This window comes from Ricinus communis, chromosome 9, assembly GCF_019578655.1.
Source record: "Ricinus communis isolate WT05 ecotype wild-type chromosome 9, ASM1957865v1, whole genome shotgun sequence".
Classification (NCBI taxonomy): domain Eukaryota; kingdom Viridiplantae; phylum Streptophyta; class Magnoliopsida; order Malpighiales; family Euphorbiaceae; genus Ricinus; species Ricinus communis.
Genome location: NC_063264.1, coordinates 17742006 through 17814094, shown reverse-complemented (window position 1 = coordinate 17814094; position 72089 = coordinate 17742006). Strand labels below are relative to the sequence as shown.

The window sequence follows — 72089 nt, the reverse complement described above, 5'->3', positions numbered from 1 at the left end:
TTAATATGGAGCATCTTAATTAATTATTATATTTATTATAATCATTTTAAGAATATAATAATTTTATATTTAAATAAATAAAAATATCATATTCATTATTAGTATTATTTAAGATAACTTATAAATATTTATAGTTGACTTTTATGGATATGCCATATGTTATTTTCTCCCAATATGACATAGCTTCATAGAATTTTACCATATAGAAACTCATAGAAAAATTTAGTATTTTTATATATATCTTATAGATTTTATTTTTTTAACTCACATTCTTCGAAAGAAAAATAAAAACTCTTAATTCTCATATTTTATTTATTAATTATTTTACTATTTATTTTATTTTATTTTATTCACAAGCTACTATCATCTTTTTCAACTCAATTTCTTCATTATTCTTATGTTTATCATAAATTTTCTTTTTTATGAACAGATAAATTTGTTTTTATCTTTTTTTTTGTACTTTTTCTATACTAGATTAGTTAAATTCAAATCAATATTTTTTTTCATATAAAAAAGAGTATTTTAAAAACTATTTTTTCTTTTCTAAATGTATTTTTTATTTTTTAAAATTATTTTTGTACATTTTAATATATTTTTTAATTATTTTTTAAAGATATTTATATATTTTTTAATATATTACTTTTTGTGATTTAATTAAATCCTTTATTAGTTTGTCCATATTGTTATCTTCTCCACTAAGTTTATGTTTTTAAATTTTTACTTTTTCAAAATATTTTATTTAGAAAATAATATTTTAATATATTTTATAAATATTTATATAAATAAATTATTTGATATTATTTTAATAATATTTTAATACGACCAGAACGCGAGCACTCGTCTAATCATATAACAGAAGAGATGGAAGATTTATTCCATTCACACAAAAGTGTGAATTCCCCCATGTCCACCACTTGATCATTTATGAGTGTGAGACAGCACCCTCCTTCCTACTCAATCCACTATCTTTAAAGATATGATCCGTCACCTGTTTTATAAACTCTGAACTCTCTCTCTCTGTCTCTCCATAAAATAGTCAAAAAACAGGAGCTGCGATATAAAATAGGGTGTATCCTTTATCCAACGCAGGAAGAGAACCATTCATGTGCTGAACTCCTAAGTTCCTTCATGTGCTCTACATATTATACAACATGAAAAAAACACCATTAATTTCCTTTATTTTAAGTTTTTATTATCTTATTCTTATGGTTTTATATATATATATCTGTTCCCTCTAGTGTTCTTCCCCATTCAAAGGTAATTAAAAAATAAAAAATAAAAAGAAATAAAAACCTTCAAGCCATATACAATGTCATCTCGCTTCCACTTACTCTTCCTCTTTACAGTCATTGTTTTTCAAGCTCAGGCTTTGGTACCAAAGGATAAGACATTTGAATATGTCAACAATGATGTGTTTGGACACTACCCTCAGGAGTATGATGCAAGTTATCGTTTTACAGGCCTCCTTAATCGCCCATTCAAACTCTGCTTTTACAACACAACCTCTAATGCCTTTACCCTTGCTTTGGGTTTGGGAACTCAAAAGGAGGCGACCCCCATGAATTGGGTTTGGGAAGCTAACCGCGGCAACCCAGTTGGCGAAAATGCCAAGCTCACCTTTGAAACTGATGGAAATCTTGTGCTGACCCATTCGGATGGCCGAATAGCTTGGCAAACCAACACTGTCAATAGAGGCGTAGTTGGGTTGGAGATACTCCCAAATGGCAACATGGTTCTTTATGATAAAAAGGGTAAGTTTATTTGGCAAAGTTTTGATTACCCAACTGATACTCTTTTAGTGGGTCAGTCTCTAAGGCTTGGGGCTACAACAAAGCTTGTGAGTAGAGCTTCTCAGAAAGAAAATGTGAATGGTCCATATAGTTTGGTCATGGATGCCAAGACTTTAGCCCTGTACTATAAAAGTCCAAATTCCCCAATCCCATTCCAGTACTTCTCATTTTCTTTCTGGGCGACAGTGATGGAGGTTGATGGTCCTTTGCAATCTGTAACATTAGAATCAAATTTAACACTGTCATTCCAATGTGCGCATTCCTCCTGTAGAGAAAGTGCCATTCTTGAATAGCCTACATACAATACCACATATTCATATCTACGGTTGGAAATAGATGGAAATATTAGAGTCCACACTTATGAATATGATGCAACTTTTAGGCCTTGGAAAGTGGCCTCCTCTTTGTTCTCCAGAGACTAATTTTATGATACCGAATGCCAATTGCCAGAAAAGTGTGGGAACTTCTGCTTGTGCGAGGACAACCAATGCGTAGCTTGCCCATCAGCAAAAGGGTTGATGGATTGGAGTAAGGATTGCCAGCCTGCCAAGCTATCTTCATGTGGGGTGACAGATTTCCGCTACTATAAACTACAAGATGTGGATCATTTCGTTACCAAGTACAATCAGGGAGATGGATCCATGAAGCAGGATGGCTGTAGCAACAAATGCACTAAAGATTGCAAGTGCTTGGGTTATCTTTATCATCCTGAGACATCCATGTGCTGGATTGCCTATGATCTTAAAACATTGACAAGAGTTGCAAATTCTACACACTTGGCCTACATCACGGCACCAAATAAGTAAATTTTTGTTGCTTTTGCTTGAAACTTCAACTGTAAATCATTCAGTATAACAATAAAGTTTGAGGTAAAGGAAGCATAGCAAGTAAGTTATTCTTCGTTTCTTAATTTTCTAGTAAAATCTCTACCAATTAATGAGTATGAGTTATTATGTGTATTAAAATTATAATTAGAGATGGTCAATTTTTAAGTTTGTTCCATTGCTTTTGCATTAGCTCTTCAAACTGAGGACAGAAGAAATTCTATATTTACAAGTTTTGCTCCAGAATTTTTCTATTTCATTCCCGTTATGTATATTTACAAAATCCTTTCTTTTGTTTTCCTTTTAATCTTTGTCAAGTCTGAAAAAAAGGGCATTAGACAAAGCAACTAGTGACTCGAAATAATGGTGATTCAACAGGTAGTGTAATTAGCAAGTGGTATCACCTGATCCCAATGATTAAATAACTAAAATCATAGCTGAAATATTCAAATCATTTAAGAGACTGGTGAAGCTTTCATATTGATCAGATGCTCATTGTCTAAAGCGAATTATATATGCCTTCTATTTTAATTCTGATGAAATCCAAAACACAAACAATGCACAAAGCAAATTTACAGGAAGAGTCAAAAAGGTGCAACCTAATGCAGGTGCCTGCAGATGATCCAGCAATGTCAGCACCTAGTAGACAGCAGCAAACCCGTTGGATTGCCCCTCTAATTGGGTCAATTATAGTAAATATAGACGCTGCAAATGAAAGGAGAAATATGGGATCAATTGGCTTTGTGGGGAGAGACAGCAATGGCAAAGTTCTATTCACTGGTGCAAAAACAATGGCAAAGCTCTTTTAGAAGCTCAGTTACTTATTAATGAAGCAAATTTCCAAGTGAACCAAGAGACATATCCAGTGGTAATGAATGTCGGAAGGGGTTGCAGATGTAGCTATGGATATCATCTCCCTTGTAATTTTCCTTTATCTTTTTGCTGAAATGTTCAGGCCCAAGTGATTACCAAAGGAGGTTTCAAATTAAAATTCTACTCTGGAAATTATAGAATATAGTCTCATGCAGTCCAAAACATAGACCCAAAAAGCCTAAGCATGTAATTTCTTGTGCTTCTCACTAAGCAAGACATGTTTTCCTGTACAGAACAGAGCTCAAGCCCACAAAGAATAGTTCATAATATATTTGTATGAAAAAATGTATTTTTTTGAATTTCTTTTACTTTCAATTTTCAGACCTGATATGCAACACTCAACTAGAACTTTTTCAATTTCAATCAGAATCCTGCAATGATTGTGATTAAATTCTTTTTCAACTCAGTGGCAGCCAAAATAATCGGAAAAAAATGACTATGAAATTGAGCTTGAATCTGTGGAAACTAAAATCTAAATTGAGCAGCTCAAAGGCAACAATATGTTTTATTTTTAAGTTATGCTAAAAATATTTTAACACTTACAGTGAAAACGTTTATGCATATAACAAAAATTAAATGCAAAAGATTGAAATCACAAATGAAGGGAGTGAAAAATATTGATTGAAAAATGAAAATCAGTTCTAAAAACATTGAGAAATTGATGCATGCATAAGAAATTAATAATTTCTATCAGGAAAAAGAAAAAGAAAAAGAAGACAAATTGATGCATGCAACAAAGATTGAGTTAAAAAATTGAAATTGCAAGTGAAGGGAGTAAAAACATTAAACACAAACTGCATAAAAGAATTAAAAAGAGATTAAAAAAAATAGTATAAAAGAAATAGAGCCAAAATATTAACGTATATAAGTGATATAAAAGAAAGAAAGGAAGAAAAGATAATCAATTGCGTAATTTCATTAAAAAGAAAATAAATATATATATATATATTAAATTCTAAAACATAAATTTTTTTTGATATATATTCTTATATTTTGGTAATAAAATTTTTATCTTAACATTTATATTTTTTGATGATTAAGTTCGATTTTATTTTTTTTTTGTTAAATGAAGTCCGACGTTCACGGAAGCATATTCCACCGGTTGCTTTTGGTCGGAAGATAATTTAGAAAAAATTTTGATAACTTGAATCTATATGGAAAAATATAAAGCTTTGGATAAAAATATTAAAATGCTCAAAGTTTAAGAATTTTTTAATAATTAGGCCTATTTTTTCGAATGTTATAAAATTTTTACTTTAAATTAAATAATTTAGAATTATTATCTGATGTATTCGGGTAGGGTTATTAGCTTGGGCTGCAGTTCCTCAATTTCATATTTTTCTCTATTTTTATTGATAAAATAATTTCCATTATCAAATAGAAAATGGTCAAACCTCGAGAAGTTGAGAGGAATTTGCTCTAGATTTTTTGTTTCTTATCATATTGGTACACCTCAATAAATCATGATCTTACATTGTTCCTCTCCATAAGAGGAAACTTAGAAGCCTTAATTGGTCTTCAGTTAATGTTTTTCCTTTTGTTTTTCTTCTAATGAGGAATATGGAGTTTCTCTTTAGACTATGATAAAATGTTGAAAAATGTTAAACTGTGCGGTTGAATATTGTCATAGTTTAGTACAATAATACCATTCTTCAATTCTTATAATTGATTCTCTTCCACTAGAAAATGCCATAAGGGAACTAATAACTTTATATATATATATATATATATATATATATATATATATATATAATCTGGATTCCCATGAAAAAGAAAGAGATTTAGAAGTTCATATAATAAAATGATCATGTTAAGGAAATTCCCACTGTGCTAGAATTCTATAAAATCCATAGTTTTCCCTTTACCATTTGAAAAATCAAACAATACCCACCTCTCCAACCCAGATTACCCTCTCTATTACCCACTTCAAATTTCAAATTATATATGCAAGTTGGCTATAGTATGTTGGATCCCTGCAGATGAAAACTTACAAAAGCTGCAGATTTGTGTGTGATCATGTGAAGAAAATGCTCTGCAATATCACACATATAGCTAGATGTTTCACTACTTTTTTGTACATGCAAGATTAGAAGGTGTTTCCATTAAAACGTAAGTACAGTATTCAAAAAGTACGAGTCTTCAATGCAGTCGAGGGAATTCATTTATTTGTGTTTCTTCTTTTTGAGCTCTGTGGACTGTAGCTTCACTGCTTCCGTTGCCATATCCTTTGTAATGTAGCTTCACCCAAGATTGGTCCATTTTGCGACCAAAATCTAATCCTTTATTTGTAATGGCAAAATAGAAAATTTCCAAAAATTTCATTTGAAAACTCTAAGCCTTCTGCTTTGTTAAACTGTATCAGTGATCGTATATATAGAGTTGGAACTTCACTTGCATCAAATCAATTGGCCTGTAAATATCCAATATTTTTTTACTTGTACGTCACTTATATATATTTTTTTACAACTATCCAATTCAGAATTTTATTTATGTCTCTCGCACCCTCATTCAACTCAAATAAAATTGGGCTTTAACCGGTTATCACTTATTAATATCTTTAGACGTGCATCTCTCTAATGCTCAAAATCATAAATGGGTCTAACATCTTTTCCTAGTTCAATTCAACTCCAGAATTATGTGAAAATTTTAAATTATCGAAAATATTGCTCCAAAATATAACAACCATGTATATAGGTCTAAAACTTTACTTGCATAAAACTAATTGGCTTATAAACAGATTGGCCTATATTAAGATCTAATTTTTTTTCCACTAATATCTCACCAGATTCTTTTTCACTTATCGATCCGACATGAGATTCTATTGATCCTTTCAACATTTACTATTACTGGTATTCTTAATAACTCCATGTATGCAAAATGGCAATAAAGGCATACCATAAAGACAGAAGGTATGGTGCATGTGGAAGCTATAATTATAAACAAGAAGAGTTTGGATATTATGCATGTCAAAGTAGATAACATTTCTTACATTCTTAGATTATTGTTTAAAAAGCACTACAAGTGCATTATTGGTTACTTGTTGAGACCAAGAAAGGGAAACAATGATGAAAAAACAAAAGAATATAAGATATGTTTTTGGTCACTTGACATTTTTAGAAAAAACATCAGCAAAAATGTCTTATGCTAACCTTAAATTGAAGGATGGATTTCCTTCTAGTGCAAATGGATAAGAGAAAAGACTGATAATGTATAGAAATATTTTTGGGTGCAATTGAATTTGTGCATTTTTTTAATTGAATTTGCTCCAATCTGGCTCAACAGTATCTGTCGTTAAAGGTAGTCTTTCTGAGTAGTTACGTACGGGCATAAGTAGCCACCTAAGGTTTATAGGCATCATAAAGTAGATAGTCGTTCTTATCTCAGGGTTGGGTATGACCTTCATGGATAGTAATTCTATTCTTTTTTATTGTGATAGCGATGAAGATCTCGATGATTCATATTATAATCTCGATCTAGTCAACTCTGTTAATTTAGTAAATTGGTCGGTTGAACGCTTTCTAGCAACACCAATCGATAGTGGGATGGGGGTTCAAGTTTATCTGGCTGTTGGTTTATGAAATCCAGGTTTGAACATCCAGATGAGGGGGAAGAACATACCCTACTTCTCTTCTCTGATCCACTATTGTGTCGCGAATTTCTTAAACTTAAAATGGTTCTTCAGGACGATGAGAGTCTCATTTCTGTTCCTCTTAACTGGCGTATTGATAATGTGATCAACATTGCTTGTTTGTTTGATGACTGCCCCATTCAATCAACTTTCATCCTGGGGGATGCTCCCCATTCTAACTTTACCCTCCGTGGGGTTCTGCTTCTCTCCTTTACTGTCGAGTGGCTTCACTCCTCAGAAACTTCGACTCAACCTGAGTTCAAGTCTACAAAAGTGATCGTCTTTCCCTGTCCTTGCTCATAGCAGGAGCAACAGAAAGACTATGTACCAGAGCCCTAACCATCGGGACTGAGACAGGACTAATGTTAACCCGACCTTTCTTGATTAGAAACTACTTAGCAAACTCTAGGCATCCATGGTCATATATCAGAGACTTTTCTTTTAATATGGTCATCTGAAGCTCCTTCATGGCTTTCTGGTAAATTTTTGCTACTTGCCTATCCTCAATGACAATGTCATCAGCGTCTTCAGAAACCTTTGATATCAGAATATAAAGATCAAAGGAAAAAGAAATAAAGATAGGAAAAGTTGAAGAACCATACCTTTTCAGACCGGAGGATCTCGAACTGATTACGGAAGTAATGAAGACGACGAAGCATGTCACCTTGAGACTCCCGTACACTCCAAGTACGGTTTCGAGGAAAGAAACTCATATTAACCTCTACTCGACAAGGACGCCCAACATAGATATGCATGTCAATGTAGATAACATTTCTTAGATTATTGTTTAAAAAACACTACATGTACATTGTATTATATTTTTTAGTAACTTATTGAGACCAAGAAGGGGAAACAATGATGGAAAAACAAAAAAATACTTGACATTTTTAGATAGAAAACATCTTTAATTGAAAGAAGGAAACCCTTTTGGTGCACTTGGATAAGAGAAAAGACCGACAATGCATAGAAATATTTTTGGGTGTAATTGAATTTATGTATTTTTTTTTAATTGGTGTAACTAAGTGACATTACAAGTTAAAATTTTTAATTTTAAAAGAGAGGTGGGAAATAACCCTGACAGGATTATTTTTTTGATGAATCTATATAAGTTCCACCTGCTATATAAACCTAGATTTTGAATATACATGTGAAGCATTTATCAATTTATTATTTTCGGTCTAGTTGGGGATGCTTCTACTATTTACTTTGAAATGGAATGATTATTCAGCGTGCTTGGTGCATATCAGGACATGATTTTTCTTGCACTTACATAGGACTCACAAGTGTAATTCATGGTTTAAACAGTAAGCTTGTGTTGACCCTGGCCTAAAAAGAGCCAAAGCCCATGAATGAGTTATTGACTCAGGGCTCAAGTCCATCTAAGAGTTAGGGAGAGGAAGATTAAAGATTAAAGCTATTTCAAGTTGCATTACAACTATTCACATTCTACTTAAATTCTTGAAATTATATTATAACAATCGTTCTAGGTATTATAATTATTTTAATTATAAAATAAAATATAAATTAAATTTATACATAAAATTTAATAATATTTTTTATAATATTTTAGAAAGTAATAATAAATTAAATATATTAAATATTTTTAATTTTTCCTAAGATCTCTTTTAGCATTTTAAAATTTTATTGATTTCAAAAGAAATTTCATTAGTGTAATTAATATAAAATCAATTTAAAAATATTTATTAATTAATTTTTAATATTATATAAATTAATATTATAAAGAGATAAGTACAAAAAATAATTATGTGGTTTTATTCATTAGCAAAAACGAGCCTATAATTTATTTTACAACAAAAGACTACTGTGTGGTTTACTCCATTAATAAATTAGTGCCAGACATGCTGACGTCCTTTATTAGCTCTAATGTGGTTTCATATTTTTATATTTTGTACCATATGATTTTTTTTTAATGACACTTTTATATCTTGTGTGTTACTTTTAATACTTTAATGCTAAATTACATTAATATTTTATAAGATATCTCTCAAGTTAAATCTAATTTTAATGCAATAATTATTCCCAAGTAATTTGACCGCTAACTAATTGTTTTAGGCTTGAAATAAATGGTAATAATATATTTTTTATAATTTATAGTTAAATTAAAAGATAATTTTTTTAAAATGTATTATGAATTTTTGAGGCATATAACTATGTAATATTATTATAAAAGTATTTATTATTGATGGTTCATGTTATATTGGTATCAAATCATAAATACTAATTATATATGTTGATTGAGATATGTAAGAGGCAAATGAAATAAAATATAGGGTATGGAAATATTATAAAGAAAAATTACAGGGTATAAAGTTGTAAAAATATAAGACTTCATCAGAGTCAATAAATAGCATTAACGTGTTTGGCACTAAGATTGTTAACGAAGTAAACCACATAATAGTCTTTTGTCACAAAATAAACCACATATCCATTTTTGCCAATGAGTGAAACCACAAGGTAGTTTTCTACACTTATTCCTATTATAAATATAATTAATATTATAACTTTTTAGAATTAAAGATAATTGTATAATTAGAAAAATAATTTATTAATTAATAAAAATATCAAAAATATAATTTCAAATATTAATTTCAAAATTAATTTTATTGTCTAACTAAAAAAATTAGTTTTTTCAGTTAATATAATATTAATAATATAATTAGAATATTTTTGTAAAAATAAATTTAACATATAATTAATATCCTACCTATTAAATACTTGTTTATATGAATAAATTGGGGTAATAAAATGTGATACTTACTTAATCACTCCATCTATAACAATAAAACTAATAAAGAGTAGCAAATATTAATGAAAAATATAAGAAATAGAAACTAATTATTGTAAAACAATATGTGATAAACGAGTACCTAATCCAGCAAATATAAAATAATATTTTATCCGGACTCTTCATCCTACTATTATTTATCCCAACTATTATCTATTTAATGTGGAATATAATATTTTTATTTAATTTCTCCTTAATTTTAAATATTAGTAGATAATTTAATAAAAATAATGTCATATAAAAGTAGGCAAAAATTAGGATAAATAATAGTGGGTTATGTGAAATTGCTCATTACCAATTCATTCCGATTCTTAAAAATGTATCCTACATGGAAGATAAACACTAATTCAATTGATTTATTACTATTTTACCCTCAACTTTTATAAAACTTTTAATTGATTATCAATCTTCTTTCCTTTTCTATGTAGGTTAGGTTAGACATTTTACATTTTAAAGCAAAATAATAATCATTTGTATGTCTATATAAATCGAATTTTAGCTCTTTATTTTTCTAACTCCAATTGAGTTATTTTACAGTATCACAAATCTATGCAGTCCCAATGATTTGCACTTCCGATTTAAAATAAAAATAAAAAATAAAATAAAATTTTGACATGCTTCTTTTCTTTTTATACAGGATTTCTTAATAATATTAATTTATATAATATTAGAATTAATTAATAAATATTTTTAGAATAATTTTTATATTAGTATACTAATAAAATTTTAAAATATTAATAAATTTAAGAAGAAGAATTAAAAATATCTAATTTATTATTATTTTTAAAATATGATAAAAAATATTAAATATTAAAAATGCTATTAAATTTTATTTATAATGTAAATTTTATAATCATATAATAATAACGGTCATACAATACAAGAATACGATTAGTTTTATTTAGCTGGAAATATCATATGTGATTTTTTAAAAAAAGGAAATATATAGTGGGTGATTTATACTTTACAAATTCAAAGTAAACAAGTGTATTTAATTTAGTGCATTCACATGCTTAATTCAGCCACACGGATATATCCCAATTTGATATTAGTTTCAGATTCAAATTCTCTTCACTATATTTATTACTCAACAAACAAAAGTATGTTTAGCCAATTTGGTGCAACCAAACTAAACCGGACCTATTAAGTAAGTCATGAATCTAATTAATAGGAATCTTATTGAATTGAGAAATAAATTAAATTTTATAAAATTATAAATTGGATAGAACCAAATAAAGATCAAAACAAAGACTTATTGTTGGCTGCCGAATTGGATTTGCAGGCGTGTCACATATGCACGAACTATGATTGAATGTGCTTCTTGACTTATTTCTAAGAACAATTGTGATTTTCAAACGCTTTTTTATCCACAGTTTATTTTATGCTCTACTTAATAGTTATAAACTGTAAATTGTAAATGAAAATTGTTCGAATAATATTTTTTAAGAGTTTTAAAGTACAAAGAGAACTTGATTGTATAAAGAAAATATAAAAAAAATTGTTTGCTTAAAATTCTCTGAATTTGTTCGTGTTGTGTTGGTTGTCACTTGTGTCTTTTGCTTTTTCCTTTTCATTTCCTAACTTCCACTAAGTAAAACTGTAAATGATACACCGTCCGTTTGAATTGAATAACTGTCGTCTTTTTTCTTCTTTTGTCAACATGCATATTGGGAGTCAAAACTCCAAGAATAACTGTCATCAAGGGAGTTCTAAATAATTTCCTATTTAAAACTCCTTCCCCCACCTTGTGTCAAAAATAATTGTTATCCACATTTTAATTAAACTAATTATTTTAATTAAACCATTTAATTAATAACTTTTACTAGTTTGATGAGAACTCATATAGCACAAGAAATCCTACTTCAATAAAGAATTTTAATCTACTAAAGATCATAATCCAGCAAGGAGTCATGATGACATTAGGAGTTCAAGTGACAAAAATAATCTTATTTCCACTAGGAATCCTAATCCAATTAGGAGTCCTACAGAGATTCAAAGCCCAAATGAGATTGAGCTTAATCAAAACAATGGGCCTCAAGATACTCTTATCAACTTAATCCAATATATGGAGGCATGATCAAAGACGAGATAAGCCCAAGATAATCAAGTCAAGCTATTTGGAGGCCAATACATAAAAAATGGACTGCTTCTCACATGTTACTTAAACTCAATTGTCATTTTTATCATATGGGGTTGGGTTGGACGAATTTTAGGAGTTATTTGTTTCTTTGTTGATTTAAGAATTTTGTCTATTTCTTATCTCCTTTCTTTAAGGAGTTGTTTGTTTCCTTATTGATTTAAAAGTCTTAGCCGCATATCTTAGTAATTCTAGGATTAGAATTATTTTATTTTAAACTCTATAAATAGAGTCCTATGTAATTTGGCAAGAAAATATATATGATGTATTGAATAAATTTTTCTTTTGCTTTGCAAAAACTTAGTGCGTTGCACTTTAATTCTAAAGATGTTCCTTTTGAATTGTTTGAAATTAAATTGATTTGATTAGTTTGATTTCACATCTACTTGTTTATACAATATTTTAGCTTATTAGTTTCAAGGTTGCTAAACAATTCATCTTATTATAATTGTTGATCTTAGTTCATCTATAGCTAAGGGTAAAAATTCTATTTAATTGCAAACTACGAGTTGATCTTTGGGAGATAAATCTGACTTGTAGGTAAGGGTGCATTCTAAAGGGGCGTGATTTTGTCTGTTTGGTTTACTTCCATCATAAATAAGGGTTTAAACATATCCTTCGAGTTCAGATTCGTATTATAGTTCGACTTAGTTTTAGGTTGTGCTTTATTAATCTTTTGGACTCAATTTATGTATTTATTAGGTTAAAAAAATAGAGTGTAAACACTTACTAAATAAATTGAATTGCATATATCCTATTTTAGAAAATCAAATTTTATAATACATTACAATATTTTTGTTCACAAATAATAAGATTTTGCAAGTTTGGAAACTTAAAATTGAATTAAGCTGAATTACTTTTCATTTATAAAAAATTAGATCAAATAAATGAAGTAAGAACACAAATCAAATTGAATTATCAATTCAGTTTGGTTTTATTTTATTTTTTCTCAAATCTTTTCTCCCCTACTTATATGGATTCATATATAACAGAAAATTTAATTGCATGAAAGCTTATACTCAAAAACAATTTCTAACCTTATCTTTCCCTTTTCTTTTTCAGTGATTAGGATTTAAAGAATATGTATATATAAACGTTCTTTAGAAAATTAATTAATGGTGTGGGTATTTTCAAAGCCAAGAGGCACTTCTCTAACTAGACCATGGATAAAAAGATTCAGTAACTTAGGCTCTCGTCCCTCTCTACCTAGGTTTAACCTTGCTCTCTGGGATCTCCCCTTTTCACCTAGGGCTCACCTAGTTTTTCTTCCTTCTTTTTCCCTTTTAATCAGTCCTTTCCTTGTTGTGTACATTAAAAATTAAACATCACATCCACTAAAAGCTTTTTGATTTGTAATCCAGTTCTGTTTCTGGTTATTTTAATACCAACTGAACTAGATAACAATACCAACTATGGTTGGAGCTGACCAACTCTGCCATAAACAACCCCACCGAAAACAACAATACTCAATCTCTCTCCTCCCCTTAACCACAAAAGTGAATTGTTGTGCTAGTTTAGTAAATAGCAAAGCTGGTTTAATTGAAAACTGTGAGAGTGCTGCTTCGGCGGAGGTGTTAGCCTTAAGGAATGCGTTGCTGTTGGCGAAAGAAGCCGATGTAGCCAAAATTATTTTGGAAGGGGATGCGAAAATGATTATTAACATGGTGAATGGTAACCATACTATCGCGAGTTCTTTATGTCCCTAGAACTAGTAATTGGGTGGCCGATTGTTTTTGGCCAAGAAAGCCCTTGATCGTAGTTGCTCTTTCGAATGTTCTACAGGCCTCAATGCATGGCTCTGAGAGACTTATAATTGGTAACTTTTCTACTAAGGCACTTCTCTTTCTGTCAAATATGATTAAGCCAATTGTCCATGATTAGCATGTTCCATTCATGTAAGTTTCCAAATGATCTGTAACCACAAGTGCTAAAAGCCCACCACCCAATAAAAGATTAATTAAAACAGCCACTAGCAAAATTATTAACTTTAAAAAAAAAAAAAAACTATATACTATATCCCTCCAGCATTATTACTGAAGCTGACTCATGACAATTAGATTATCAGCTCTAAAAATAAATAAATAAATAAGTAATTAAATAAAAGTCATATCAATTATGTTTGAGAGACTCTAATAATTTAAATTAAAAAATAAATAAAAGTGCAAAGCATGTTATATCACTGTTTACAACCACAAATTCCTACTTATGTATCTGTTTTTATTTTTAAAGAAGGAATCCCATTTCAAAGCTTAAACAGGCTGTTGGGTATCAAGCCACGTGGTGTGTCCCTCCTTTGTTAAATCTAAACCTGCAATTTTATAATTATTTTTAAATTTTTTTTTAAATCCATTGTTTGTGGTTTTTTTTCTTCTTTTATTGCTAAAATTAGCATAAATATAAATATAAACCACATAAAGCAAAGCCTGCCTAAGTAATGGGCAGGAGGGTTCCCTTCACAAATCATGAAAAGTTTAATTAATTAACAATAATCTTAAATCAAATGCCAAAAATTTACATTAAATTCTAAAATCATTAAGTGGTGAGGGCATTGAGGGTGGGACTCATTGTATTTGAAAATAATCTTAGTTATATGGTCCAGAATTAGTGCTTTTAATTAAGCTTATTAAGGTTGTTTTGTAGATAAATAAACTTTACATTTTATTTCATTGGGTTCTTAGTGTGTATGTATATAATTTGGTATCGCAGGTCATTCTTTTATTTATCCACCCTTGTGAGTAAAATATATATCAAAAACATACATTCTTTGTGGGATAATTCTAAGATTTTAGATTATAATTTAATTAAGGAGAATGTTAACTTATTATGAAAGTAAATTTTTGAGATATTATCATCTAGTTTTTATAATTATAAAAAAAAAAATTATTGTCTAAACTTTGATATATATCACTGTCTATATACTAAATCGATAGATAATTGATGCATATTTATTAATTTTAAATAATAAAATATATGTCAATTACCTAATATTAAAATATTAAATACTCATATATACATATTACTCTTTTATTTCTTGTAATATATGTATCAGATTTAAATAAGAATTTCTTTTTAGTTATAATGTAAATTCAAATATAATTATTATTTATGTCTAATAAATGAGAATTTCTTATCTTATCCATATAAATAATAGATCACTCTCATGTAAATAAACCTCATTTATATTATATAATTCACTATATGTGAGTATGGGACCATGAAACCTCAGTATATGTAAAAAAAAAAAAAAAAAGATTCTGCAAATTCATAGGTACATTTAGTATAGTCAATTGCAATGATTAAATCAGTCGACATAAGTGGTTTTGGTATAAGTAGAATTTCAGGAGAAAAATTGTATTTCTGGACCTTTATGCTTCACCTAAACATGTTTTCATCAAATTGTTTTAACATAAAAAAAAAAAAAGAAACCCTAAGGTTAATAATAAAAATAATAATAAAATAGAAATAATAAAGTTGAATGAGATATTTTGATATGGTGAAATATATTAATTCACTGATATATAATTTATTTAGAAATTTTAAATATGTTATTAAAATTTAATTTAATAATAATTAATTTTATACAAATTTAACTATATAGAATTCAAAATTAATTTTCACTTTACTGAAAGTATATAAATATTAAATTTATAAATAAATTTTATAAATTTTATAGATTTCAACTAAATATAATAAAAATAATGTGTATCATATATATATATATATATATATATATATATATATATATATATATATATATATATATTATTTTATTTGTTTGTGTGCAGGCAACTCCATAAAGGGTGGAGGCAGGGGCAGAGTATAGATGGGTGGCAATGGAACCACTAACAACAGAAAGAAACTAAAGGGTGTCCCATCAGAAGGCAAAGTTTAAAGTTTAAGAAGGTGATGGTACTTTGATATCATGGCTACATGTTCCACAGATGCTCCTTTGTCTTCCATATCCTACTCAATACTCTTCTCTTTTCATTTGATTTGATTTCATCCTCTTGCTTGTGGGCTCTTCGTTTTCTTCTTCCTCTTCCTTATTTCATTTCTTTTCAAACTCAAATTCGTTACCAGTTTGATTGTTTGTTTGTTTGATGAGAAAATTTGAGAGAGGAATGTAGATTTTTATTATCTTTCTATTGAAGGATTTTTATTTAATTTAAATAAAATAATAAATATATATTTATTAATTTTAAATAATTAAATATATATTAATTATTTAATATAAATATAAATTTTATATATATATATTTAGTATAATTTTGACCGAAAGAAATGAAGAAAAGGGAGGAAATATTGGTGGATACAAAGTGGAAATGTGAAGTTACATATTAACCCTTCATGGATCATGATTGATTTATTTCACATGCATTTCCTTTCGTGATGATAAGGATATAAAGGTAAAATTATATTTTCTAAGACTATCTCCTTTGCCAAACAAAAGTTTAAATGGCAAATTCTACTTCCAAAGAGCACAGCTAGGGCACCAGACATAGTACAAACTAATGGCCTCCATAATAAGATTTTGTCTAATAATAAATCTAAAGGGTTAATTACAATATTGGATCGAGTTATTGCCTAATAAATAAATTAGTGTCTGTATTTTTTTTATTAACCCTTTAAATTTTTTATCAGTGTGATTTTTACTAAAACAATGACTAATTTAATATTATTATGGGTTGATAAGCATAGAGCTGTAATATTATTAAGTTAGAAGGGTAAGAAAAGATGATGAATATAAAACATAAAGAATAGAGATATTCAGATGGAAAAGATGAGTTATTAAATTTTTTGTGGTTTTCAGTAACAAATGAGAGAGTAAAAGGATGAATTATGTAATTTTGACATTTAAACAAAGGAAATAAAAATTCTCTCGCCATTCCCTCCCCTCTGTTTCCGTCCTCCAATTTTATCTTCCAAGCAAACATACTCTTAAGGCTTTGGGCCATTGTACCCACCGCCCCCAGTCATCTTTTAAATATCTTGCAGGTTGACGTACTTTTTTCTCCCCCTATTAATATGGCACCTCCTTTTTTATTTTTTATTTTTTATTTTCTATTTTTATTTTATGTTAGTGGGTCTTTTTTTAAAGTTACATTTAAACATCTTAAAAATTAATGATAATCCCAAAATAACATTATATAAATAACATCCCAAAATAAATAAATAAATATATATATATATATATATATATATTGGCTCCCATTTTTATTGGAGATATTTGAAATTGTTGTTGAACGTAAAAAATATATTTATAATTTATAATTTTTTAATTAATTAATGTTATAAGCTGTTTTGTTAAATCTGTTTTTGAAAGAAAAATCAATCTATCTAATTCTTTTTTAAATTAGTTTTCATAAATTTAAAAATATTATAAAATAAAATATAATCTGAAAAGAACACTTATATCATCATTCTAAATATACATAAATTGGTCTTACTTTCTCATTTTATTTACCATTATATATTTATTTGAGTGGTTTGAATTTATATAAAAGTAAAATTTATTTTAAAATTTAGTTCATAAATTGTGATAATACTCTTATAATTATTTTAAATTTAAACTCAAAATAGGGCTTTTAAAATCTAAATATTTAGTTTCATTTTTTTTTAATTTTCATCCTCACTTTTTTTTTTCTCAAAAAAGAAAACACATATCATCACAAAAGTCACAAACACCCAACAATTGAGTCCACAAAACAATCCACTCCAAAATGAAAAGGAAGCTAAAAATTGAAACATTTTTTATGTTCTTAATTAATTCATATCAAGCCCTGCAGGCTAATTAAAAAGTCTCACTGGTTCACTTTCAAATTAAATTCTCCAAAAATCACAATAAGCTTTAATTGATATTCATGTTAGAGCTCTAAAAAGAAAATAAATCTCACCATCCTCAAAACTTATAAATATCTTCATAGTCTATAGCATGTATAAAAAGATGTTCAATGTCCTTACATATGAAGTCATGTGGCTCTAACTTTATGCTAATACAAGCAAATCACATATTAAATAATATTGAGGTGAGTTGGTATTATGATCAATTTTAATAAATTTAATTAAATCTTTATGAATTAATTAAAACAAGCTATACATTATGATTAGTAACTGAATTTTGTAATCATATCTTATTAACTAGGGTTTAAATCTTATGATCAAATTTAAAGGAATTATTCTCTTTCTTATTTCTCTTATTCTATCCTAATTTTTAACTAAACAAGATGAAATTAAATTTAATACAATATGAAAAAAATTATCTATTTCAAAAATAACAAAAAAACTTTTTTAAAAAAGAAAAATGGACCCATTAATGAGAATTCACAAGTACATTTTAATATAAAAAATAAAAATAAACATCAAACATTAAAAAATACATGTAAAGAAATTTATTTTTAATAATCATTAATCTGTTAATGAAGCAGTATATTGCAATTCCACAGAAAGAACGCTCTATATGGTGGCACTAAGCTACGTATCGACTTTATAGATGTTTTCTAACTACTCCGATTGTTTGAATGTCATATTTGATCTCTTTTTTCTCTTCACCACTCCTATAGAAGGAGAACTCAATACCCCCATAATGGAATACCATAAGGAGAACTCAAAATTTCCATATGAAAGACTATAAATCTCCTCAAGAAAAGCACAAATATTTATTTATGTAACTAATTAATAACAAGAAAAAGGAGTCACCGCCGATCTAAAAGTGATCAGCGACGATCAAAAGATGAAATCTTGATAAAAAATAAAAAAATAGAAACAACTAAAGTTTTTGCTAGAGCCTCGGTTTTTAAAAGTAAAATTAAAAAATAACGAAAAATAACTTTGAATATTTATGAAAAGAGAAATAATTTCTTTTATAATGTAATTTTCATAATTTAATCCTGATAAAATAATGAATAGATTATTACTTAATAAATTATTTTTTTTTAATTACAAATTAGAAAAAGAAAATTTGATTTTAAAACTTAGCTTAAGCACTATAAAAGGAAACTTGCGAGGACAACTTACTTATGAAAATGGATTCATTAATCCTAATAGTTGGCTTGTATAATTAAGCTAGGTGTTGTTTAGAACCACCGACCCATTGGTTTCCAAGCTACTTCCTCTCTTCAAGGTGATACAAAAAGATATATATATATATGTGTGTGTGCGCACGAGCTTCACAAAACTTCATGTGCAAAAATGAGTTGTAATGCTTTTTGGACACATTGGGAAACAAGTGCTTATTCAGTTGGATATAGAAGGAAAGATATCTTATTTCTTAATCTTAATTAAATGGATTATATTAGCCTAAACCATCATTGGATACCAAACATGTTTTTGAGTTGCATTATTTTGGGTTCAGAGGCAACTTTGTGCCTATTACTTTGGACTTATTGAATTAACATGTTGTCAACCTAATTATTTGGTTTGTTAGGTTTTTATATATATAAATCATGCATGATTTTTATTTAATAAACATACTCTATTGGACCTTCATATTAGTATATTTTATTTCTCTTGTTTATATTTAAATAGTGATTTTCTTCAATATGTAATCTTTTCTTTTTAATGAAAATTATACAAATGTGATAGCATTATGGACCTACTTCTATACTATGCTATTAAATTTATTTGTTTCATTTGATAAAATACAAAATAATATTCTACAATTCGATATAAATGACTGAAATTCAACAATAGATAAAATATTAGATAATAAATTTAAATCATAAAATTTATTTCCAAAAACAACTAAAAACATCATGAGTTTTAATGTTTGTACTTTAAAATCAACATTCTTAAACTCTAAAATTTGTTGGTAACCCTATGTTTTTTGGTCCTCATTCTTGTGATTAAATTGAGTTGCATATTACAATTTGAAATTGCATTTTAATTCTTGAATTATTATATTATAAAAGGTTTTTCCATTTATTATAATTATATGTGTTTGATAATCTAAAATAAACACAAAAGAAAATACATTATGACAAATCTAAAATATTGGGAGAAAACCCATAAAGTCTATGTTATAGGTGCGAGTTGGGAAATAATGAGGGGTTGCGAAAGAGCACGTGATTAAGGCATGTAATGAATAAACACAGAAAAACAAAAACAATTGCATTACTTTGACTTTTTTGTTTAATTATATTTCCTGATATTTCTTTCTATTTTTGTATTTTGCTTTCCTTTTTGTGTGTGTTGACAATTTACTCTACAGCTTAGCTCTGCACACACTCTTTTAGAATTCTATAACCTACTTTTCCTACCATTACTCCCAAATTTTGGCAATCTTCTACCCATCAAACATTATGCTTTTCTTTTTCTTTTTTCTTTTTTCTTTTCCTTTTTTTTCTTTACAGCCTTTCATATTAATTGCTTATATGTCCATCAAATACAAGACGTAAATTCATCAGTTTTCAACTATAAATTCATCGGTTAAAATATGAATTTGTTTTTCAAATTATAAGTTTTTAGACTATAATCTATGAATTTCAGGTGTACGTATAATGAACTTATAATTTATAAATTATGAACCTTTTATTTTTAACCTATGAATTTGTATGTTTTTATGAATTTTTAGAATATTATATACGAACTTTAAGTATTTTTGTATTGAATTTATAGTTTATAATTCATAAACTTGTTGTTAACTTATGAGCCTGTATTTTTATGATTGATGTTTATAGTTTTTACTAATGTTCATAACATATGATTGTATTTTGTAATTTGTATATATAAATATAATATTATTAATTTTGATATTTTATTATTATTATTAAATTTTAAAATCAAAATATTATTATGTAATGATAAGAAATAACTAAAATTAATTTGTTTGAAGTTAAAAAGTAATATAATTTAATATATAAATATATATACTAAAATATGATTAAATCTAATATTTTATTAGAAAAATTAAATTGTTAATAAAGTTTCATATATGTATAAAATCTCATTTGAATATATAATTTTTTATGATAAGAATACTATCATATTATTAAAAGATAAATTTAGTGTGGTAATAAAAAAAATATAAAATACACTGAAAATATAAAATTAAAATTAAAATATAATAGGAAATTATTAACAATAATATAGTAAAAAAAATAAAGAGATGGGACATACTAAAAGAAAAGTAGTATTTGTAAAATTGAAAAAAAAAAATAAAATCTCACACGTGTTGTAGGCTTAGTACTTGAAGAATTATGCACTCGGGTGCATGGTATAATAATCCTGCTCTCATAGTCTTATCCAAAAAAACATTTTAGAGATACTGAAATTCAAAATAGAAACTCACTTAAAATTCTATAAGCTTTCAGTTCTCAGTATTTTCAAATCGAACTGAAAATTGTCTCTAAAAATTTGAGAATCAAAATTACCAAAAAATTTGTAGTATCAAATTGTATGGAATTTGAACATATTTTGCTATTATGATATATTATTGATTTTTGAGTGATAACTAAATCATAATCATATTAAGATGAAACTATTTTCTACCAATCCATATTGGAAGATATAAAAACTCTTTTTTTTTTTTACATATATAATTTTTCTAAAGAAAGAAATATACACATATAATAAACTAATTTATCAAACTGACTTTTAAATAAAAGTTATTAAAATAATTTAACAAGCTCGTATACATATCAAAATCACATTTGAAAATAACATTGAATGATCGGTTTGCATTAAATTTTAAAAAATTATTTCAATATAGTACCATACTATTTATATTTAATTTCATTTCAATTTCTTCTATTTAAAATAATCAAATTTTAATGATAACCGTATTGGACTGATCCACCTTAATCTCTAAACTATTGATATTAGCATTGCTTTATTTTTGGTAAATCATTTACACCTTTTTCTCTTGTTGCAAAAATATTATTTACTTATAGATAATTAATAAATAATATTTTATTTAATTAATAATTTTATATGACTTCCTTTTCAGTATTATTGTCAGTGAAATTATATATGAGTTTTAATTATTTATAAAAATTAAAATTATTTAAGTGAATTTCATAGATAAAATTACAAAATTAGATAAATTATTTAACAAATAAAAATACTCTCCTTGTCCAACTTTTTGATAAGTTATTTTCAATTTCAATAAGAATTAACCAATTCAGTTTTTCAATTAATATCAATATTTTTTTATCATTTTCTTACTAAAATACTATTAATAAAATTTTTAATCAATGCACGATAATATCATTTTCATTGAAGGATTGATGAACTCAAATGCACAAGGGTCCAAAATGGGCACCCAAAATAATAATTATTACATTCAATATTGGAAGAGTAGATTTACCTACAAAGTAAAATAGGAGGAACCCTAGTAGGAGAGAATAGATATAGGCAAGCCCCCTTTACTCCACATACATATAGAAAAAGGGATCAAAAAATTAGAAGAGAAAAAAAAAAAGAATTATTTCCTTCAGATTCGAATCAAAATTATAAATCTTTTTGGAAACACTTACATGCACCTGTGGAAACAGCACTATCCAATATACATATATAGCGAGAGAGAGAGAGAGAGAGAGAGAGAGATTCAATAATAAATAAAAGATGGTCCCAAAAAATTGCAGTTGAAAGTGAGTAAAGCAATGGGGTGTCACCTTCAGTAACAGTAATGGGCTGGGCAGCTTGTGTCTTTGGGTTAGTACAGTGGGTAGGTAAATGTTTATTTGTTTTTAAATTTTTATTTATATTTTAAATAATATATAGATTCAAATAGTGTTTGAATTCTAATAATTGGGTATAAAAATAATAATATTTAGAATTCTTTTATTTAATAAATAACTTTTAAAATTTTTTATAGAACTATTTTTATCAAATTTTGAAACATAAAAAAATGAAGAGAGATAGAGAGAGAGAGAGAGAGAGAGAGAGAGAGAGAAAAGAAGCAAATGTTGAGGATCAATTCAATGAAGTTCCCTCCTTAGGTACTGGCCTATTGCTTTAGGATGCTTAAAGCAGGAATGGTTGAAGAGCATTAGGGAGTTCTGAAACTTATGACATGCTTGTGCTTCTAGTCTTTTTTTTTTTTTTTTTTTGTTTTTTTGTTTTTTCATGGCTGAATATATCATGTTAAATTAAAATAAATTAATTATATTTACTAAATTTAAAATTTGACAAAGGAAGGAAAAGAGCAAAAGACAATTAAAAGCAAGAGACAGAGAAAGAAAGATAAGGAAAGAGAAAAAAATTATAAAAGAATATTAAGAAATTAAGAAAAATAAAGTAATCAAGTTGGTTTGATTTTATTTAATATATAGGTTTATTGAAGTAGAATTTGTATATGATTTTATGAAAATTAATTTAACTAAACATAATATATAATTTTTAATTATTTTAATAATATGAAATAGGCTAAATACCCTGTTTTCCTTGTTAGTAGCCTCAAAATAATATAAAAATGGGTCACTATGTGATTAATTAATGGTGAAATTTTTCATTAAATATCCTAACCCAAATAATAATGCTACAGATTCTGCTTATCTGTGTCATTTTTCTTTATGCCATTTGATGACCCATCATCCTAATGGCTTTATGTTTGCCATGTGCACTAAAAGAATTACATCACATTATATTGATTTTTTCATTTATGGAATTTCTTTTTTAAGATATTCGCAGTGCACATATAACCTTAGGAAAAACATTTCTTCAAGAAAAGATTTTAAACAAAAGTACTGCCAAGAAAAATCATTGATAATAACCGTAAGTCACTTAATAATTTAATACTTGAATGCTTCTTTATAATTTTTATTAGAGAAAGGTATATAAAATATATCGTGGTTTAACATTTTTATATTTAAAAGCCTGTGATTTTCTTTTATCATAAAAATGCTCTATATAATCTAATTTCTTTTATTTTTTATTATATTATAAATTTATGCTTTAAAATTTTTATGATTTGATATTAGTATAATACTCATTTTTAATAATAAAATCACTTAGGTGATTTGGCTTATAACTAACTATATTGAGCTCATATTAAATAAAATTAATATATATATTTTTATAATATATTTAGAAATATTTTTTACCAGTTGATTTGATGGTAAATTAATAAAATTATTTTATTATTGTAAATGAATCCTATACTAATATTAAATTATAAAAATCTAAATATACTACTTTCTAAAATAGTAAAAATATAAAAATATTAAATTACGGAATACTTTTTTATTTTAAAAAAGGTTAGGGTACAATTATTTAAGTCCAAAAACGCCTAACTAAAATATATGTTTTTTACTTTTTTTTTTATTATTATTGCTATACTTTTTTAATTTTATTATCTAATTTTTTTTAGGGACTTCAATGAAAAAAAATCTTTTTCGGTTCTTTCAGCTCACGAGACTGCTGACTAAGCCATATTAGAGGAAAATGGTGGCGGTGGGAGATGATTTATTAATTGAAATATTTTTATTAATTTTAACCCTTTTTTGGTGGAAAAATGTTGAAAGTTGATATAATCAAGAGTATTTTTTTTATCAAATTAAAACAATTGCAGAAATAAAATTTGATTTAGTGTTTTTAGATTGAATCTATATATATTAAATTTTGAGATATGACTTTTTAACATGTGTAATTATATTTTGACATATAAAATAATTTTTTATTTTAATATGTATATTTATTTTGATATATAATTTTTAAATTTGTATGTAATTTTATTATTTTTTATTAATTTATTAATTAATAAATTATATTCTAATTATATAATGACTCTAATTCTAATAAATATTATTTTAATTATATTTTTAATATTATATTAATTAAAATATTAGTTTTCTAATTAGATAATAATTTTAATTGTAAAGAAGACATTCTAAATTATATTATATTTTTAGTCATAAGAAATAATAATGTTAATTATATTTATAGAACTAATTTATATAATACAAAAAATTAATTAATAAATATTTTTAAAATAATCTTAATATATTATTGCTTTAAAATATCAAATTTTTTATTAAAATTTATTTATAAATTAAATTTATATTATTTTTATAATTAAAATAAATAACGGTCGTGCGAAGCGCGGGTAAATGACTAGTATAGCTTAATCTATATTTTAGTAAAACAGTTAGAAATACATACTTAATATAATCTTTCAAATTTAAAATTTATTTTAATAAAATAGTTCAAACATAAAAAATTGAATGATTTAAATTCTTTCAATGCAACTTTTTCTTATCATTATTCTTTCTCAACTCATGTTTTCTAATTAAAACTTTGTTTTCTCATTCCATTTTTCAACAAAAATTATTAATGGCTGATTAAGAAAAATATTATGAGATTGAATAATACATGATGTGAATAAATTTTAAAAATATATATAAATTTCTGAGATTTAATTTCTTTTGACATGTATGCTTAGATAAAAATTTTATTTTGATATGTATACTTAATTTTTATATATTAATATGTAATTTTATAATTTTTTATTAATTTATTAATTTATAAATTATTTTTTAATTAAATACTAACTATAATTCTAAGAAATAGTATATTAATTATATTTTAGTATTATATTCACCAATAAAAAAATAATGTGAGTTCTTTGTTTTTCTTAAATAAATAGTAAGGTATAATAAATAATAAAAAAATGAAAATTTATTCTATCATATTATATCATTGTTAGTAACTACAATTAACACCCTCAAATAAAACCAACAACAAATTCAAGAAAATACACCCAACCCAAAATGTCAAAAGGTCTTCTCCAAAGTTTGTATCCCACTACTATCTCCAAATTGTTCACATATATTATGTCAACCCTTTTTTCTTTTCTTTTTCTTTTCTATTTTCTTCGATCAAAGAGAGAGAGAGAAAACAAATAAACATAGTAAAATAAAATGAAAACAACATAAAAACTAGAAAAACAAAGTCCAATCAGCAAACACACACTCTCACTCTCTCTCTTCCCTCTTCCCTCTCACTTCTCCACACGCACACAAACAAACACACACATACATATTTACACACAAAAACATCACTTCTCTCTTTCTCTCTCTCTTTCAGTACATACACATACACATACACATACATATAACATAGGGCTTCGTTCCCTTTCTCTTCTCTCATCGGATCTGTCTTTCTCTCCGATCTCTCCAACCAATCCCCTCACTTTATAGATCCTTGCCCAACACCAAAAAAGAAAAAAAAAAAAGAAACTCAAATACCAACAACAACAAACATAATCAAAACAACAAACACCTCACCTGCACAATCCTTATAGCCAACAAACAGCAACATTAAATCAAATCAAATCAACGCTTTTTTTCTCTTTTTTTCTCCCTTCTCTCTTCTTCTTGTGTTTCTGCCAATTGGGTGGTGATAGCCAGGCATTTCCATTTCCATTTCCATTTTGGGTTTTCTCTTGAATGGATATGGAATGCCCCCCCAGCTGTTTCTTTTTTTCAAGAGCTTTCTTGGAATGATACGATGATTAATTAAACAATGACTGCGAAGAAATGAGCAAGAACAGCTTCACCAAGAATCATAAGCACGATAGCGAAGAAGAAGAAGAAACAACCGAAGAAGAAGAAGAAGAGGAGGAGGAGGAAGAAGAAGAAGAAGAAGAAGAAGAAGAACATTTCTACGAATCACTCGATCGTATTGCTTCTTCTTCTTGTTCTTGCTCTGCTTCTAACTCCGACTCCGATCTTGACCCGACCCCGGCCCATTTCAATTCCCCTCCTAATAGCGATAATAATAACGGATACCCATTTGTTGTCCCTAAATTCTCTGGATATGATGTTTGGATCTCTGAGCCAGCTTCAGTATCTGAGCGCCGCGAGAGACTACTCCATCAAATGGGTCTGGCTTCCGACCGGGCCAAACCCGGTCGGTCTGCTTCTTCCGATCATTTAAGCCGGGAACAACCGGGTCCGGGTCCTGGTTCTTGTTCTGGTTGTGGCATTGTTCGATCGAAATCGGACGGCGGTGGTGGTTCAAGATTGGATCGGGATGATGGTGATTTTAATTCTTGTTCTTCTTCTTTGTTATCTTTTTATTCTCCTCGGATTCTTTCCCATGATTTAATGGATGTAAATAAATGTAATTCCAATGTTGGTGATGATAACAACAATAGTAATAATGCTGTTGTTGTTGGTGGTGATGGTAGCAAAAGAACTCTAAATGCTTCTCTTTCGCCAAATAAGCCTCCTTCAGGTAAATTTAATGGTAGGAAAATGGATGTAACTCGATCTGATTCCACAAATTCTAATGGTAATTTAAATGGGAACTGGAGCTTAGGAGAGCTTGGGGAGGAACTGGATTGTAATGGGGTTGGTCGAGTTGATGATACTACTAGTACTAGTACTACTACTATAACAACAGCAGAAGCAGAATCAACCCAAGTGTGTACAATTAAGAATCTTGATAATGGGAAAGAGTTTGTAATTAATGAGATAAGGGAAGATGGGACTTTAAACAAGTTGAAAGAAGTGGGTACTGGAAGGCAGCTGACAATGGAGGAGTTTGAAATGAGTGTAGGGCATTCGCCGATTGTGCAAGAACTGATGAGGAGACAAATTGTAGAGGATGGTACACGAGAAAGTCTTGATTCCAATAATAATGGAGGTGTTGGAAGCGGGGTGTCCAAGCTGAAAAAGAAGGGCAGTTGGTTTAGGAGTATAAGGAGTGTGGCAACTGGTGTAAAGGGGAATAACAAAGAGAGAAGAAGTAGTGATGAAAGGGATACTGGGTCTGAGAAAGGAGGAAGGAGGTCAAGTTCAGCTACAGATGATAGCCAGGATACATCATTTCATGGTCCTGAGAGAGTGAGGGTGAGGCAATATGGGAAGTCGTTCAAAGAGTTAAGTGCTCTTTACAAGAGCCAGGAGATACAAGCACATAATGGGTCGATTTGGTGTATTAAGTTTAGTTTAGATGGCAGGTATCTAGCAAGTGCAGGCGAGGATTGTGTGATTCATATTTGGCAGGTTATTGAGACAGAAAGGAAAGGAGAGTTGCTGATTGATAAACCGGAGGATGGGAATTTTAACTTTTTGTTGACTGCAAATGGATCACCTGAACCTTCTTTGTTGTCACCAACAGCAGAAGGTCATTATGAAAAGAAAAGGAGAGGGCGATCATCTTTAAGTCGAAAATCTTTGAGCTTGGATCATATTGTTGTGCCAGAAACTGTGTTTGCACTTACAGACAAACCCATATGTTCATTCCAAGGACATCTAGATGATGTACTTGACCTCTCATGGTCTAAGTCTCAGGTTGGTTACTATTCTTTTCTTCTCCAGAGCATTAGATACACATATTTTTTACCTTAATGCGAAATATATCGTGGTTCAATTGCCCATTCTATTCACATTTTTCTTATTTGCTAATTTATTTTCTTGATTACATTTGGTGCATTTATTTCCTTTACTTACGCATTGCAGATTAGGGAAGTATTCTATTTCTACTTTCTTTTTGGTTGTTTGGAATTTAAGGGCAGATTTTCAGACACATGCTGATGAGAGACTGAATTTTATTTTTCTAAAATATATCGTAACATATCTTAAATACATTGGATAGGCTTGTCATGCTGGTTAGATGGTACGACTTTGCCATTTTCTCTTTACACTTTTTTCAGGTGTCATTTGCATGCATTTTTAAACATTGATCTAGTAGCAGTTGTTTATCATGAATTGCTGCTTTTTGCTAAAATGAGAAATTGGTATATAATTTAGTGCTAGGAATTAATGCATATAAATTTAACATAGCACACGAGGAGGAAAATAAAGCAATCTCCTAACAAGAATAAAATGAAGAATTAGAAGCAAAATATCATATTAAAATAAAATAGCTCTGCAATGATATTAAAACTGACGAAACTCCTGTGAACCCCAAATTTAAATACAGAAGCCACAAACACACTACACTAAGTGACAGTAGTGCGGTTAGATTATAATACTGCTTAGATTGGTATGACTATGCAAAGGCGGATGCTGCTAAATGCATCTGCAATTCCCTTAACGAAAAAATACCAGAAAACAACAACAATAGTGCTCTAGACACCTTTCCTGCCCCTCAAGAACCTAAACAACATAATATTGCAGTTTGTGGCCAAATGGTCATGAGGGGCATAACCAAGCTTTTTTTGGTCTCCACATCCTATTAGGAATCAGTGGCAAATAAGTTCCGTAAGCTTACAGGGATTGGAAATTCTAATTGATCTTAGAGAGCTGCTGGCTAGGGAACTTAAATTACTTGTATAGTTATGAGAATTTACTCATCCTGCAATTGAAAATTATAAGACAGGATCAGCGGCTGAATATTTAATTTATAATCTGTAATTTAAGGTTGAGTGGTACTTGGACCTTGGCAGCCTTGAAATTTGGTTAAATTCAGTGTCCTAGCAGTTGGACAGGATTTAGATTTGCATTGTTTAGAGCGTGTTTCAAATTAGAAGACCAGCTGAGTGTTCACTGATCACTCCAAATGCTTAGGCTTTTGCTTTCTTCTGCTGCCAATCTTCAGATGGATATCTTTCTCTTCTCATCCCATTCCTGTTTATTACTAGCAATGTCTTAGATAATCAATTCCTCTCCACCCATTAAAGGAAAAGGTTGATTATTCTTCTTTTAACATATATTATTGGAAGAAGAAATATCCTTCCTGGCTTGTATACTGGAATTTAAATAACAGTATAGTAAACTGCTTTGGTATTGGAAACAGTGTAATGGTATTGGACATAATCATACAGCATTGGACCTAAATGGTTGCCGCTACTGTGAATTTATCCTGGACTCTTCCCTTGGGAAAAACCCTATTCAAATAGTTAAATTTAGAAGTTTATTGGCTAAAAAATCTTTGGTAAAGTGTCCTTCAAATTTGGCAGGCTAAAAAGAAGGGATGGGCCTAAAAAGGTTTATATTCTAAAATCCAGTAAGTTACCAGTAAGTAATGCAAAGTGAAGCCAAATTTTGGTTATAAAAGGGGCGACATGTGTATTCAAAAAGTTGCCTGTATGGATGCACCAGTTTTAAGTTGCTGGAAAGGGGCACCTTGAATAATTGAAAGCTGAGGCAGATTTTGCTGTTTGTGAATATCGTCTCAATTAATAGCCTCCAAATAAGGATGAAATACTGTTTCAATTTTATGATACATGATTCAATTAATTGGTATTTCCCATTTCTATGAAAATTCGTAGAATATATCTTAAGTTGGATAAGTGCAATGAGTGGAAAGGCTTGGGGAAAGAAGAAAACCAATGTTGTAGATGAAGTTTGATATGGTTACAGAGTGGCGATATTGTGGAGTTGGAACTGTGATGCTATAATTCAATAATATTGAAAGAAATTTCCTTTACCTTGTGTAATGATAAAGTTACTTAACTGTGAATATAGTTTATTTTATCTTTTAAATGTGAGAGGAAGGGGGCAAAAAATTGATGATTTAAACCTCACTAAATGGTGCTAATACTTTTCAGAAGCCTTGACGGAGATTATTTGATGTTCATTCCTTTTCAATGTGGGTTGAGGAATCTTGGAGCTGAAGATATGTGTATGAGTTTAGCAAAGTCTTTGACAATCACTGATTAACTAATAGCGTATCCTTGTGAAACATCCTAAGAATATTACTTCCTGGAATTAGTGTATTCATATTCTTATAGAACATCCTGACACTATTGCTTTCTGGTTTTCCACAGCACTTACTTTCTTCTTCAATGGACAAAACTGTGCGCTTATGGCAATTGTCTAGCAAGACTTGTTTGAAAATATTCTCACACAGTGATTATGGTAAGTACATTCTCCCCATTTCATCTCATGCTTCCTCTATCCCCTGTTTGTTTGGCTTGCAATTCTATCAGCATTAAATTAAATGCTGCTTATTTGGTTTGCCTCTTTCTCCAAAATTCAGCCCAGCACTAGTGAACCTGCGATTGACCATTGATTGCATTGTGAATAATTTTATTCACTGGTTAGGATGATAAAATTGGGAATAGGTTTAATTTATTAGAATGAACATTTTTCCACTTTTTTTTTCTTTAGTGTAGATTTTCTTTTAATCTGGGTGGTCAAAATCTCCATCATCTTCCACCTCTTTTTTCTTTCCATTCATCAATCTGCTTAGGCCTTTTTGCTAATTTCACTGTTTGATTTGATTTGCATTGGCACAGTAACTTGCATCCAGTTTAATCCTGTTGATGATAGATACTTCATCAGTGGGTCCCTAGATGCAAAGGTTCGCATATGGAGCATCCCTGATCGTCAAGTTGTCGACTGGAATGATCTGCATGAAATGGTCACTGCTGCTTGCTATACTCCAGATGGCCAGGTAGGTTGCCATTAATAATGTATCTATGTTCTGTCTATAATATGCAGAAGATCTTATTTGTAGCTCAGTGAATTTTCATGGGCCTTGTAGGGCGCACTTGTTGGCTCATACAAGGGAAGCTGCCGGTTATATAGCACATCTGGTACAAGTTAATAAATCCCCACCTTATCTATTTACTATACACTCACACATATAGTTGCTCACAGTTTTTTCTTTTCTCTATTTGTATTTCCTTTCCAGAGAATAAGTTGCAACAAAAATGTCAAATTAATCTGCAGAATAAGAAGAAGAAAGCCCATCTCAAAAAAATCACTGGATTCCAGGTAGCTTTACAAATTGCATTCATCTCACAAGCATACATTTAAACATTGAAGAGAGAAATCGTGATTGTTTATCGTGTTCATGCTTTCATTACTTTTCTTGCATTAGGCATGACCTGTATGTACTATATGTGAGCCACTACTTATATGATCCCTTACAATCTCTGACCATTTTTGTTAAACAGTTTGCACGAGAAAGCTCATCAGAAGTACTCATTACATCAGCAGACTCTCGAGTTCGAGTTATTGATGGTGTTGATCTGGTTCACAAGTTCAAAGGTAGATATTAATTATTTCTTGTCTGAATATTTTTAGCTATATGGGGCCAAGTAAAAGAAAATCTGAAGGTTTTATTTTTATATCTGATTTGGTTGATCAAGGGGATATTAGCTGACTGTTAAAACTACAAAATCTAGCATTTATTAGAACCTTTATGAGTCTAGATAATACTGATTTCAATTCGGAAGGAAACTGTTAAGTTATGAATGTCTACTTTCTCCCATATCCAAAGCCATTCATGCTAAAATTAAGTTCCTGGATCCTATTGTCACTTTGGGCAGTACTATCTCAACTTACCAATATCTGAGCAGTACTCCAGGGAACTCCTGATGCTTTTCAAAATCTATTTTAAAGATGCACTCGGGAGGATAGCATGAGGTGAAACGTGCCTTCACATGAAACGGTGGTAAATTGACTTGGGAAGTGTTTTATTCTGAGTGAGATGCCTATACTTCATAAGAAACTAAATACACTTTTCTTTCTCCCAAGTTGTTTTCTACTTATTTAAGCCTGGCTGTGAAATAAGGTCCTTCAGAGTATCAAGCTCTGTTCCTACAAATTTTAGATTGATCCGATTGATCCCTAAAGCTGCATATGCTCCCTGTCACAATGGAGTAGAATTAGTTAATAAAGAAAACTGCTTTCTGACTAAATATTTTCCACTCATCGTTAATTAGTTGATTCGCAAGGGGCTTTCTAGTCATATGGATGGTTTAAGAGGCTCTTTCCTCCAAGTAGCTTTCCATGGAGAACATTCTTTGATATCTACTCTACATAAATTTGTTACCTTGAAGCCTTTTCTTCATCAGCGTCTACCCAGTTTCTCACCCTACCCTTTCTCCCAATTAAAGGAAGGAAAAAGAAGAAATAGGAAAATGGAAAGTAAAAGGAAAGAAAAGAGTACTGTGAAATTCATATTACCACACACCAAGGGTGATCTCCTGTTCTTCTGTTGCTCATAACTTGATCTGCCAGGGAATAGCTTGTTTCGGAGCTTATTAATAGCTCTCCATTGTAAAAGTTATCTTTCAAATGAGAATTCAATTTCAGTCTTTTTGTTAATTTTTCTGGATCACATATCTAGTAAAATTCCTACCTGCTCTTTAGGTAGGTACTTAATGGTTGTTCAAATTGAGGAGTCAAGAAATAAACGAGTTCAACTTGAGAGTGCACTTGACTGTATAAGTCTCTCTCTTGCTTGCTCTTGCTCTCAAATACTTCTTTGTGACAAGGGATGCTGCTGATGACTATTGGACTTGAACTGCATCTCAGTAACTTGGAATTATTTGTTCTATTCGAGAAGTAATGAGATTATGGGAGTAGGTTTATTGGATTTTGGCCAAGAAAGAATCTTAAGATAAGATACAGTTGTCTTGGTAGGAGTGTGTAATGATACAGAATGAGTAATGGAAAAGGTGTGTATAGTGGTGTACAATGAATTAGGAGTTTTTATATTTGGTTTTGGAAATCAATTGGGTGTTGTACACCCTTCACTTTCAGAGTAAAAGGCTTGCAACTTAGGCGCAAGTGACAATCTTGCTGACTGACATCTTTTCTTAAGGTTTTGGTGTCTAGTTTATTTGACTTTAAAGGTGAAATTGTCTACTAATGGAGTTTAAATGACATGTGTTTAGCGGACAAATATGTATAATTGATTCCTTCATTTATCAATATTTTGCTTCAACGACGGAAGGCTGAAAGGTTTTCCATAACCTTAGACTTTGATGCTTAGCATATGGGGTAAAACATTGGAAATGATTCTTGAAAATCTGCACTTCTCCAAAACCAGAAAACATATGGAATTCTAGGATTTACATAGTATTGTTCTCTTTTCTTGTCTTTGATATTCTGATTATCTTTTTCTAAGATAAACGCAATTGAACATAGTTGATTCTTTAAGATAATCTTGAAGTGTGCTAGTTCTATTGTGTTAACACTTAACATGCATCTGTAGAACTGTACCATTCCCATTGCTTAAATTGGTGATAATTCTGTGACAGGGTTTCGTAACGCCAACAGCCAAATCTCAGCCTCCCTCACAGCAAATGGAAAATATGTAGTCTCTGCTAGTGAGGATTCATACGTGTATGTGTGGAAGCATGAAGCTGAATCTCGACCTAGCAGAAACAAAGGTGTTACCATCACACGTTCATATGAGCATTTCCATTGTCAAGATGTATCTGTGGCCATTCCATGGCCTGGCATGGGTGATATATGGGGACTACAAGATACTCTTCCTGGAGAACAGAATGGACTTGATAACCATCTTGATGAGGTCTCAATCGCCAATCATCCTCCTACACCTGTTGAGGAAATAAGTAGCAACAATGGTTCACAATCTTTATCTGGGTGTACCAACAGTCCACTCAATGGAATTATTTGCAGTGCAACAAATGGTTATTTCTTCGATAGAATTTCAGCGACATGGCCGGAGGAGAAACTCAATTTAGCTACCAGAACCTGGAGCCCCCGCTCAAGTGTGGATATTGCCAGTGGGATGAGCCAGAATATGTCAGCCTATGGCATGGTGATTGTAACTGCTGGCCTTAGAGGGGAAATTAGAACTTTCCAAAATTTTGGATTGCCGGTTCGAATTTGAGGGAGGGTTGGAAGAGGGTATTGAAGGTGTTGAAAATGAGTTTGGCAAGCCAAGTATAGTCAAAAGTTCCCCCCCCTCTTGGTTATATTGTGTACAGAGATGTTTGGTGAGATGTGTAATATTAGTGAGTTTCAGTTCTTTCCTGATGCTTGTGCTCATCGGATGTTGAGTTCAGATGGAAATCCTGTCCGATTGAGCATTGCAAAAAAAAAAAAAAAATTTATAGATTTGTTAAACCCAGAAAAAAGAAAAAGAGAAAAAAAAAAGAGTACACCCTGAATCTAGAAACCGATGTATTTCTCATGTCGGGAATTGTAGAGTTATGAGCATGGCAAAAGCTTATTGAATTAAAATTAAATTCTTTTACATTCATTCTCAGAGATCTTGTTCAACCTTACCAGGTCCTGATGTTCTATCTGCTTATTTGAGTGATTCATACGGAAGTTGCTGCTGTAACCTTTTTTACTCTGGCAATCAGTCCAATTGGAAAACTTTCAGATATCTAATTAAATTCAGGTAATGCAGTTTGAACAAAGATAACTCAAACCGATTTAACCTGCCAAAACTTGTAAAACTACAAAACAAAAGTATTAACTCCATGGCAATAGCATATTTTGTAAAATGTTTTCCATAACAATCATATAATGATGTTCTGTAATTGAATCTACAAACTGGGTTTTTTTACTAAAAAAAGAATTTTTTTTTTTTTTTGCCTAACTGGGTAATAGAAATAAATGAGAAAGCCAAGCTGCCAAAACGTGGTTCAATTGGTGCATTCTTAATCCAAAATCTAAAACGTAGCTCCCACCATTCCCTGTCATATTCAACATTTCCATATCCTTAGCCCATATCTAACAGGAGTGGCACTTTTTGGGAGTCGGACCAAAATATCCTTACAATGATTTTTATTTTACAAAAAAATAAAAAAACATAATCTATCATCAATATACCTTAGGAAATCCAATTCTCAGTCTCTGATTGGCTGATTGGAACTGATGTGGCAGACACGTGTACTTACTAATTATCTTATCCTCTTCTTTTTTTCTTTTCTTTTTTTATTATAATCTTTCATATCCAAAATCATGACACTTTTAATATTGGACAAACAGACAATGCTGTTGCCACTATATATACATGCCATATGACTTAATATCTTTTTCAGGAACTCACTCTTATGCACTGCAGAGTTCAGCTTCACTGGACACAAGAGTACTACTATAAACACCTCGAGGATTTTTGCAAAGTAATAGCATGGCTTCTTCTTTGGTTTCCTCTACTTTTGTTGTCCTTAAAGAGGTTTGCTACTGGTTTTCTTAACTGGGCTTAGGGTATTTACTGGATTGAAGAAACATGTGAGGTTGACTGTATTGTTGTTCAATTTAATTTCTGCAGGGAAAATCTAGTGCATCTTTTAAGGACTCAAGTTTATTTGGAGTTTCACTCTCAGACCATCTCAAAGCTGACCATAGCTCTTCCGCATTTAGATTCAAGGTAATGACTGCATAGCTCTATTCTTGAATTTCTTGGAATATCATTCTTGCTATAATAAGTGACAATTGATTGCCGTTTTTCTTTTTTTCTTTTACTCGCAGGAGTTTTTCTGTATAAATAGTATGACATCAATTGCTTTTCTTAGAAAAACAAATTCTATTCATCCCAATGTGTTTTCCCTAGTTTAGTTGATTATCGTCATTTTGAGCACTAATGTATATCAATTCTTTTGAGCAACATTAGACATACAAAATCTGATAGGATAAGTAACTCTGGGGAATGCTTAAGATTTTAAAATTCAAACGCATAGGGAAATTCACTTGAAATAAAGTACAATAGCCCTTCACAGGAAAATCTTTGTGTATAGATTGTTTATTTATTTATTTAATTGTTTTTGACTGGCAGAGAGAACCCAACCAAAGAGTTGGGGCAGTGAGAGCTCAGACAATGGCAACAGCAAGTCCAGCAGTAAACAGGGCAGCCCCAGAAGGCAAGAAAACTTTAAGAAAGGGAAGTGTCATAGTGACTGGTGCCTCTTCTGGTTTGGGTCTAGCCACAGCTAAGGCATTAGCTGAAACTGGAAAATGGCACATAATTATGGCCTGCAGGGACTTCCTTAAGACAGAAAGAGCTGCTAAATCAGCTGGCATCTCTAAGGAAAACTACACCATCATGCACTTAGACCTTGCTTCCCTTGACAGTGTACGCCAATTCGTTGATAACTTCAAGCGATCAGGAAGGCCTCTTGATGTGCTTGTTTGCAATGCTGCTGTTTACCTGCCAACTGCTAAAGAACCTACTTTTACTGCTGAAGGATTTGAACTTAGTGTTGGTACTAACCATCTTGGTCACTTCCTCCTTTCTCGGTTATTGCTTGAGGATCTCCAGAAATCTGATTACCCATCAAAGAGACTCATAATTGTTGGATCAATTACTGGTATAATACATTGCCTATAATGTTTAATTTCACTATATCATGCATGTATTTTCTTGGTTAAATTGAGTGTTGTGTGATGAAATCTTTAGGGAACACAAACACCTTGGCTGGGAATGTACCTCCTAAGGCCAATCTTGGAGACATGAGGGGACTTGCAGGAGGCTTGAACGGGCTAAACAGCTCAGCAATGATTGATGGTGGCAACTTTGATGGTGCCAAAGCCTACAAGGACAGCAAAGTCTGCAACATGCTTATTATGCAAGAGTTTCACAGGCGTTTCCACGAAGAAACTGGCATAACATTCGCTTCCCTTTATCCTGGCTGCATTGCCACAACTGGCTTGTTCAGGGAGCACATTCCTTTGTTCAGGACTCTATTCCCTCCTTTCCAAAAGTACATTACCAAGGGCTATGTTTCTGAAGATGAAGCTGGAAAAAGACTTGCTCAGGTAATGAGGACGAAAAGAAAAAGCATATTAAAAGAAATGACATGTAATCTTCGCATGCTATACAACAACATAATTAATCTGTTTCCTTCTTACTTCAGGTTGTCAGCGATCCGAGCTTGACAAAATCAGGTGTATACTGGAGCTGGAATAAGGACTCAGCTTCATTTGAGAACCAGTTGTCTCAAGAAGCTAGTGATGCAGATAAGGCTCGTAAAGTATGGGAGATTAGTGAGAAACTTGTTGGTCTGGCTTGATTGAGAAGGCTTGATGCTCTTCTCTCAACTGATCTTTGCCCCAGGAGAGGATGATGTTAGTGCAGAGTTGAGTCCTGTTATGAGTTCAAAGTTTGGATTCGGATGATGTTTCTTCTGTAAACAAATCTTTTGTAGGAGTAGATGACTTGTTTGTATCATTTGACAATAAAATCATTCACCCTTGTAGCAAAGTGCAATTAATTAACTCTTTGACAAATCAAGACAATGTCTCAATTCAGGATCATATAATATTTGTAACCCTAAGGGCTGGATATTAACAAGCCCTAGATGCAGCTTTCCACATTATAATCAGTGCATGAGGCTTCTTGCATTGCTGGGATTGAAGGGTTAGGGGAGCATTGTCCATTATAAATACTGCAAGCATCCTTCTGCCATCATCTGTTCTTCCCTTCTTCTACTAGCCTTCCAACATATATCCAGATGATACAATCTCAATAAAACAAGGTCATGGATATGCTGTGGTTCTTAGCTTTTTGCATATTGAATTCCTGCAATAAACCAAGTCACATGTAGTCTCAGAGTGGATAACCGCTTTAAGTTTCTTCAACATCACTGTAAGAGAGAACTGAACCAGAAGATGTTTTAGTTACCAACAGGAAACCAAGAAACTTCAACTTCTGAGCTCTTTACTTATAAGGAGTAAGGATCATAATTTTCACTCTTCACTTCTTCAAACTAAAACCAAACAGACTAAGATATCTCCTCTCTCTCTTCTGACCAACAGTTGGCTCGTTTTCCTGCATCTTATCATCGTATTCCTATAATATAATGTCTTTGGTAAAATGAGAGTCTGACTTGTGAGAATCAAAAGAATTCTTTCTCTGCTATTGACCTGTAATAAAAAGAAAGAAAATATATTATGAGTTTTTTTCTTGAAAATTTGAGTAAATTTTTTAAGGAATTTGATTTATTTAGCAATAAAGTTGGCAATTATGAGATTCTCTTTTTTTATTTAGAGAGAAGAAAGCACAAAGAGCTGTGATAAAAAGCTTATAGAGTTAATTATAATATTATTATGACTAATGCTAGTTTTTAGTATGCTAATATGTTTTTTCAATTTTAATTTTGGAAACTAAATTTGAAATGTTTCTATTTTTTTATCACTAAGTTATATTTTCCAAAATTATAGGCTGTTTTTTTTTTTCTCAACTTCAATTTTATAACAATATTTTCTAATTTTCTAGGCTATAATATATATATATATATATATATAGAGCTTTTCTAATTAAGGTACCTTTACAATTGCCTCTATCACTACACAAAATTTAATCAAACCAATTTGAATCGATTTAATCCAATCCAAACTAAAATTATGAGTTTAATATATTATTGTCAGCATTCTTTTTCCGGATCTAAATATTGAGAAAAAATAACAAATTTTATGATGGAAGTTACTGCCTTCTCGGGTGTCTGGAGGTAGGCTAGGGTGGAGGTTAATCCAGCTGGAATACCTTTTTGAAATCAATTTGGACCTAATTTTCAAAAAAAATTAAATTTGAGGTCAAAATGGTAGTTTTTACAAATTCAAAAACCTAATTGTAAGTCTTTCATAAACTTTCCTGTGTAGAGCTGATCGGCTCTATAGAGTGCTGATTGAGATTTTTGCACTCGGATATCATTTTTTTGACGCTATCACGTCTAGATACAGATTCTAGAAGGTTTCATTGACGATAATCATTCTTTTTATCCATAATTATTTAAATTTTAAAAAATAATTTGAGATATTTATTGATATTTTCTAAAATTTATCGCTTTCTTTAGGGTTTCCCTTGAAATCCTACCTCTATAAATAAAAAGAGATGTTTAGAGTTTTGAGGAGGATTAAGAACTAAAAATTGACCATAAATGAAATCATTATAGGGGAGACACTAAGAAAGAAATAAAGAAAGAAAGAACAGAGAGAAAATTAAAAAGAAAAAGAAAAAAATTATGATCGATAAGAAAGAACCATCTGCATATCTGCATATCTTGGCTACAACAAATATTGGTTACAAACATTTAAAAAAAAAAAAAAGAAAAAAAAAAAACTGATGTTGCCAATCTCAACAATACTTTGGTACCAGCTAAGTGATTCAGAATTTCAGAGCCAGATTACAAACAAAGCAAATATTTACAAGTCGCATCAATACCCTTAACTCTTCTTGACATATCTACTTACTCTTAGCTATTACATCACAGTTTAGAGTTCATAAGCAGGAAACCTGGCTTCTGATGGTTCAATCATATCAAAAAAAAGGTAAGCCATTCCTCCAACACCTTCAAATAGGGAATAGGGCCGATCACCTCCATGCATCTTCCCCTCTGATATAAGTTTTTGTGCTCTATCATGAATAAAGCAAGCAAACGCTTTAGCTCTGTATAAGTATTCCATATTGCCTGTTAATTGGTATAGCGACAGAAAAACATATGTGTTCCCACTGATGCCATGACATAGGCCGACTCGCTTCAGGAGACCCCGGTTCCAAACCACCTCTGCTGCTTCCATAGCTGCTTGCAGAAACTCCTGATCTCCAAAAACCTGAGCAAGTCGGAACATTGAAAAAGTTCATCACGAGTTACTGATAGCATTTTATCACTAAACAAATAAGGTCAAACTGAACACAGCTATCCAGTAAGTTGACCTCTCTTTATCTTCATTTGGAACTCAAAGCATGAAAAGAAAAAGATTGGTGCTTTTTATGTAAGAATAAATGAAATACAAAACAAAATGCTTCCTCTTCATAATACACTATTCATAGAGATGCTTAATTGAAATCATCTGCATCTCATCAATACATCAATTTTCAATCAAAATCTTAGGCACGTATAAATTCTTTTACTATTAATCTGCCATGGCTACCTCATGCAATCATTTTGACTAATTAGTTTTTAAAGTAATGGAAATCCTATGGAGATACCTCAGCTGCTTTCACAAGGGTAAGAGCAACTCCAGGTGCACCATGACACCAATGCACTAGGCGATCTGATTCATTTCCTTCACTAGAAGGATAATTGCCACTGCGGAAACGGTTGTTAATCATGTAGCGTAATGTACGCTTGACATCCTCTGTTTCGTCCGGTCTCAGTTCCATGTTCATCAAAACATGCATGATACCAGCCAGTCCATGGGCAGCGCCCCAATATTTTTTCCCATGCCATTCATACATCAATGGATATCTCTCCCTGTGTGCCAATTTTCTCCCAGCCTTAATTATTTCGTTCACAACTGCTCTCTACAGAGGTTTGAAACCCAAATTAGCAGGTGATTCATCTCTTAAATAAAATCATTAATTGAGACCAAACACATATCCCTTACTTGGCGTCCAGCAGATATAATTTCTTTATCAATATGCTTGTTGAGGAATGAACAGGCCCATAGAAATCCTGCCCTCCCATTTAATAGCTCATTTGGCAAATCACTAGGAAATTTGATCTGCAGTCAAGAGTAACTAAGAATCTGGGAATTCAGTTCCATAAATTTGAACAGGTATGTAGAAGGAAGAATATCCTGAAGATAAGGGGTAATATACAATCATTACCTCTTTAAACCGCGTCAAGTAGTGATCTAATAGCCTTTCATCACCAGCATGCTTTGCAATGACAGCACCAAGAGCATAAACGCCAGCACGTCCACATATAAATGTCACGCGCCTGAAGCTCATGGATGTTTGACAAGCATTATAATCAACATACTTCTTCAATTGATTGGTAAGTGATGACTGAACCCACAACAAGGTCTAGAACTCCAACCAGTTTCAGTTTTAGTGCATAAGTAATATCTAATTTTATGAAAGACTACAGACTTCTTGAACATCTAAAAAGTTTCACATAGCGCAGAAAAACTTTGGTTGACCAAATTGCTATGTTAAGGTTGATTCTCAACTAATTAGAGCAATCTCACATGACATCTAAGTACCCATCTGAACTATGTTGATCTTTTATTCACGTAAAAGTCACAAGTCAGAACCCATGACCATATCAGGATAAGAAGATTGATGTAGAAGTCAATCTAATATGAGGATTTCCCGCAACCAATTATTGGACCTGCTCCGGTCATAGTTGAAGATTCTCGTTTCTCATGACAGCCAGATGTCCACAAACAGGTGCAAGGATCCATTAAATACAAGAAAAAATGAAAAATAAAAATTAAATCAAGGTGACAGACTTAATTATAAATTGCTACTACAATTGAGCCATAATTCTGTGAAGAACCTCAAGTCCTATATATAATATATCCACCAATTCAGATATAGGAAATCACTATTTCGGAACCAAAATTTCTTAAAATCAATAAACTACTACATTAGCAACCACAACATAAGCAGAAGCAACTCTACAGACAAGAACAAAGAGAAGATGGAATACCCAGAATCAATAGAAGCAGAATCACAAGCCTTGACAATCTGAGAACTCAAGTTAAGATCATTCTCATTCTTGGTAACTTGATAAGCTTTAAAAAGCAGATAAGCAGTCCCTAGAACTCCTGTATAAACAGTATAATCTTGAACACGTTTTCCACTCAATCCCCATGTTTCCTTCACCACCTGAAAGCAAAACAACAAACACTTAATGCCCATTTCCCCCCAAAAAAAAAAAAAACAAAAACTGATCTTTTGATAGGAATAGTGGCAAAGAACAAAACTTTGTGAGCAAAAAACGGGAGGACCCAGATAATTTAAAGAAAGATTATATGAGTAAGGAGGAGCACTACCATATCTCTAAGTTCAAAGGCCGATCTTTTGAGGGTGTCACAAAGGGTGTTGTAAGGAAGAGAAAGCAGGCCTGTTATTGAATCTTTATTGTTTGCTGCTTCAACAACTGCTGCTTTGTCAATTGCTGTTGTTGATGTTGTTGCAGTAGGTTCTGGTATGTAGCGTTGCATCTCATTTGGGAAGTAACGGTCTGCCATTTCTCTGTTACTTGATGATATCCTCTACTCTGTGTCTTTGCTTTTTATGTTTTAAGTTATGGAGGTTGAGTTTAAACTGCTGTTCTTTTCCTTTCCTTTTATTTTTTTTAACAAGTTGAGTTGCTGTTAATTGGAAATGAAATTGGAACAAGAAATTTGGATTCCCAATCTCAATTGAAATCCTATGAGATTGGAATCTGTAAGAATTACAGTTTTCTGCTTTTAGTCTAATCTCATGATTGCAATTACAGTCGAGAAGGTGACGGGTTCAGAAATCAAAAGAACTCCCAGTGCTATTTGTCACGGCCCGCCTCGCAGCTAGGCAGGAAAGGCTACACAACACACACGGCCGTGTTGAATTCAAGCAAGCTAGGCCGCACGTGCGCAAGATTTTAGTTAGAAAACAAAACTGACGTGACATATTTGTTTGGCAGGCTGAGCTAAGGATCAAATTTCAGCTTGGGCATCAATTGTAACGAAAGAAAGAGCAGTTGAAAATGGTTAAATATTAGATAAATTTATTTTAAACAATAGATGTATCAGCATTACTAATATATTAATATTAGAGAAAAATTAGTTTTTATAAAATAAAAAATAAATTATTACATTCTAAAAGTGGTGGTTAATATTAGACTCCAACTTGAGAATCAATTGCTCTCAATACAATACCGCCGTCTTCTTTTTTGGGTTTTGTTTTTAGAATTTCATCAAGTATCATGAAAAAATTTTCTATCATAAATTGATTTTCTTATTATTAAAGAGAATCTATTTATTTTATATATATTTCTATTATATAATTTCTATTATATCCCGAATAAAATTTATCTAAATCCATATCATATAATTATAAGATATTACAAATTCTAGCTGAGATTCTCAGCAGAATAAATCTTTAAGTTAAGACTGTATAGAGACACCTTTACCATGGGAGGTCTTTGTACTCTTTTGAATTCTTATAACCGATTTAGTCCTTTTGAATCATAGAAAACAAGCAAATAGCTCGTAGCCAATAGATCGAGAGGAAAAGATGAAGAATTTAGATATCAATTAATTAGTAATTAAATATTAAAATATTATTAATTTAATACCAATTTTTGTAATATTATTACTGTATATTCATAATATATTAAACTAGTTTATTATTTTCTAATAATTTTCTTTTACTATTAAATTAATACATCAGTTTTTTTATCCATTAAAAGACTATATAATAGTATTTTACAAAATATAGTTTATTGTATTACTATTTTAAAATCTGTTATTTAATTTTTATCATTTCAAAATTTTACAAATGTAATTATTAGCAAAGAATATCAATTTGAGACAGACACTGTTCTTTCAACTATTTCGTTAACATTTGCTAATAATACAGTGATACTAAAATAAAAATACATCAAATCGGTTTTTTTTTTTTTTGTCATTTGCGTGGGAAAACATGATGCATTAATTGGGAGGGAAAATACAAATCAACCGAGTAGGGGAAATAAATGGAAAGAAATAAAAAAGGACAAAAGTAAAGTTGAAAAAAGAAAAGGTCTACAAGTAGTGAAGCAGACATCATTAAAGAAAAGGATAAAAAGGCATATATGGACAGATGGAAGATGATTTTGATTTTGAATGTGATTAGGAATGGTTATCCCACTCGGTCCAATTAGCTTCACTTCCCCTGCGAGGAATGCTGTTCACCCTTGTGTACTTATCAACTTTAAAGTTAGCACCGCACAGCACTCCTTCGCTATCTATTCTTGGCATTGCTTTTATCTTGTTCATTGGATGCTCAAAGCTCATCAGTCCCCCTTCACTATGGAACATGAATCCTGTATCATCCATTTCATTTGTTAATTATCTTAAGTAGATTTCTCACACAGACTAAAGATCATCATCAAATGCAAAAAAAATATGAGTTAGAAGTTATATACCTGCTGGAAAAGGCGCAAATGATTTTGCACATCCTGCTTTGATGACTTGCAGATCATCAGAGATTACAACAGAACCATCAGCTGCAATTCCCCAGTACAGCTGAACCCCACCATCAGAACCCTGCAGCCACCGACCATCAATTGAATTAACATCGAAACTGTATCGAGTTTTTGAATTTTCTTGACCCAGAAATTTAGAAATAGATTGAAAAGCAAAAGCACAAGTATATCTATATATATTACCAGTGCAACAAAAACAATTCCAGCCTTGCTATCATAGATAATGAAAGCAAAGCTTCCTTCAAGATCCTTAACAACTTGATCAGCTGGGTATGGACCTCGATCACGAAGTGTTCTATAAGCCTCTATTACGAACATAGCCTCACTGGTTCCCTTTGTCAAACCATATTGTCTATTCAGCACACACAAGTTGTTCAAGCTCCCCAAGAACAGGCAGTAAATATCCTCAAACCCACAAAACAACCTGCAAAATCATATATACATACACCAACGACCCACCAAAACCAACTAAAATTAAAACTACACCGTATATTAAACTAAGTAAAAGAAAAAAAGACCCAATTAATAATTGACGAGTTCGACCAGATTATTGTACCTCTGATGGTGGGAGAAAGGATTATCAGGACGAACATAAGCAAGAACAGCAGCTTGCCCAAAGGTCATATGGAAAGTGTTATGCGGGTGATGAGAAAGGAACTCATTCAGAGTTTCTTCAGGAAGCTTAGGCTTCTTGGCGCCATTTTGAGAAGCAGGGCTGTTGAGCTCATCAGGCGGATGAGCAAAAGCTTTGTGAAATATAGCCAACATTTTCTTTTTGCTTTTCTTGATTTTGTGATATAGAAATGGGAATGAATGATAAACGGGAGAGATGTTCTTGAATGGGTTTTTTTTTGGTAGTATTTATATGCTCACGTCTCCTGAAATTAAAGTGCAGGTGACATTTTTCTTTTCTTTTATCCTATCTTTTGTTGTTGTTCTTGTTTGTATGAGTGTGACATAAGCAGTACGTGGATGTTAGTAGTCATGGGATAAGGATATCTCGAATTCCAAGGCAGTCTTATCTTTAATCTATTTTGTGGCTTTTTATTATTATTTTATTTTCATAGTATATAATATATAAAACATTTTCATTTACCATTTGCCATGAACCTATTTTATATATATATATATATAATTCTTTTGTTGTCCATCAGGCATGATTTTTGATCGGCTCCAACCAATTAATAAGCCATTCATAATTGATTTAAGAGATATTTAAAATTAATTTAATTATAATTTAAAATTATACGAATAATTTAAAAAGATGTATTGGATACAAATCATTTCAGCAAGAATAAATTCATTTCTGAGTCTATAAAAATTAACTATCGCATAAAAGCACTGAAAATAAATTTAAACACTCAAAATCAATATTTTAAAAAAATAAAATATAAATTAAATAAATATAATAATTTTCTTATTTAATTTAAATTTTAGATCTAATGAATAAAATAATGATGTAGTTTTTTTTTTTAGCCACTCAAATTAACGATGCAACTAAAGTATTCTATACCTATATAGATCGAAGTAAAAATGATATTTCTAATAAATTCAATCAAAAGATTTTTTAATAAATATTATTATCAAATTGATATAATAATCAACAAACAATAATAAATAAAACTAATAGAAATATAGAGATAAAGAAATCATTCATCACACAAATAAATAACAAGGTTTATATATACCAAAAAGATTAAACTAGATACTTATAAAATTAGTCTGATATATTTAATCAAGTGGTCATTGTAATTAAATAGAAAGACATGAAAAATTAGATAAAAAAATAAAAAAAATTCTCTTTAAATTAAAATTTTTTTAAGTAGGAAGATAATTGGTCTTTACTTTTCACTTTTTAAAAAGCTTTTTAGATCTTAAAAGAATAATGAACACTAAAAGTAAACTGTTTGTGGAAGATGAATTATAGAGAATTATAAAGAGAGGAATAGTGGACAGATGCAGACTAAATGTGTGTCTCCTTATTGTGTAACTAACCTTCACTATTTGTAGAGATCCCTTTTAAAGAGTCATCCTCAAATACAAAACTTTTAAGAGTTATCCCTGTAGCTCTTAACTATCCTAACTTAAGTAAATAATTATTGATGGTCCATAATTACATAAAAGGTTTAATTAATTTTCTTCTTGAGTCTTGATATATTCCGCTAGGCTTGTGAGATTAGTAGTCGACCAGTCTTAGATCATCGATCTTGCAGCAACAACTCTATTTAGGCCTATTTGTGAATGTATAGCTCAAATTTTCCTTTTTGACTATTAACACCTGAAATTAGATAATAAAATTAAAGTAAAATAATAAGTATAATAAGCATATATTTCTATATATGATGTATATAAAATATATAGTTAAAGTACTAAAATACTTAAATATATATATACATAATATAAACCTATCAACTCTTAATATATTAATAGACTTAAATTTAAATATAAAAATAAATTTGGATTAAATTTGAATTATTATTATAATATAAAATAATTAAATCGACTTAATAAATTATTAAACTAAGCTGAATCTTAAGAAATAGAATTTCAATAAAATTCTAAATTCTAAATTTTAAAATTAAATCGAGCTTGAATTATTTTAATCTGAATAATCTAATTGCAATTCTAATAGTAAATATATTAAAAATTAATATCAATTTGAAGAATTAAAAATAATAAATTTTAAGTTTGAATTATATTATTTGTTATTGATTATTATAGATAAAATTTTGGAGTTTACTTTTTTATATAAAGATGTGTAAGTGTATAATTACTATCATTTTTTGTTATATAATTACGATTATTAAGAATTTATAATGAAAGTTTATTACTTAAGAGTGTAAAAAAGTGAGCAGCATTTAAATGCACTTCTTACTGATTGGGTCCAATAAAAAATAAATACTACAAAGTTGTGAGTCATTCTATTTCCAGAATTTCAGAAACCAGATGGGAATGGGGCCATAAGATTTAATATTGTTGTCTCTTAGTTTGGGAATTTGTGTTAATTTTGGATTATGTCATTTTGTGAGTAATACACAAACTAAACATCACAAAAGAAAAAGAAAAAAAAGCAGAAAACCATTTTGTTTATTATTTTGAAGGAAGGAATAATGAGTAAAAAAATAAACAAATTACTATATGATATCAAAAAAATATAAATTACAGTATGATTTCAAAATTCTATCATTTAAGATATTAAGCTTGAGAATTTTATAATTGTCTTAAGCAAGTTTTTTTTTTATTCATTTGAGCCTAACAAGCCATAAATTACACAATAAAAGTAGTCATTCCTTTACACTCGTTGTAAAAAAAAAAAACTTAATGTAGAGAAAATGACTCGAATTCGAGACTTGAACCTTCTTGCTATTTAAGCTAGGTGTTAAGTGAATTAAATAAAGTATTCGACAATCTATTTATAAAAATATGAAGTTTGAGTTATCATGAGAGTTGAAATAGAGTATAAATTTCTTAAAATTTTTACAAAATAGATTATGTTGCAAGTTTTTTTTCTTCAAATAGAAAAAATGAATGGTTTTGCTATAGTATTATTGTGGTACTTTATTATTATAAAGTTTATTTTTAAGTTACAAATAAATAATTAATATTTTTAAAAATAATTTATGAATTTTATATATTTTCTACTAATTTATATTTTTGATGAATTATAATTTAATTATTTTATATAAATCAAAATTATATAAGTAAATTTTTTAATGATGAAATATCACTAATTAAATTTTAAAAATATATAAATATAAATTTATATTTAATGATTAACTAATATAGTATCTAATTATATTAAGAATTAAAATAATATGTAATTTTTATAAATTCATATTTATATAATATTATATACTTATAATGTTAAGATATTGGTAACTTTTGATATTTCTCCTATTAGAGAAGGACTTCCAACAATTTATTTCATTTAATTTTATTTTGAATAATTGTCTAATCGGAATTGAGTAGTGGGCTTATCCAAAACTAGCGGCAACAGTGGCAGCTGGGATAAGCTTAAAAAATAAAAAAAAATAAAAAACCACCTGCCAACCCCACAAGAAAAAAGAAAAACAGTGTGTTTTTATTTCAGCACTTTTCTGTGGGTGGATGCATAATTAAAACTGTATTTGTATTCCTCTTCATGAATTCTAATTGGTTCAAAGAAGTGGCAACGAAATTCAAACATTGCCACGGTCACTTATGGCTAATCAACCATTAGAAATTTAATTATCAAATAAAATGAGTCCTTAGTCAATAATTAAAAAAATTATTAATCTTATTGCATGATTTAATAATTGAGTGTCTCTTTCTAAGAATTTAAGATTTATTTTTTTATTTTTTTATTAATAGATTATGCATCTTGCTGGCCAAATAAAAAGTTTCATATGGTTCCTTAATAATATCTTTAAAAAATGAGTTAATTATGATTCTCTTTATATATATATTATATTATTAAATAATTATAATTATAATATAATGACATGTTATATAATAAATTGAGGATATTGATTCAACAATTCTTGATCAATGATTAGTTCCATGTCACTAAATTTCATTAGTATTATATTATAGAAAATTCCTTTTGATATGTCATGGCAATAATTTCGCAAATTAAGTAATGAAGTCATGATAAATAAGTAACCATATAGTTACATCCGTCCAAAATCATCAATTTGTTTTATACAAATTTACGGATCATCCATTCACTTAAAAAATATGTAATAATTAATAACAAATTATAATAAATAATAATAATAATTTAAATATTCTTATTTAAATTATTGTATTTATTGGTATTTTGCTTTAATTACAATATGTTGCAATATATAATAATATACATAATTATATGAAATTAAATTTGTCCTTTGAGGAAGTTAATGTAAACTTTATGGAGTAATTGATTAACTAAGTTGATTATCAAGATTCAAATTAAACGACTTTATTTGGGATTAAATTCATTTCAAATAAAAAAAATTGGGAATCATTTAAATATTTTAATCACTCTTTTCAAGGGAAAAAGAGGAAACAAGCTTTCCTTGGGCAGGCCAACAGATTTTTCCTTAAGTTCTAGAACAATAGAGTCCAAATTCATTTAGCCACCTTTCTCAAGAAAATAAAAAAAGGAAAAAGAAAATTCATTTATCCACTTGTATGATAAAACAAATAATCATTATCCACTTCAACTTTTAAAAAGAGTTTCCAGATTTTGTCACAATCATTTGTTTTCATGATATTATTATTTTATTTTCTATCTTGTATTTAAATGACATACGCAAATGGTTTAATATTGTTTCATCTGAAAAAAAAAATAAAAAAAATAAAAAAGCAACCACGAACGACATAGAATTTCGGAAATGGCATTTAATTGAATTCTCCTAATGGAATGAATGAATTATTTATAACAGTGTAATAATTAGTCTGGTTTCATAATATTTTTTATTAATAATATGAGATTTAATTTTTATATATTTAGAGCTAATTCAGAGTATAATTTTTATAAATAGTAAAATACTATTTTAATAATCTTTAATACTAAAATTTCAATATAAGATGAGACATGAAATTTAAAAAATCTATTGCTAAATTATTTTCAGAAGCTTAATAATTTTGGTAGTACAGTAGTAGCTATTAAATGTGCATATTGAATGTGCAAATATGGTGGAAGGAGTAGAAGGATAGGGTCAGTTACATTGTCTTATGATGCTTCAAAAGAAGTGCAATTTGTATTGGATGTGCTTTATATTTCTTTCTTTTGTACCTTTTCCCTTTTTGAGGTCTTACTTCGTTGGATTTTTGTTTGGTGAGGCGTCCTTTAAGCAAAGATCTTTGATGAGTGTTAAATCACATTTAAAACTTTATTATGTGTTTAAATTGATTCTGTCAATTTTATTAGTAATGTCATAAAGTTAGTTTCTTTTTATATAAAAAAAAAAATCTTAAAAGTCTATATACTTATTATGTTTTAATATCAATTAAGGATGTTGCTAAATGACTAGATTCTAACCAATTAAAATTATAAAAAGTTATATATATGCTTGGTTAATCAAATAAAAGAACTAAACTATTCTTTGAAGAAAATAGAGCCAGGTATATAAAATCATTTGGCGCTCTTAAAATTAATATTTCCTTTACAAAAGTAAATAATAAAGTCATTAAGAGTGATATTTTCAACATATAGGCTTGAAATAAGTTTTTTTTTTATTCATATATCAAATTTATAAACAAATATGATTCAATCTTTAAAGAAACAAAAGAATCAAATCCAATTTATAGAACAAAGTTAGGAAACTGGACAATAGTTCTGATGGAAACTACAATGATCATAGAGCTCAGTTGATGCAAGAGATTTTTAGTCTCGCAGAAGATGATAGTTTATTGGACAAAATTTCAGAAGGTGAAGGTGAAGATAAAAAGGAAGAAAGCATATCGAACTCAATAGAAGAACTTGATAGAAATACGAATCATGATTTGGCTGAAAATTTGGTTGCTGATTTGGAAGAAGATGAGAACAATGATTTTGAAGCACACAATAACTTTAATGTTGAAGAAGGCCCTCTGCCAAATATGTTGTTTACGAGTATTGATAGTCTCGTGAAAGCTTATCAAGAATACGCAAGGGCTGCAAGATTTAGTGTTTGTAAGAGAGCATGTCATAAAACTAATGGTGGAAGTTAGAAATATATGACAATAAGTTGTGACAGGAGCAGGAAAGCGAAATATGAAAAGAGTTTAAAGAGGATAGATTGTCCTGCTAGAGTTAACGCAATTAAGAAAGCTCTTGGAGTTTGGGCGGTTTCAAAGATAAATCGAAATCACAACCATGATCTGCAACCTGATATGTCTATATTGATGGCTGGTCATAGAAAAATATCAATTCACATGAAGAGACAATTGGAAGTCAATGACATTACAAGTGTGAGACCGGGTAAGAATGTCAAAATGTTAGAAATCCAAGCCGGTGGCTAGAGAATTTAGGATGTTTGCCTAAAGATTGTAGAAATTTTATTGAAAATAAGAGGCAGTCGAGACTTGGCGAGGGAGATGTAAAGGCTATTCGAAAGTTATTTTTAAAGATGCAATAAAAAGATAGGGACTTTTGCCATTTAATGGACGTTGATGAAGAAGGCAACTAAGGAATATGTTGTGGATCCATCCTTGTTCTAAAGCTGCTTATGAAGAACTCTATGATGTTGTGAGTTTTGACATTACTTACCTTGTTAACGGGTATAAAATGCCCTTTGCTACTATTGTGGGCATCAATCACCATGGCCAATCTATTTTGTTAGGATGTGCACTAGTTACAAATGAAGACAATAGATCTTTCAAATGGCTTTTCATGAATTGGCTTGAAGCAATGGGAAACATACATCCCAATGCTATTCTGACAGATCAATGTGAAAGTATAAAGGGAGCTATTAGAGAAGTTATGCCTAATACAATTCATCGATTTTGTTTGTGGCACATTTTATGCAAACTACCTTAAAATTTTAAGAAAATAAGTGAATTTGGGAGGGCAATGGACGAGTTTAAAACTCTAGTTTATGATAGTCTCACAATAGAAATTTTTGAGAGGAATTGGAATGACTTCTTATCAAAGTTTGGTTTGAAAAGGAATGACTGGCTAAAGGACCTCTTCAATATAAGGGAATATTGAGCACCTGTTTATCTACATTATACTTTTTGGGCTGAAGTGGTTTTCACACAAAGAAGTGAAGGAATGCATGCTTACTTTGATGGTTATGTTCACTCTATGAGCATATTGAATCAATTCGTGGAACAATATGAGTTAGCAATGAGTAATAAGATACATAAGGAATTCCGAGCTCATTTTGAGTTAAAGAGTAAATTTGTTAAGTGCATTTCTGATTTTCATTAGGAAATACAATTCCAACAGGCTTACACAAACTCGATGTTCAAGTTAGTTCAGGATGAGATTAGGCACATATGGTACTGTCACATTATTCAACCAATTAAAGAAGAAGTAAAGGCAGCAAATAATGAGGTTGGTATTGAGAAACATAAGATAATGGAGAGATGCATAATCAATAACCGTACCATAAGGAGATTGAATATATGGTTGAGTATAGACATAATTAAATATAAGGCTGAATACAAACATAATGGCGATTATTTAAATTGTAATTGCAAGAAATTTGAATTCAAGAGAATACCTTGCTACCATATGTTAAAATTGATGTCAATAAAAGACATGAAGTTGATCAATGAAATATATATATTAAAGAGGTGGAGAAAAGATGTAATTCAATGTCATTCCAAGATTTTATTTGCTGGTGGTTATCCTCACATGACTGAAGAGTACAAAAAATTCTAGGAAGTTGAACGTCATTTTCAGGATTATACAGATTTGGTAATGGATAGCAAAGAAAAGATGGAGTTTGTAAAAGGACGATCGATTGCTCTAAAGAATCAATTATTAAATTGTAGTGAGGTTGTGACAGCTTTGAAAGGTATCACATTTAATATAGTTGAAACTGAACTAGATGATTTCGATATTGGTGGTACTCCTATTTTGGATCCATGTATTCAAAATATTCGTGAAAGGCCAAAAATGAATCATTTCATACCAACAAAGGAATTATAAAGTAGAAGTAGAAGTTCAAATCACGCAGGGTGATCAACTCTTGGTGGTTGTTCTACTCGTGGAGATTATGGCACTCGAGGATGACGAAGATCTAATACATCTAGAATTAATAGTGGATAGGTACTTCGTGGAGAGTGTGGCCTTGATAATATTGTTTTAAATAATCCTATAATCGATACTCAAAGCAGCCAAGTGAATTAGTAGTTTAGATGTTGGCTTGCTTATATTAGTGCATACAATCTGTAATCAGGACATGTTATTTTTTGGTATTGTGAGTACATGCTCATAGATTGATAGCAAGATTAATGATATTGTCAAGATGCAAATGCATTTATATACCATGAGATGAATGAAATTTAAATTTATTTTGCTAAGAATTACTTTATTTTTTTAAACCATCCTTCAACTGTATGTATTATACCATCCTTATTTTTTTTTTCTTTTTCCCCAACCTGTACGTAAATTTCATTCCCTTAATTATGAGTAACCTTTCATATATATTCAAAATAGCAAGTATCAAATTACTTAGATAAATGAGGCCATAATTTTAAAAAATATCCAAAATAGAAAATATCCAATTACTTAGACTAAGTAAGGCATCATTACAATATATATAAAAAATAGCAAGTATAATTTAATAAAGATTAATCTTAAATTATTAGTTGATAACCATAACATACTTCATATAAATTGTCCAACAAAGATAAATAAATTTTATCAGGATAATAGTTAAACAAGTATAAATAAATTGTCCATGTCATATGATACTAGCTTTTGATTACTTTTGCTCCATGCCGCTTAATTGATAGATAAAAAGTTAATGTTTATCCTAATGCACTTGTAAAGGTCAGTTCATCTCCCTTTGAATTCCAAATTCCTCCATAACAATAGTCCATCCATCCAAAGGATGACACATTACATTGAAATGCTTTTTACTCTTGTGATGAGGAGTTACGTGTCAGTATTCATAGAAAACTCCATATGCATATGCTCATGGCTCTGATTTGATATAGATAATTTTGTTGCTAGGGTTAATTAATTAACATGTAACTTCAGTAGGTATAATCTGCATATTGACAAAAATGAGTTATCATAAATCTTGAGACTAAAAGGATATATGGAAGTTAATAAACTCAAAGTTAACAGGGCATTCATGTCCTTTCAAGCCTACAACTTGAATTTTAACAATAGTAGGTATTATCTCTCCAAATGCTTTATGCACATGATAAGGAATTTACTAAAAATTAAAAAATAAAAGAAATTTGTTATTATGAGTTAAAGTTGTAAAAGGAAAAAGAATGGAATAATAGACCATACTTTACCAGTAAAGTTAACTCTTTACTGTAGCATACCAAGAATTTCACTATTTTTATAAAGAAGTTTTAAACTGTTAGGCTGCAAAATTAGCAGTTTTTAATCCTAGCATCTTATATTAGTACCCTATTTATAATAAAATAATGAAATAGTTATTGTTTATATGGGTAAAAAGTTTATTGAAAATCTCTTTCACATGAATGAGATGACTAAATATCACATGCCTTTTCAATCACATGATAATATCGAAAAGTGTTGTTCATATTTCTAAATTGTTTTATATTAATGATAACTTTCAATATAACATATAATGCACCTTTCAAACTTATATAGTCAATAACATGACTTGGTGGTATTGACAATCAAATAACTAATTGTGATCCATGGTTCAATTCTTGCCGAATGCAAATCACTTGGCATTTTGATCTAATTTATATCAAATAATTGTCAATTCTTTCAATTGAATAAAAAGTTAGATACTAAACCATGGTATAATTCGATAGATACTAAACTATGGTATAATTCGATCTAATTCATGTGCCATAATTTTCAATATTTATCAATTGCTTATGATGTACATACTTAACCATGTCATAATCAATTATATCCATGTCTAAGCACGGTCAATTTAATTCAATCCTCAAGATCAAGCACTTCTAATACTTTAATATTCGATCTAATTCATGCACAACAATTATCAATACTTTCAATTGAATAAGAGTTGGATACTTAGTCATGACATAATCGATTATATCCATTAAAGAACAAATTACAGATTACTTATGAACCTATAAATTCATTATTAATATAATCTAATATTTCTTTTATATATGATACTATAAAAGCTTTAAATAATTATATTTTGGTATAGAATATAAATTAGAAATACTACGTGTATGTATAAGATTATCCTAAAATTATAAAATTATAGTATACCATGGGCGGTAGTAATATTTAGGTATCATTATCAATTTACAAAATATATTTTTTTCATTTTAAGGGAATTGCTTTTACTAAGTTGATATACACTAATGAGTACAACTAAGTTCTTATCACATCGTACTTGGTGACATTACAATTATTATCTTTCTTGAAATTCAAATAGACTTTATAATTGTTCCTTTGAAATATAGAACTTGTTCAATAAGGAATTTGAATATGTAATGGTACATCAATCTACTTTTTGCTTATATAAGCATAAATATTGAACTCTTTAAAACACCTCAGTCATATATTTCTAGAATTTTTATTATTTTTCACTTTTCATATCTAAGAAATGACCTATTTTTTGAAAACTCCTAGGCAAAAATGTACTGCCACAACTATCAAAGGAAGAGAAACTCCAAGTTGAACTCGACAAGATCATGGCTAATGCAAAGAAAGTGACAATCACTCTGCTTAATCAGTTCAAAGAAGAAGATCTAAGGAAGATGATAATTGAAGATTGTGTCTAACGGTTTGCTTGATAAGTTCTTTCAACTTTTCAAACAAGGAAAAGAAGACCAAGAAGCCGATGTTGCAAATACTACGCATCCAAGATCTCCTGAAGTCTAATGCTCTTCTTTTTTACTATTAAATAAATGATGTTTCATTTTTATTTTTTTCTAGCTTGTAATGCCAATTAAGTCTTGACATATAATATTAAATTAATAAAATAAAAATAAAATTTTTACTATATTGGTTTATAATCTGACTTACTGTTTCATTATTATTATATATTAAAGCAAAAAAAATGAAGTAAAAAATATATGTGTTTGCTTGAATTCCTAATGACATTGTTTTTGCTTGTTCAATAGTTCTCTAATTGTATATTAATAATGAACAATACTACTACTACGAGGAAAACAATCCATTTTCTTGAATAATGAAATTACAGTAGCTAATAAAAATGGACTTGAAAATGTGATAAAAAAATTACTTATGATTCGCATTAAATGGGTATCAAATCCGAGTCTGCAAGGTTTTGTAACAGATGCTTTAATACCAGGCAGATTTTCAATTGTTATTTATATGAAAAAAAACTTGAAAATATTTGTCTTAATCTCTTATAAATCATGATACTTAACAACATATTAATGCAATTTTTTTTAATGGAGATACCAAGATTAATTACTCAAATAATTCAATAATTGAAATTTAAAAAATTGATGGAAATACGAAAACTAAGATTAATTATTTCCTTCTACAACATAGTTATTATTTTCTTTTGAGAAGAAAAAATTATTTTGTGTATTGAAAATGTCTATCAACATTTATATGTATAACTTGGAAATAATAATATAATTAATATCAAAATTATAAGGATGAATTCAAAAAGACAAAAAACCTAATGACAATCTCTTTAGAAAAGCAATGAAAATTATCATGTGCATATTTATATGTACTATTGGAATTTCAAAGATCTCTTCAATATTAACTATAAAAACTAGAAAAAATTTGGTTATGCAAACCACTCAATACTATTTCATATTCATATCTTCAAAATATCAATCACATGGAGCAATTAACACCACCAAAGAGGAGAAAGACTGGAGAATGGGCAATCCTTCCATCACCTTCATACTTGGAGGTCTTGTACTTTAAACTGAGGGAGCAACATGAAGAGTTGAAGACTGAAATTAAAGAACATTTGAAAAGACTAGTGCTTGATTAAAAAAAAACAATATATGAGGGACTTGCTACTGGAGAAGTATCCATTGCTCAAGATGTATGATTTGTTTCTTAATATTTTTCAAGTCCATTAATGAAGATAGGATTCTAAAGACACCAGTCATTTTGGTTTCTAAAAGCAGTTCTAATATTTCATGCATCAAAAGGCAAATACTCTAATAATAAGAACGTCTTTTCTTTCCAATCCTTATGTAATACCAATGAAACAATTTGGTTAAAATCAATATTACTATTCTTAATGTTATTTTATTACTTTTCATTTTCTTCTTTTCTATTAATGCCCATGATTCTACAATTTAAATAAATCGTACCTATAATTCTGCAAAAATAAAATTCAACAATAGCCTTAGCCATTTATACTCTTTATATCTTTAACATAAAAACGACTATAAAACAATAACCTGTAATGATGCTAGGTCATAATCTTTATTTGAATTTTATTGCTTTGTATAATCAGTTTCATATTTGAAGAATATTTTCCTTGCTATCACTTAACCTATCTAATGTGTTTGTAAAGTAAAATCTATTGATTAAACTAATCCTTACTGCAACCAATATACGATGCAAGGCCATATACTTCTAAATTTATTTTATATTTTATTTGATTCTTAATAAATTAATTAAATATTTGCAAAACATTTGCAATCTTTTTTAAGGTCCTGCTATTTTCAAGCACTACAGTTACTCCATGTCTTTATATTACAACTACATTCTCAACTTTTGAATTACAAAAGAAAACAAAATCTTCAAAAATATATATTTATTAATTTTCATATAATATAAATTATTAAAACCATTATACTTTATTTCATCAAAATAACACTTGAAATAAAAACAGATAATACAAATCGAGTGATGAAGCCTGTAATAAAAATCTTAAAACTAGTAAATGAATAATTGCTCTCCTCATTATTATCATTTGGAATCAAATCATATGTTGAAGTGCTCATAGAAACAACATTGTTACCTCTGGGTTGATTAAACTTTGTATCAAAAAAAGCATGGTGCTGTTCAAGAGGTTCTTTCTCTATTTTGGAAACCCCGAATAAGCTTCCACTATAACTAATAACATGAGGTGTACATGACTCCCAACTATAGTATATTCTAGTCTGATAGCCTCTGAAAGCGACATGGAACCTTTATTTTTTCTTATTTCTCAATTGATATTCTTCAACATTTGAATCAATATCATAATTGACTCCATTATCAGTCGAACTTCCATCTTTCTTCAAAACTCCTTCAAAATAAGCATAATATTCTACCACTGTTTTCTCCTCATATTTAAACGACTTGTCTATGCTGCCTTTGTAACCAAGCACATAAGGTCCACATTCTTCCTAACTTAAATAAATACCAGTCTTCAATCCTCTGAATACAACATAGAATCTACTCTCTTTGTTCATCATCCTTTTCTTTTCATTCATTCAAACAAAGAAAGAAAAAAATGATAGTTTCATCAATTAAGAATTAATTTATGTTAAGGATAATTTACTTCCTAATGAATTATACTTCTCTCATTGGATGTTCAAATAATAATTAATGAGTGTCTTGAAAATATAATAACACTCTTGAAAATATAACTAATGATGTGAGATAATGAAATTTGAATTTGAAATCTAAAATTTTAAATAAACTTATAGGATAAGCTAAAGGGTATATTAGGCTATAAAAAATTAAAATAATAGTAAATGATATTACTATCCTTAATAATGCCTAAAATGACAAAAAAGAGGTCTCTCTAGTTAGCTAGAATCTAACCACCTATATTTATCCATTAATTAATATGAATATAATTAATAAGTTACTAAATTTAGTTAACGATGATTCTAATTCTAAAAGTAATATATAAAATATATTTTTTATTGATAACTTATTTATAATTATAGTTAATATTGAAATCTTCTTTAGATAAATTGAATTTATCACATTATTTGCAGATAAAATTAATTATATAGTGATAGGTGATATGATTTATTAGTTGTTGTATTTATATTGATCAATTTTTAATCATGCATGACTAATGGTAATAAATAAATCAACCATTGCAAATTTAACACTTAATAAATAATGTCACATATCAATATTTTAATTCTAATAACCGAGTCTACCTAAAAATTCTCTATTAGCTAATAATATATATCAGGAAAAGAAACAAAAAGAAAAAATCTTAAAATATCGAATATTCTATTAAGTTAAAATCTTAATAAATTAGATTTGATATGATATTATCAATTATAATATTTATTAAATTATTGTTACATATATTTAACCTATTTTGATTATTAAATTGTTAATATATGTTTAGTTTATTAGTAATCAAATTTTATATTTATGAATTTTTTTAAAATGAAAGGGTGCATAATTAATTTTTTAAATTAGAAATAATATATAATTAAAGTAATAGCGAGAACTTTCAAATAATTTCTTAACATGCTCAAAAGTTGATTGGACCTATGTTCCCTTATGGAATTCTCTCTCTCTTCTTCTAGGATTAGGTTTAGAGTTTGCTTGCTTATTATAGGTTTCATGTGATCTCTTCTTGTTTTTTTCCCCTTTCAGGTTGGCTTTCATCTTATGTAATGTCTTTGGTGTTTTCTTTCGAAAGTTTTCCTCTCATTAGTTTTCATTCAAAAGTGTCTACATCTTGTTTTGTTTCTATTATTTTCTCATTGGCTACATTTCAAAACCTTAAACAATTATATTATGAATGAATAAGATGATGAAGCAAATCTAGAAATATTATATGATATGGATGTGGATTAGAGATAATGAAACAAATAGTCAATGACTTTTATACTCATTTATTTTAGTTATAAAATTTTAATTAATTTGTTTCGTTTCAATCAATCAATTTTAATTGTGTTTCAACTTAGTCACTTTACAAATGAAAAATTGACACTTGACTAAATTAACTAATAAAAAAATAGTTATTAAAAATGAAAAATGTGATATCTCAATATATTTTTATTGACAAAATAACTAAATTGTATTCGAAACTAAAGTTAAACGAATGAAATAAAATAAATTAAAGTCTTGAGACAAAAACGAAGCTAAATGCAATATTCAACGATCATTTATATTATTATTCTTTTAAATTAAAAATAGTCATGGTATTGTTAGGTTGATTATTAGCAGGAAAAAACCATTTAATTTATGGGCTATGTGATAGGAAATCATTATCTTAGCAACCACACACCCCAATAACTAATGAGTTATGATACATATGGAATGCAAGAAAACACCTTCAATCAAGATGATTCCAAAACCCAAGGATCTTCTCAAGTGAAGTTAGGAAAAACTAGTTCCAATAATGAAACTAGCACTTGAATTCAACTCCAAACGCCACAAATCAAGTATGATTTGATAAGTTATGAATCAAACACAAGATTTTGGTTAGAGAACGCCATAAACTAAAAATAGTTTGATAAGTTCAAAGTTCATGTAAGAACTTAAGCAAAAATACTCACAAAGAGCAAATAAAGATTATCATTCAAATTCTATATTTATAAATGGATTTGGCTTTGATATTTATAGCCAAGACAAGACAAAGAAACCTAAATGGATGTCTTTTGAGCTTCCCCATGTTTTTCCCTTTAATTCCCCTTAAAACTTATTAAAAGTGGCTATTTTTACATTGATGTCACTCATTTTGTACTCCCAAATGACAACTAATTATGTGCATCGATTTTGTAACTCCAAATTATGACTAATTATGTGCATCCATTTTGTAACTCTAAAGACAACTAATCACACCATAACTTAAGAAAAACCTAATAAAAATGAAAATAAAAACGCTTCAAATGAATCTTATTGAACCTATGAGTTCAACCCAAATTTATTGCATTAAATTGATGATTTTGGATCCTTTTTGCAATCCTAAATCTTGGGCTGAGCCTTGTTGTGTTTGAGCACTCCAAATGTCTTTAATTAAGCCCAACAAAGCTTCTTGCATCCTTTTGGACTTGGATCTTATCATTGGACCTCCTTGAAAGCTTAAAGGATCATTTGTAATTCTTGTCTTTATTGCATCACTATGTCTAATACACTTAATGAAGGCATATAAAAGAAGATTATAAAATAGCCCATAGCATTATGATTGTGAGTTAATAATCTTACAAGAGTTAAGAAAGGATAAACAACTTTCAAATGTTTTGCTGCAGAAGTGCATTTTTTGGCTTCATTTGACCCTAAATAGAAGAGATCCATTGTCCATGACTAGAGTTAGAGAAGAAGATGTGAATTCATGGGGGAAATATTTTAGAATTCAGGTTACTTTGGATGCCAATAAACTATTAGGGCTATCAGATTGTCATTTATAGTTATATTTAAGTGAGTTTATATTAAATTTTTAAATTTACATTAGACTATAAATTTTAATTACTCTTATAAAATAAATTTTGAACCATTATGCCGGCATTCAGCTAGTTCAAACTTATAATTTCATGGCAATAAGGACGTTTAATCATGAGAAAATGAATTATTAAGTCTTTAAACTTTTTAATTTTTTTTCATTGAGTTCTCTAATTTTTATATTATTTTATTAAGCTCTTATATTTTTAGTTTTGCTTTGATTAAGAACTATTAAGTCCTTAATAAAATTAAAAATAAAAATATAAGGACTCGATAAAATAAATAAAAATTTTATAAAATATATATAAAAAGTCCTTAAAAATATAAAATAAAAAAATAAAAATTTAACAAAATAAAATAAAAATTAAAGCACTCGATAAAATAAAATTGAAAATTTTAGTAAATTAATAATATATTTTTTCCTTTCAAGTTACAAAGTTTTGTATGACAATACATGTATTTCGTCCACCATTGAAAACATAACATACTTCACTATAAATCCAGATTCTGCCAGTCTTCATTATTGACATCACCATAAAGATGTCTGTACCATGGACTAGTGTTTATGTCGTCTAGCTCTTCATTATCTTCTAGTGGCTGGAAATCTTGTATTAGTGCATCCTGCTGCTCTTGAGAGAGTGTGGGGTCATCCCGGGGTGTTGGCAATGTGGGAGATCGTGGCATAACATCCATCCATTGTTGTGTGCAGATGAGTGGAGTGGAAATGACCATGTCTTCCTACTGGTTCCTAACTTTGAGTGCAGGATCCAGTTCCGCCATACCCTGAGGTGTGATGCAGAGGCCGATCAATTGTTTTCCAATGGTAATATATTTTTTGAGTGGCATATGCTCCTTCAATGACCTGAAAATAGGGCCTGTGGATAATGAAAATTACTCGATATTGATGCTCGAGCATTGTTATCAGTGAAAATTTTATTTTCGTGAATTAATTTTAACAAGTCAACCTTCCACTGATATTCAGTCCGAAACCAGGTAAGATACTGCCAAGGCAATGTTCCATTATTGGTGTCAAGATTAAGAAAGTAGAGGAGGTCCATAAGAGGAACTTCAATTGCATGATAACAAAGGGTAGAGATGCACCATAAGAACCAAAGTTCTTCTTGTATCTAAGGATGTGAGGGGGTGAGGTGATAAACCAATCTCCATGGGTGATCAGGGTAAAAGAAATGTGGACTCATTAGGATTTTGAAAGTTTGTTGAATGACGGAGAGGTAATGGAACATCATATTTCTAGCAAAAATTACTGACTTATTTTGAAGTCAGTCTTGGAGGTAGGGTTGGAGAAGATAGTGGTTGAGTTGGCATGGATGAAGATGATCCTTTGTTTTTGAGTGAGGCCATGAAGATGATTGGAAGATCAACAGTGGACTTTAGGTGAATCACTGGTTGGGGACTAGGCTTAGAGAGTCTGGATAAGAAATCTGGAATCACATTCTTGGTCCTTTTATATGCTGGACTTCAAAGTCATATTTGCTGAACCAGGACTCAATCTTAGCAACTGTGCTTCAGGAATAGTTTTCTGATTGAATTCAAGAATCTTTGGAAAAGAGGAGTTGTCCATCCTTATAGTGAAATGTTGGCTGATGAGAAAGAATTCAAACTTTTTTATGTCGTATTTGACTGCAAGAATCTCTTTGTACGTTGAATGGTAATGTGTTTCTGCTTTAGAAAAGGTTCCTGATGCATATCCACACAATCTTTCTTTTCCGTCAAGATTCTCGAGCAATATTGCTCCCCATGTGTAGTCAGATGCATCTGTTTGGAGTATTAATTTTCTTGTTGAGGGTATCGTCAGTGCAGGCGGATCCCGGGCTAGTTCTTTTAATTTCTTGACAGCTATAGCTTGCTCTACGGACCATGGAAAAGGATTCTTCTTTAGCATTTTTGAGAGATGACATGTATATTTGGACAAATGGGGCAGGGCATCTCTGACATAGTTAAGAATCCCAAGAAATTGCTGGATCTGCTTTACTGAAAGATTTTCGTCAGGAAAATTTTTCAATTCTTCAATGAGATGGGGATAATAAGTGTATTGTCCATCTTTGAAATGCATGCCAAGAAATTCAAATTCCTTCTGTCCAATAATGCTATTCTTTTTAGAAAGCATGATTCCATATTTTTGGACAATTGCCAGAAAATGCTGTAGAAGTTCATGATGAACATCCTCTGTTTCTGAGAACAGTAGTATGTCATCAATATAAATCAGGGCCAAATGTAAAATGGGTTGAAATACTTGCACCATGGTCTTTTGGAATAGTGATGGAGCTGTTTTGAGCCCAAATGGCATGGCTGTCCACTGATATTGGGCATTCGAAATGTAGAATGTTGTTTTATGCTTGTCAGCTGGGTTTATGCCTAATTGCTAGAAGCCTGCCTTTAAATTAAACTTTGAATAGTATCGGGCTTTCTGGATATGGACTTTGAGGTTTGAGATCCTTGGAAGAGGAAATTTGTTATCCTGCAGAAAATAGTTTAGAGGTTTGTAATCAATAACAAACCGCTTTTTTTCTCTAAGTTTCTCAGATCTTTTTTCAACATAAAATGCCTGGCAAGCCCACTGAGATGTTATGGGTTCAATGAGACCTTGCTGAAGGAGAGCTAAGCATTCTGACCTGGCAAGTGCTAAATCTGATGGAGACATTCCATGGTGGGTCGCCCTGGTAGGATTCACATCTTCATTAAGTTTGAAAGGTAGCTTAATGAAAAATTGTGGGTTCTTCCAGAGTGGCTGAGGATGCTGAAAATGAGCATGTGATTCAGGACAAAATGATAAGAACTTTTCCCTGTATTCTAGGAAAGGTCCTTCTACATCTGAGATAGCAAACAGATTACCAGTATCTGTATATGGATGGAATTGCCTCTTGAATTTAATAACTGTAGGGAAGATTTATAACTATGCAGCCTGATGATAAATGTCAAATTCGATCAGGAGGTCTTTATTTGGCAATTCTGATCTAATAACATGCGTCCAGATAACACAATTTGGGAAAAACTGTATACCTATCCATTGTCTTGTAATCAGGGTTGTCCTAAAAATCTCTCCATTAGCTACCTTAAATTTATTCTCTTGGTATCGCCAATATTCTTGTGGAAGAATAGACGGGTTCATCATACTTTTTTGTGCACCAGTGTCAAATAAAACAATTACTGTCACTGGCTTGGCATATTTTGAAGGCAAGACTTGAACAGGCATATAAGGAATGGGAGGCTCTAGTTGAGCTGCAAATTAGGTAGACTCAGGAGCCAAGCTGGGAGATAATGGATACTGCATTACATCCGCTAGGATGTTATCAATACTTTCCACATGTAAATCCATTATTAGAACTAGAATTTCTTCTGATCCTGAAAAAGAATCATCTTTCGATGAACTAGAATCTTAATGTATTTCTACTCCAAAACGACTATCACTAGTCGGGACGTCTTGTTCGGAGAGGAGAGACTCAATATCTTCTTCGAAATCTTCTAGCAATGACAATGTCATGCTTACATGTTGGACCATCTTAGCTGCTTTATCTGGGTTTTTAGGACAATTTTTGCAAAATGTCCTTTCTTTTTGCAAATGTAGCGTCTGGAGGACTTGGTACTTTTATCTTTCTTTTTTCTGAAGTAACGGAACTTCTTAGAATGAGTCTTGTTCCTCTTCTTACTTTCTTTGTAATGTTTGGAAGAGGATTTGTACTTTTTCGTACTGGAACACCTTGAACATGTGCAATTTGAAGATTTGCACTTAATTTTTATATGATCTCTATTACATGCCTGCTTTGTAAGAGTACCTTGAGACTGTAATGACTTGAAGAATTCTTGTAACTCACACAGTCTTTTGAGTGCTGCTAGTGTAAATTGCCATATTTCTCCAAAAGTTATAGTATTTACTGCTCTTTTAGTTGCATTGATGGAGGAATGAATTTCAGGCTGAAGTTCTTCTGGAAGGGATGAAATGAAATAATACTTTAAAGTATCATCACTTTCATTTCCGCTAATCGCATAATACAGCTTTGACATTGCCATTTAATACTTTTCTAGATCCTTTTTCTTCAAAGAACAGCACCTGCGATCAAAGTACTCCTGCTTCTGCTGCTTGATAATCAGACCAACATCTCCAAGAAATTAGTTGTGAAGTATACGATTGTTGTCGCTGCTGAAGGCATAGTAGTGAACTGCATCTGCACATACTCAGATTGGTTCTGGAACCAATCTCTGAGACTTCTAGTAAACCTGGTGGTAAACTCAGTAAGGACCTTTTTGAGGCTAGCATTTTCGTAGGACATTTGTAAGTCAATCCATGTTAGAAATTCTAACATCCTATCCTTCCATTTAGAAGGTGAAATATTATCCAATGTGAACCATGGTCCTGAGGAGGCACTAAGTTTGCGAGTCGATGTAGGCATAAAAGGAGAATAATCATCAGGAGGATCTTCAATGATAGGTTCAGGTTGTGATTGCTGAGTATTCATTAAGATTTCTGAAATATCAGCCATTTTAGAATCTTCTGAAGCGTCAGAGTCATAAGCTCTAATCATCAACTGTTGTGGTGCGTTACTCTTATCTGGAGCCTGGGTCTTCTGGGCAGAAGTTTGTGGTCTTGCATTTAGATAGTGAAAAGTTCCAAAAGGTAACTTGGTCACTGGTTCTGATGGTGAAGGTGAGAACAGAGAGAAACCTTGTCGGAAGGGAGGAGTCACAGTTGAGGATGATGAGGCTGCAAATGAAAATATAGGAATTTCTAGAGACCTTTTCTTCATGTCATACTCAATCTGCTCTATCTGACGTTTAAGGTTCATGATCTCTTTTTCCTTTTGTCGGAAGGTTGATGGCATCAGCTGAGGAGTTCTCAATTCATTATCTAAAGCTTGGTATCTGTTTTGCCGAGAAGAATATAATTGGAAGACTTCCGTTGAATAACTATCAAACTTTTGATCTATCTTGTGAGCCAAATGGAGAGCTTGATCTAATTTTCCATTAATTTTCTTTAAATAAGAGTTCTTGACCATTGAATTAGAAGTTTGCTAATTAAGTACTTCTTCTGGCGGAGTAAGAGGCTCTAAAGTTCCTGATGAAGTAACCTTTGAGGGGGTGATCTCATATCTTTTATTTTCTGACTTCCCTAGAGGAGGGAAATCTTCAGGCTGGAACATGAAACAGTTTTGAATTATTTGGGGTGCCTGGACTGCTGGCAAATTAGAGTAAATCTCTTGTCTACAAGTAGTAAAAGGCTTCTGTCCAAAGACAATTCCTTTTTGAGCCAAAAATATCTTCATCTCATCATAGGTAATGTCAATGATGGTCTTTCCTTCTTTTGCAAGAAGTTCCAAAGCTTCCTTATACATAGGAAGAGGGGATTTATCCTGCTTTTCTTTTTGCTGTTTTTTGTGGATGCCAATCCAAGGACCATCTGGATCTCGGTCATCTTGCCTGAGTTTCTTGACTAAACACAGAGTCTTTGGAGACGTGGCTCTTGAGGTTTTCCTAGGGTGTTGAGAACACGGTTCAGCAAAATCAAGGTCATCTTTGCAGGTGCAACCTGGTTCACACATTTCTGGTTAATATCCCATATGAAATGTCCTTTAATCCTCGCTGTGTAGATATGATGTCCAGAGGATTGGAAAAAATGAATGGGGATCTTCTCTCTAGGTCTGGACACAGGTTGAATCATCAAAGCCCGAAAAATAGAGGGAGCAGAAGAAGATTCTTCTATTTTTGTAAAAATTATTTTCATAGTACCATCCTTTTGTGTGACAAAAAGAGGATCAGTAGCCTGAACAGGCTTGGCTTGAGATGCATGGAGTTTCTCATAATTTATCACCCATTCAGTTGGAATTAGCTTTTGTAGATCTTCTCTTTCCAGCTGCCTTAGGGCTTGAACTATTGTAGGGACTTGGCCAGAATCTGCCATGATAAATAAGGCATCAGAAGTAGCTTGGAAACCTGGGATTTGTAAATTGAAGGCATATGATCTTGGAGTTTGTAGACAATTTGGTGGTGCAGGGTTGCGGAGAGAGCATCAATCACTTGGTTAGCTCCAGTGATTTGAACTTAGACTTTGAGTGCAGACAAGTAAGGATCATTAAGAGGACAACACTTCCGGTATTAAGTATTGTGACAATAGTCCCGATCAATGCATGTTCGTATCTGAGGTACCTGGTGTCTAAGAGAGACATCCATGTTTCTTCCATTGCTCTATAAAGGAAGTGGGGATCTCTAGAGTAACATAATGTTCCTGAGTAGTGGAAGTAAGGGAACATTGTGAAAGTGAGGAAGATTGGACATACTCTTTAACAGACAAGGGTTACTTGTGAATGATCTGGTTAAAAGTCTTTCGAACAAATTTTTGCTTCTTGAAAATGTTATATGGATTGATAATGGGCACAAGAGTGTTTTCTATTTGGACATTTTCAGGAATATGGGAAATCTCCACAAGGTGGTCTATCTTATTTGATACAGTCTTTCTACAATAAGAGGAGAGTTGCAGAGTAGAAGTATGAGTAGTGATTTTTGAAGTCATGATGGCCAGGTTCTCTTCTCAGTCACCTAAGGCTTTGATACCAAAACAGACCGAGAGCTGCTTATTCCCAGATACTCATGCTGTAAGCTCGAAGCTCGATAAGGATCGCAAACTACTACCAAGACGGTACACCTAGCCTGGGGGTCCTTTGTTCTTAAATCCCAATGAGCCGAGCTAGCCTTTTTGTATTCGAGAATAAACAGATCGTAGCTTAGCTAAGGAACCATTGCCAAAGGATCAGAGAAGAGAGAGAGAGAGAGAGAGCTCATAAAGCCATAAGTATTAGAACACAGAGATTTTATTTATTAGAAGAGGAAATGAAACTTGTCCCCTCATTACAACCAGGCCTCTCTAAATAGGGACTTGAGGCTCACCCAAGACACTAAGTGACATGGCTAATACATTACACATTTCAAAGAAGCCTAACTGTTCACACCACGTGATTGGCTTCCAGGACATACTTCCTAAGACGTTACTATCATGACACAAATACAATGCATATACATTCTCCCTTTTTTTTTTTAAACCAAGATTATGACAATACATAAAGACTATGACAATACATAAAGGCTATGACAATACATAATTAATACAAGGAGTTGCTTGAATTGTGAGTTTTTGACAACTTTTTATTCCTATTCCATCAAACAACCCTAATTAAGTATAATGTCATTACATAGACAAAAGTGCGAAAAGATAAAAGTACTAAAATGACCTTATAGTATGTGTTATTAAAATTAGTTTATTTGATCTTTTACTAATTTGACATAATTAATAAAAAAAGATAATATAGAAATAGTAATATAAAGATAAAATTTGTAGATTGACCAATTTTAGTATTTTACCAATAAGATTAGTGCTAGCCTTATTAGGAATATTAATTTTCAATACTATCATATTATCTTATTAAATCAATATATTTTTACTATATGTGTAAATCTTCAGTTTTTTAATAATGTATTAAATTTATATATTACTTGCTATAAAAATAATTAGTATAAATTTTATAAGTTCTAATTTACTATAATAAAAAGATTTTGTCATTATCTTAAAAATAGAAGTGTTTATAATGCTAAATATTAAATATATATATTATTTTATTTTATGAGAGATAACGAAGGTTAATATTCACGTGCAATGCGCGTGAATTAAAAAGAGAGTTAAACTATAAGTATAGTTTGCTATTTATTTTTTCAAAGAAGAAAAATATTTTTGAACCCTATCTTAAAGTAGTATTTGGTAGCCCCTCAAAGAAAATCCAGAAGACTGTTTAAAATAAGCCCATTGTCAAAGAAAAGAGGTGGAAACCCAAGACTGGAATGATTGTTGTTACTGGCCAGTCTCACCCTCTGGCCCATCATTTATTTTATGTATATATACAAAAATTGTTTTATATCTTAGTTTCTGATCATCATCATGCCAACTCTTCTTACTTAGCTTTTGGTTTTGTTTCTAATTGTTTTCCCTTTAATTTTTTTTTTTATTTTGTTCTTATGCTTTGCTACCTTTAGGATCATCCCTTTATGCTTAGAGATGCATGAGAGATTTGATTTTGATAATTTTGCAACACTCATTCAACAATAATTTTCCTTATTGCTATAAATCACACTAATATTAATAGACTGTAAGGAAATACTCAAACTTAAGCCCTCTTTGATTCTCCCATGTGAAAATTCCAAATAAACCCCTTCTTAATTGGCTTCAATAATAATAATAATAATAATAATAATAATAAATATAATTGATTATTGATACTCTTTTTTTTTGTAATAGAAGGGGACTTTCTTAAAAGTGAAAATTTCAATTATGCCACTCCCAAAATCACTTTCAATATTATTTTATTATTTTATTCAAAACATATATTGATGTTATTCCAATAAACTAGATTTTGTTAAAAGCAAATTTGTTATCAGCAATTTCAGATTTTGATTTAAAATATGATTTTAAGAATTATTATTTCTTAATTTCAATCGCGTATGCTGAAATTGTTAATAGAATGAAATTTTAAATTTATTTATTTAAAAATAGAAAAACATTAAGTGGAGATTTTAAATTTACTTCTATGTTTCATTCTTCTTCCTTTTAATTCTTCATAAATTTTCCATTCAAGATTTCAAGTTTGAATCTCTCTCGTTTATAACTCAAAAGAAAATATTCATCATAAATCTTAAAATTTAGTGTTAATTTTTGTTAATTTTTATGTAGGCTACCCTAATATTAGTAATCATCGTGGCAACATTTTATGTTTCTCTTTTTGTATCTGTTTCTACTTATTTCTTTTTTAAGGAACTTAGAATGATTTGACATCTTTTTTACTTAAAGGATAAAAATATTTTTTATATCAAAAAATTACGCAGTATTATATTTTTTAGCATCTTTAAATATATATTTATATTTTCTTATTTTTTTTATATAGTTTTGTATGCATTTAAATGAATTATTACTAAATTATAATTTTATAAGCAATGTGGCATCTAACAATATATTATAAAACCTATAAATATATTAAAATTTTTATTTAAAATTTTATTTTTTAAATTTGATTAAAATTAAATATATATATTTTAATAATTTATTATGATTATAAAATATCTAATCGGATACTAAATTATTTAAAAATATTTATATTATTAAAAATTTATGTTTCTATTAATATTTCCAATCTAAATATTGAGAAAAAAATTAAATATATCTAAAAATACTTAAAAAATAAAACATGTGTTACTCATTTGATATAAAAAATATTTCCATCCCTCGAGTGTAAAAACGTTAAACTACATAATAGTTTTTAAAATTTTACCCTTCTTTTTATTTGTATGTTTTAGTTTAGGATAAATGCATCTTTGGCCCCCTGTACTTTTATTATTTTCTGTAATTCATCCTTTCACTTCTATTTGTCCATATTGAATCATCACATTTTTATTTTTATTGACATTAGATCCATTTTTAACGATAAATTAATGTGTGTATTACATGTTCTGTTAATGAGAGTGGAAATGACTCCTTGAGTTTTCTTATTAAACTTTTTATGAATATGCCTCTTGTACTTTTATTTTTTGATAATAAGTCTTTATATTTTTATTTTTAGCAATAATAACCCCTTGAGATTTATTATTTAGAATTTGATTAACAATGAATAGTAAAAATATTATAATCTAACTTAACCTATTATTTTAATTAATAATATTTATAAAATTAGTCAAAACCACAAATAGAATTAGTTCACGGCTCATAGACCTTCTACCTCTATATGATACTGCTCTGTCACCCTTTCACCCATTATTGAAAATTCTCCATTGCCGCCTCTCATAGGAGTCTGGGCCATGTCTCAGTCCTAGTATGGTTAATTATCCTTTCGGGCCAGCTATTAATCATCATCTTAACAAGCTATTTCCTCGAATAAATTCTTCCTTTTACTCCTCAGTCTACAGGGTATTAACAATTGTTTCTTGCTATTGTTCCCATTCATGCATTTTAGTTGGTTATTAGCATTTTTGTATTTTATTGAAGCTTGACTAATCCTTTAAATATTATAAATTAAAATAATAAGTTAAATTAGATTATAATATTCTAACTATTTATTAATCAAATTTTGAATAATAAATCTGAAGGGGTTATTATTGCTAAAAATAAAAGCATAAGGACTTATTATCAAAAAAATAAAAATATAGGGGGCAAATGTTTATAACAAGTTTAATAAAGAAAACTTAAAAAATTGTACTCATTAACAGAGCGTGTACGCACTAACTTACCATTAAAAAAAAATCTAATGTTAATAAAAATAAAAGTGTAAGAATTCAATATGGATAAATAAAAATGTAAGGAAGAATTATCAAAATAATAAAAGTGCAGGGGCCAAAGATGCATTTATCCTTTAGTTTATTTATTTTTTATGATGTTTAGATTATATTTCTTATTATTCTTATATTAGATTACTTTTTATATTATTTTGAGTGAGATTTATGAGTTTTTCTTTATAAAAGTTTTTTCCATCCCATCATATGTGTGGGGTATTTTTAATCTTTCTTTTTTAGCATAATAGAAAGATAGTTAATGGTGTTTATATTATCTA

The 72089-nt window shown here is 29.9% G+C and overlaps 4 protein-coding genes and 1 pseudogene across 4 annotated transcripts; 3 read left to right on the top strand and 2 right to left on the bottom strand.

Moving 5' to 3' along the window:
* Positions 1 to 551: 551 nt before the first annotated feature.
* LOC8275970 lies at positions 552 to 2943 on the top strand (annotated as a pseudogene).
* Positions 2944 to 25976: 23033 nt separating this feature from the next.
* LOC8261772 (WD repeat-containing protein 44) lies at positions 25977 to 34918 on the top strand. Its single transcript, XM_002534198.4, has 7 exons — positions 25977 to 28293; positions 30714 to 30804; positions 31185 to 31342; positions 31433 to 31484; positions 31583 to 31665; positions 31848 to 31941; positions 33942 to 34918. The coding sequence occupies exons 1-7, from the start codon at positions 26533 to 26535 to the stop codon at positions 34538 to 34540; spliced, it is 2838 nt and encodes a 945-aa protein (XP_002534244.2). The 5' UTR covers positions 25977 to 26532; the 3' UTR covers positions 34541 to 34918.
* Positions 34919 to 35675: 757 nt separating this feature from the next.
* On the top strand, positions 35676 to 37891 carry LOC8261771 (protochlorophyllide reductase, chloroplastic). Its single transcript, XM_002534199.4, has 5 exons — positions 35676 to 35836; positions 35933 to 36031; positions 36437 to 36968; positions 37058 to 37416; positions 37515 to 37891. Exons 1-5 carry the CDS (start codon positions 35792 to 35794, stop codon positions 37668 to 37670), a joined length of 1191 nt encoding a protein of 396 aa, XP_002534245.1. The 5' UTR covers positions 35676 to 35791; the 3' UTR covers positions 37671 to 37891.
* A 1730-nt stretch (positions 37892 to 39621) lies between these two features.
* On the bottom strand, positions 39622 to 43360 carry LOC8261767 (lanC-like protein GCR2). Its single transcript, XM_002534200.4, has 6 exons — positions 42382 to 43360; positions 42036 to 42214; positions 41210 to 41321; positions 40987 to 41103; positions 40589 to 40903; positions 39622 to 40209 (listed from the first exon to the last, which is right to left on the bottom strand). Exons 1-6 carry the CDS (start codon positions 42577 to 42579, stop codon positions 39871 to 39873), a joined length of 1260 nt encoding a protein of 419 aa, XP_002534246.2. The 5' UTR covers positions 42580 to 43360; the 3' UTR covers positions 39622 to 39870.
* Positions 43361 to 44005: 645 nt separating this feature from the next.
* On the bottom strand, positions 44006 to 45426 carry LOC8261768 (stem-specific protein TSJT1-like). Its single transcript, XM_048379178.1, has 4 exons — positions 45115 to 45426; positions 44742 to 44982; positions 44499 to 44619; positions 44006 to 44396 (listed from the first exon to the last, which is right to left on the bottom strand). Exons 1-4 carry the CDS (start codon positions 45324 to 45326, stop codon positions 44203 to 44205), a joined length of 768 nt encoding a protein of 255 aa, XP_048235135.1. The 5' UTR covers positions 45327 to 45426; the 3' UTR covers positions 44006 to 44202.
* Between the last annotated feature and the right edge of the window lie 26663 nt (positions 45427 to 72089).

What these genes read in the sequence shown, in the direction of transcription:
- LOC8261771 (XM_002534199.4), top strand. Translation starts at nt 35,792, where the DNA reads ATGGCTTCTTCTTTGGTTTCCTCTACTTTTGTTGTCCTTAAAGAG. An exon ending in CTTCCGCATTTAGATTCAAG is followed by an intron (nt 36,032 to 36,436) that starts GTAATGACTGCA and finishes TTTGACTGGCAG; the next exon opens with AGAGAACCCAACCAAAGAGT. An exon ending in CTGGAAAAAGACTTGCTCAG is followed by an intron (nt 37,417 to 37,514) that starts GTAATGAGGACG and finishes TTCTTACTTCAG; the next exon opens with GTTGTCAGCGATCCGAGCTT.
- LOC8261767 (XM_002534200.4), bottom strand. Translation starts at nt 42,579, where the DNA reads ATGGCAGACCGTTACTTCCCAAATGAGATGCAACGCTACATACCAGAA. An exon ending in CCTTTGAACTTAGAGATATG is followed by an intron (nt 42,215 to 42,381) that starts GTAGTGCTCCTC and finishes TTTTGCTTTCAG; the next exon opens with GTGGTGAAGGAAACATGGGG. An exon ending in CCCTTGTGAAAGCAGCTGAG is followed by an intron (nt 40,210 to 40,588) that starts GTATCTCCATAG and finishes CGACTTGCTCAG; the next exon opens with GTTTTTGGAGATCAGGAGTT.
- LOC8261768 (XM_048379178.1), bottom strand. Translation starts at nt 45,326, where the DNA reads ATGTTGGCTATATTTCACAAAGCTTTTGCTCATCCGCCTGATGAGCTC. An exon ending in CCTTTCTCCCACCATCAGAG is followed by an intron (nt 44,983 to 45,114) that starts GTACAATAATCT and finishes ATGATTTTGCAG; the next exon opens with GTTGTTTTGTGGGTTTGAGG. An exon ending in ATTTGCGCCTTTTCCAGCAG is followed by an intron (nt 44,397 to 44,498) that starts GTATATAACTTC and finishes TGGATGATACAG; the next exon opens with GATTCATGTTCCATAGTGAA.
- LOC8261772 (XM_002534198.4), top strand. Translation starts at nt 26,533, where the DNA reads ATGAGCAAGAACAGCTTCACCAAGAATCATAAGCACGATAGCGAAGAA. An exon ending in TCTCATGGTCTAAGTCTCAG is followed by an intron (nt 28,294 to 30,713) that starts GTTGGTTACTAT and finishes GGTTTTCCACAG; the next exon opens with CACTTACTTTCTTCTTCAAT. An exon ending in ATTCTCACACAGTGATTATG is followed by an intron (nt 30,805 to 31,184) that starts GTAAGTACATTC and finishes GCATTGGCACAG; the next exon opens with TAACTTGCATCCAGTTTAAT.